This window comes from Danio aesculapii, chromosome 3 (assembly GCF_903798145.1).
Source record: "Danio aesculapii chromosome 3, fDanAes4.1, whole genome shotgun sequence".
Lineage (NCBI taxonomy): Eukaryota > Metazoa > Chordata > Actinopteri > Cypriniformes > Danionidae > Danio > Danio aesculapii.
The window spans coordinates 15,352,966-15,410,872 of NC_079437.1; the positions used below are offsets into that span (position 1 = coordinate 15,352,966).

The window sequence follows — 57,907 nt, forward strand, 5'->3', positions numbered from 1 at the left end:
AATTTTTTTTAGGTTGCTCAGGCTAATATGCATGTAAAGGGAACGCTTTTCTGGCACTCCAACCTCCTTCATGGCTGTTTCTCAAGATCAGACGTCATCCTGTCGATCAAATTATAACTATCATAAGAATCAATAGCTTGCATGTTACACAATGTCATCTTCTGAATAATGGCACATCCAATCACGCTGGTCTTCTGAAATAATTTCAAACTTATTCCAGACAGCAAATCTCCCCCTAAAATGACAGCAGCCTTTTTGTTTACACGTTTGTGGGCGTTCTGTTATGTGAATTGCATTTGAATCGCGGGAACTAATTTTTAATAGTTAGCGCATACGGGACTGATTTGACCTTTTGTTGTTTCATACAGATTATAAAACCAGAGAACATTTATTTCAAGTGTGGCTGGCTCATTTAAAAGTAGATATATTTCTCGTATCATAATAATGAAGCTGCAGAAACTGTCATAAAAACACACGCCTGGACCGAACTCCTCTCCCGAAGAACCATCAGTGTATAGCAATCAATGATTGGTTTTTTTCTTGAACGTGGGGCTTTCTTCCCTATAGAGCACCCCCCTCCCTTCAAAACTACACAAGTGACACGTCTTGTGTATTCAATAATGTTGCATATAGTGTTTTCAGTGGGCGCTATAGGATGTTGCAGTTGTGGTAAGTCTTATAAAGGACAGAGTAGATAAATATGATGATATGTGCTTGCATTAGCTGGGACTGAGATCAGAAATTGTCAGGCAACCAATAAAAACCCCATTCAAATCATCACCATGTTTTAATGCACTGTTTCAGATGTACTCAAGGAGAGGGGCTGGTCAGTGATAATGTTCTGTTAAGTTATTTATGATGTCTGTGAGATGACTTCCAGATTTACGGCTCTATTGTTTTACCTATTTCAACTGTTTCAGACATTTAATCCACGTGACTTAGAGACAGTTAAGTACAAGTGAGCTGGGACATATTGAAGGAAGAGTTTTCAAGCTACAGTCTGTCTGTCTTACTCTCTGTCTATCTATCTATCTATCTATCTATCTATCTATCTATCTATCTATCTATCTATCTATCTATCTATCTATCTATCTATCTATCTATCTATCTATCTATCTATCTATCTATCTATCTATCTATCTATCTATCTATCTATCTATCTATCTAACCATCGGTCCGTCTTTCTTTCTTTCTATTAATCCATCTGTATGTCTATCTGTTTGTCTTTTATCCATCTGTCTGTCTGTCCGTCCTTCCATCTGTCTGTCTGTCTGTCTGTCTGTCTGTCTGTCTGTCTGTCTGTCTGTCTGTCTGTCTGTCTGTCCGTCCATCCGTCCGTCTGTCTGTCTGTCTGTTTTCATTTATTCATCCGTTTGTCTGTCTATCAGTCTGTCTGTCTGTCTGTATGTCTGTCTGTCCGTCCGTCCTTCCGTCTATCTATCTTTCTGTCTATTTATCCATCGGTCTGTATATCTATCTTTCTGTCTATCTGGCTGTCTATCTATCTGTCTGTCTGTTGTCTATCTATCTTTCTGTCTGTTTATCTTTTTATCTTTTTGTCTGTCTGTCTGTCTGTCTGTCTGTTTACATTTATTTATCCGTCTGTCTATCTATCTTTTTGCTTGTCTTTCTATCTAAGCGTCTGTCTATCCGTATGTTTGTCTGTCTGTCCGTATATCTTTCTGTCCATCTTTCTTTCTATCCGTCTGTCTGTTTATCTATCTTTCTGACCGTCTTTCTGTATGTCTTTCTATCTCTCCATCTGTCTGTCGATCTGTCTGTACATCTTTCTATTTATCTGTCTGTCTGTCTGTCTGTCTGTCTGTCTGTCTTTCTGTCTGTCTGTCTGTCCGTTCATTAGTCCGTCTGTCCATCCATCCGTTTGTTCATTTGTTCGTTCGTCCGTCTGTCTGTCTTTCAGTCTGTCTGTCTTTCAGTCTGTCTGTCTGTCTGTCTGTCTGTCTGTCTGTCTGTCTATCCGTCAGTTCATCAACAGATAAAAATTAACACCTGAAATGCTCATCAAATAAACAACTAGAGAAATAACCCCCCACCACCCCACCCAAAGTATTCATTCTGTTTCCAAAAAAAGAATGAAAGAGCAACAAAGATCACCAAACAGGGAATGAATTAAGGGGGGAAATTATATCACTGGACATTTTTTTTTCTTCCCGAACGGATGTGCGTGTCTCATGAGCATCAGATCCCATATGTTCGTTGACAGCAGTTTATGGCATCTTTTTGCTGAAGCAGGACATGCTCTGTCTCATGGACCTCGGGCTCTGGACAAATTCCTGACTAAAGTGTTTAGAGGATATGACCTCTTGTCTGTCATTGACAATAATTGCATAATGACATCTGCTTTTCTCAGAGCATTGCTGTGTTGAGATGTGTTTCCAACAACAATGATAAAGATCAGACCGTCGCTTATGTAAGTCAGACGATGCACAGAATGTGGAACTGCCTTAACTGGGAATATCCCATTATTAAAAGCCCTTCCTAGCATGCCAGGCCCAAGGAAATGGCAACACCTTTGGGCTTCCTGAAGGTGGCATAGAACGTTTTGTCTCTAAAAGTTTCAGAATTGCTCTTATTATGAGTGAACTGTATTGCTGATGTCATGCTGCCTTTAAATGGGTGAATCATAGCTGTAAGCTTCTCTAGTAATTGTAAGATTAGAGCAAAGATTTTCACAGAAAAGGCAATGGCGTGAGCCCTAAAAACTACATTCAGAGATGATTGCTTGTGTGTTAGAAAGATACACCTGTCACGTGAGTTCTGCGCTTCAGACGAATTCCCCAAAAATAGCATCTGACCCAAAACGTCCCTGAACTGAATTCAGGCTGAATCGCTGACCTGAATTTGCAAAATTGAATGAGGCTCTATTGCTTTAAAAGCTAAACTCAGTGTGCTGACACTGAATTATATTATTAGTGCAGATGCATGTTTGTTTAGTGACTGCAGTTGTCTTGCCCCACATTTGCATGGTTTCTTTACTCTTTTAGGTTTTGTACTGCTGCTTAAAACAAAAATTGGCATCAATGGTTCAAAGATGAACCTAGGAAAAAGATTTTTAGACTATTCAAATGAGCATAAGATTCACATCACATTAATGTGTACACTGTAGAACCCTACAGTAAACTTTATCAAATGAAATGAGTGTACAGTAGTTAACTTAAAATTGGCTAAAAGTTAATTCTACTTATTTGAAAAGAGTTTTGAACGCAGTGTTGAAGGTAATGAGTTAATTAAATACCTCTTTACTTCAACTTAAATGGAATAAGTTCACAGTACTCGTAGATTAGTTTTGAACTCAAATGGTTTGTTGCAATCGGTTACCTCAAAAGGTTTGAGTTGTGTTTTACAGTACTCAGTTGGTTTGAGTTCTCTTCATTTATTGGGTTTTACTGTGCTCATACTGCTTCGTTTACTCAAATGTATTAAGTTCACAGTACTCATTAGGAATAGTTTTTGAACTTAAATGGTTTGTTGCAATCGGTTTCCTTAAATGGTTTGGGTTACCATAACTTTTTGGGTTTTACAGTGCAGTAGGGCTTGGAGAGTAATCAAACAAATTGTTATGTGCTTTTTGTCAGTACACTGTATAATGTAATAAGTTGACCTTAGAAAAATTGAGGAAACCGATTGCCTTAATTTCTAAGTAGTGTGTTAATTTTGCGTGAGCATAACTTAAAACAATTTGGATTTACAACATCTTAATAAAGTAAACTTCAGTCCCGTTGACTCAAAATAATTAGTTGTGTTAACTTCTTAATAGTGTTCACATTACTAGGAAAATGTTAGGAAACCGATTACCTTAAAATGTTCAAGCAAGCTGAACTAAAACATTTAAATAAAGACAAAAACCAATACCTTACTTACTCACTCCCAGGACCGTTTATATCGAAGTTGATATTTAATTAAAAAAATTATTATTATTAACACCTGAAAAGTTTAGATAACTCAAATCATTTAAGGAAATCGATCGCAACTAACCATTTAAGTTCAAAAACTAATGCTAATGAGTACTGTGAACTTAATTCATTTGAGTAAAGTAAACGAAGCAATTTGAGCACAGTAAAACCCAATAAATGAAGAGAACTCAAACTCAAGAGAAGTGAAGAGAAACTCAAGTTAAGTCAACTCAAACCGTTAGAAAAACCGATTGCAACAAACCATTTAAGTTAAAAACTAATCTATACAAGTACTGTGAACTTACTCAATTTAAGTTGAAGTAATGAGGCATTTAATTAACTTACTATCTTCAACACTGAGTTCAAAACTCTTTTCAAATGAGTAGAATAAACTTTCAGAAAAGTTTTAATTAACTACACTCATTTCATTTGATAAAGTGGACTGTTGAGTTTTACGGTGCACCTGTTTTCTCAGTTTCCCCATCATAATTCTCTATCATTAACATGCTTTTGACACATGACCACTCAAAAGTTGTAAATACAAATTATTGTAAGTCAAGATTACTTGAATCTATTTAGTTTTACAACTAAATGTGCTTAAAGTTGGGATTACTTGTTTAAATAATGTAGGGTGAACAAGCTTATTCATAATACGCTAACTGCACTTAATTTTGTTAGTGAGAACAGCTACAGTATTGATTTTTTCAGTGTAGAGCCGATAGTAACCTTTTAGTATGTGCATTCTGGTAAAGCAGGATTTAGTTCACTAACAAGCTAACAACCAAATTAAAATGAAATAAATTTGACTGAAATATAATTGTACTAAATACATAGAGGGGGCTATTGCAGAGGCTGGCACAATGTGGATAAAATAGTGTTTTGTTAAGCTTTTCGAGACTGATGCCTGTACAGTCAAAGAATCCTATTTTTGATCATCTATTTTAGAGACTCCAGTGATTTCTATAGCATAATAATATGTATGATTTTTGTATATTTTGGGTATGTAGAACAGTGATCTATATTTTGACTTATGTACTTGCATTATCCCAAATGTTTGAACATTGTTCAAGTTCAGAGAAATAATAACTATTGACATAGACCGTGTGCTGCGTGTTAATGCTAATGACGTTTAACTTTGACAGCTTTTAGCCTTACTCTGCTTCATTTTACTATCATATAATGTGTAAAATACTTGTAATGGAGGATGTAATGAAGACCACAGCTCCAATGATTCCACGCTCAGTCACACCATCATCAAACTACGCCTTTGTTTGTTGTGAATTTACACCCTCTAGTGGTGAAAATTTGTATTACTATAGTGTCTTCTGGTGGATTACTGTAGTAGTATATATGGCAACTACATGATCATACATCATACGTGTCCATATCAGTAGTGAGTTCACTTTAAAGTGCATTGTGATCTTCCCAGCTGTAAAAGTGTCACAGCATTGGTAAAAATGAGTTGCTAGCGTGACGTGGTGTCAGTGGTGTCGCATGTCTCTACACAGGATGACTGTCATGCAGCGAGACGCTTGCTGTCGTGTGGTTTTCCTGTTATGCAAATCATCTGGCCGTACAGAGTGACATCTGAGGACACAGATGATCTGACCGTTGAAGCAATACCAAATGAGCAAGACTGTGGTTGTGCTAAATATCATCACAGCTGACGCATGCAATTGTAAGTGTGTTGATTCTGAATAACATTATGTAAAAATTCCATATATACACATATTAATGCTCAAAATTATTCATACCCCCAGTACTTTATAGTTTTTTTTCTTTATGGGTATCGTTGCCTTCATATATTTAATATATGACAAACAACTAAAAAGTGAGAACATTTGATATTTGAAGATATGCATGAACATTAAAAAATCTCCAAGTCCATAAATATTCATACCTCTTGTATCATTAAGTCAAAATTCTCTTAAATAATCAATAGAGAAGCCATTGTTCTTTGATAGTCTCCACAAGATTTCTACAGGTCCGCATAGGGAAGTATTCCCATTTTTTTCCCCAAAAAACTCTATTTGTTAAAGATTAAAAGGCGTCCGATTCTAAAACGTTTTATCTTTAAACTCTGCTTATAAATTCTGAATCAGGTTCAGGTCAAGGTTCTAACTAGGCCACTTTAATACTTTACAGCAGTGGTCTCCGACTTTTTGTCACCGTGGACTAGTCAGCGCTTGACAAATTAGAAAGCACTGCAGTGTTTAGGTGTTCTGTGTTTGAGTGAGATAATAAGTCTACCGAAATGTGTATATTTCATACAAGCTAAAGCTGATTGGACAGTACTTGTCACGTGACTCGCGGTGGCGTGTCTGGAAGGCGCGAGCGCAAGCCGTGCACCTCGATTGGATGTAATGAACTTGCGCAAACTCTAGGAAAAATGCAATATGTGAACGGCCCCTAAAAGGCCGCCATCATTTGCGATCTCTAGCAGTTGATCTTCTTGCGCAGACATGCTGGATTCACTTATTTGATGACAAATGTGTTGTGAATCCATTCCTTGGCAGTCCGCGGGTCCTTCACTGGGCCTTTTTCCCTTAGCAAAGAAACTTTCCAAAGACATCTGTTTCTTACTCATTTTTGGGTTAAATGTTGGTGCTTAAGTGACCGAGATGCAAGCGGGAGAAGTCATTTTTCAAAATAAAAGATTTTTCAAAATCAAAGATCGTTCAGACTCCGATGATAAATAAAATGGAAAGAATTAATGATTTCTTGTGCGGCCCGGTACCAACTGATACATGGACCGGTGGTTGGGGACCACTGCTTTACAGGGTAGGTGTTGCCATTAAATATTCTTAGTCCTACATTGGTTATTAACAAAACTAGTAATTTAATGATCATTGGAGTGTGAAAACCATGTGCACTTCACTATAAGAAGATTTTTTTCTGCGATTGGGAATAGGGTGTGATTAATTTTGAACAGGCTCAAAATAGAAGTTTTATTTGATTGAAAAATACAGTAAAAACTCTTAAACTATGTAATACTATTACTATTTTAAATAACAGTTATTTGATTGAAAATGTAATTTATTTCTGTGATTCCATATATATGAGCAATATCACACGAGTAGCAGTGCGTATGGCTGTATATTGGCACTGGTGGGAGGTGTGCGTTGGCTCGAGGCTGCAAAACCGAGTGCCTTGGTTCGCCCAACCAGTGACGATATACAGCCAAATCGCAATGCTACGAGTGTGATATTGCGTTTATAAAACAGTTTGACGGCATAACCGTGTATATAAAACAGAAAATCAAACACGGAGAGTCTAGAAATTCTTTTGTATGAGGAACTACTTTCTTCCGCCATCTGTTCACATCTGCAGCTGATGTCAGAGCAGCAGAAACCATTGCTCATTCACCAACATCACTTTAACACTAGTATTTGAATGATTCTCCTGTGTAAAATGATGAAAAAACAGGTGATTTTGCTGACATTTTTAGATTATAAGGCTGAACAGCATGAAATGCCATCAGTCTACAGAGATTTCCCACTATTTTATGTTGCAATTGGGATATCACAATAATTAACCGTGAAAACGCCAAAGCAAAGCAAACACTACTAGATTACTTATAAAAAGAGAGAGACATATAAAAATAGAGAGATCGACTTAGAATGTCACTTACCTGTTTTATAATGATTTGATCAGCTGTAGTGTTGAAATTTATGCTGAGTTTTTCTCCCTTCATAATGCGGTGTTTGTTGCCATCTTATGGTGGAACGTCAACCGTCTTTGCTCTGCTCAGTATGACAGGCTGATAGCCGTGAACACGGTGAATCTCCAAAATTATTAATATTTAAAATAGGCATTATCCTTTTAAATAAGCTGCATAGTTGCAATATAAACAACTACTGTATATTCTCGCCTGTAAGTACATTATGTAATTATTTATTTAATATTTGTCAAACTGTAGTGAGTTTATTGATCTACTGTCACTCTATGTGGGTGGAGTAATAGGATAAAGAGGCTGTCCAAGTGCTGATATTAAGGGAATATTGCACACATACTATCAGCCAATCAGTTTTGAGATATAGACAGAACTGTTGTGTAGATGTGTGTATATATATATATATATATATATATATATATATATATATATATATATATATATATATATATATATATATATATATATATATATATATATATTGTTTTAAGTAAGAGCTGCTGAAGGGGATATTTGTGGCTCAGACTGTGAGAAAAAAACTACTTTTGAGAATATAGTCTTTAAAAATATGTATTGCAATTGAAATCTACAGACCCGGAATGATAAAGTGTGATAAAGGAAACTCTTAAAAGTTTATATTTGGGTTCTTTTTTCCCATAAAAAGACTTTAAAAACAGCTAAAATCCATATTCTTTCCTTTTTCTGTCTCATCTAACTCATTGATCTGTCTCATCTAAGGCATAAGCCAGTAGCTCTCTTTTTTTTAATAGTCATTCAGAGACAGGCAAGTATGAATGAGGCGTTCGTGTGGTTTATCAGTTAGCTCTCAGCAAAATTCGTATCTTGTTTTTTTTCCCCACCACACATGCACACTCACAAAAGTGCCAGAGCCACATTGCGAGAACAGCAGCACGAATAACTGGAAATCTTGAAACTGTCATCAGCTAATGACACCTACACACCAGTTTGAGATAAAAGAGCTATTGAAACACGAAGACAATAATTCACATTACTGAGGAGCATGTGGCTTTTAAGACACATAAGGATCTTTTTTTATTATTAAAGGGATAGTTTACCACAAAATGAATGCTTTTCTCTCTATAAACTCATGTGGTTTCAAATATTATTTCATTCATTCATTCATTTTCTTTTCTTGCTTAGTCCCTTTATTAATCTGGGGTCGCCACAGCGGGATGATCCGCCAACTTATCCAGAATATGTTACACGAAGTGGATGCCCTTCTAGCTGCAACCCATCACTGGGAAACATCCATACACACCCATTTACACACATACACTACAGACAATTTAGCTTACCCAATTCACCTATACCCAGTGTTTTTGGCCTTGTGGGGGAAACCGGAGAACCTAGAGGAAACCCACGCAAACACGGTGAGAACATGCAAACTCCACACAGAAATACCAACTGACCCGGTGAGGCGATTGTGCTACCCACTGCGAAACCATGCTGCCTTCAATTATTCTTTATTGAACACAAAAGAAGATATTTTGAATAATGTGGAGACCAGTAGCTGTTGATATCCTTAGATGGAAAGAGAATATAATGTAAGTCAATGGTTACAGGTCTTTAACATTTAAAAAATATCTTCTTTTTTGTTGACATGGACAGAACATTCATTTTCTGAATGAAATGAAATGCTGGGTTCTGCACAGTTCATTCATGTTGTCACAACACAAATCAATTAAGTTAACTTAACATATTTAAGTTAATTGAACATAGAAAAATTAAGCTGTCCCAAAAAATCTAAGGAATTGTGTTTTTTCAGCTCATTTTATTTAAATATTTTGAACATGCAGCAAAATCTTTTGTTTTTTTGAGTGTATATTGACAAATCTTTTGTTGTCAACATTAAAGACTCCCTAAAATGCTCAGTAATCTAGCATTTTATATCAAACAAATAAACAAAAACTGTTTAGAATATTTTCTGTTGTCAAATTAAAGACCAGGCTAAAATGCAAAATGAAATAATATAAATATTAAATAGGATTACAAAATGTTTGCAATATCTTCTTTTGTCGAAATTAAAAAGTACTTTAAAATGGAAATAATTTTGCATATTTTGTTGCATATAAATAATAAATCAATTACAATTAAATAAACGAATGATTAAGAGGGAGGGGGAATTGTTTGTCTGCAATATTTTCTATTGTCGAAATTTGAGACAAAAATACGTACCATAATTTTGTCTTGCATATATAAATTTAAAAATACAATAGGGTATATGCAGAAGGACTTTTAATTGTCAATAACCCAGTTAACGCTCTTCCGGTGAACTGTATGCTATTACTAAATCTCTGCGTTTAAGGTTTGTTTTCTTTAAAAATCATTGATCTTCACTGTCTGATTGATATCCGACATGAAGTGGGTCTTAGAATGTACAAGAAGCACTGCTTTAAAATTCCACTTATTCGCGCCATGTCTTTAAAATATGAACATTTATTTTACGCCAGTATTTTCAATGGAGTTTCTGTGCTCATTCTGATGGAGTGAGCTTGTAAACGGCTTTTCATGTCATTTTACACTTGAAAAATGAATTGAACGCTTAAGTCTATTTAATTGATTATATTTTAATTACATCGCAACATCGATGCTGTAAAAGGAACTGTGTAAAACTGAAAAAAGTCTCATTAACCGTCCACCGGAAGTTTATTGGTAGTGGAAGAAACACTAGCTGTGCATATACCCCGTTCATTTCAAACAAGAGTACAAATGTTTTGCAATGTTTTGCTGTGGACATTAAAGGTTTCATAAAATAATGTTTCATTTTGGCTTGTACTAAAAGAAAGGAAAATAGAATGAATGAATGAATGAATGAATGAATAAATGGGTGAATGAATGAATGGGTGAATGAATGGGTGAATGAATGGGTGAATGGGTGAATGAATGAATGAATGAATGAATGAATGAATGAATGAATGAATGAATGACATGTCAATACGTAATTGTAATGACATTTTAGTTGTTTTTAATCTAAGTATTTTTCTACTGTATTGATTCAGTAGTTTACATCCAACGTACCATTTTACATCTTGGCATGGAACCACACTGTAAAAAACTCTAGCTTTTGCAGTACTTTTTAGTTTATCGTCTCAATTTACATTAATCAAACTGACAAGAGATATTAAGTTAAACTTTGTATAACTAAAATAAAATCCGTTGAAACCTGATTAGCTAATTAAAATAAGTTCAAGTAGCATAAAAACATTTGTTGTCATGATTTTTGTCATATATTTCTTTACAGAACAGCCACCGCTTTAGAATCTCTTAATAGTGTGTTTGTGAGCATGAAAACTGCGGCAAAGTTGGAAAGAAATAAAAAAAGAGGGGAAAAAATATTATACAAGCTTTCTAAAAAGCCCAGATGTCGGCGGAGGCAGAAACACACACTCAAAGTCACATTCAGAATGTTTTACGACTCAATTTAAATACAGACGACTGTTATATTTCTGAAGCGTATTTCTCATTGGGGAAACCCCTGATGATTTTTTTCATATGTGGCCCAGTTTTTATGTGGAGCCGTTTACCTTTGAACCCCGCCGTCTGGTTGAATGCCTCTACAAATGAGGTTTTTAGCTGAAGGAACATTATACTTCAAGGTTTTCCCTCTTCTGGGCTTCAGACGGGACCCTGAGGAGCAGGAGTGGAGCATGAGGGCTCTGTTTAGCTCCCTGTTAGAGTCTGCACAGGAAATCTAGGAAATTCCTGACAGAGATGCGGAAATCCATCCGCTGTGCGGGGAGTTGTGTTATGCACACGGCACACACACACTTACACACACTCCAACACAAACACTTCTGTGTGCGGTGGGACATGGAGGTATTAGGGTATTTTGAAGAATTTTGCTATTGTGTGTGTGTGTGTGTGTTGAACAAAAAACAAGAGTAATAATAATGGGGTAAAATATTACTCCAGTAAAAATATTAGGTAGGTAACTTGTTTTTAATTTTACTTGAACACAAAAAATAGTTGCTTTTTAATTAGTCAAAAAGAGAAAGTCCTTGTGGAATCAAAATATACAATGTTTATTTTGCGAGCGCACATTGTTATTCTTGAGGTGAACAATTAATCCATTAATAGTAGGTAAACTTACAAAAGATAAGTTTGTTTTGGTAATTTTCAATCAAAGTCTGAGCAATTGCTTCCATGTTTGGAATGATGGTTCTTTTCTGATGATGTCAGTTTGATGGAATCAGCCACAATATTCTTAACCACGCCCCTCTTACCGATAGTTTGTCATGAGGGAATAAGAAAGCCTACTCAATATTTTGTTTAATTTGGAAATACAACATACATAAATCAGTGAGTTGTTCACTAGAGACTCAGTCTGAAATCAGCTGAATCAGTGAGTTGTTTACTAGAGACTCAGTCTGAAATCAGCTGAATCAGTGAGTTGTTCACTTGAGACTCAGTCTGAACAGATCAGCTGAATCAGTGAGTTGTTCACTAGAGACTCAGTCTGAAATCAGCTGAATAAGTGAGTTGTTAATTGGAGACTCACTGTAAATGGATTAGTTGAAACAGTGAGTTGTTCACTAGAGACTCAGTCTGAAATCAGCTGAATAAGTGAGTTGTTAATTGGAGACTCACTGTAAATGGATTAGTTGAATCAGTGAGTTGTTTACTAAAGACTTGCTCTAAACAGGTCATTTGACTCAGTGAGTTGTTAACTGGAGAATCAACATAAACAGATCCATTGAATCAATGAGTTGTTTACTGTAGAAAAAGATCCAAAGAAAATCGGCACACTGCCACTTTAGCTGTCAAAGTCTTTAATGTCACAACGTTTCGACCAACATGGTCTTCATCAGGTAAAGCATTACAAATGGAAGTACTCAAGAAATAGTGAAACAACTCTACACAGCACCTGCAGTCAATCATCACAATCAGCCAACAAGCCAACAAACAGGAGCATTTACATACAATAATATACATATGACAATTGGAGATGCATACATACTGTTACAAAAAAGATTTAAAATACAAATCCAAATTTTAACTTTTAACTTGCTCGGAGACAGAGTATTCAATATATAAATCTAGCGCATCACACCTGCACAAAAATCACACCAATCAACCACAAGGCCAGTATTTAGTATATAACAGTATAGAAAATAAATACACTTACAAAAAGGATTTTAAATCAAAATCCAAATTTAATCCTCTCGGGGATAAAGTATTTAGTGTGTAAATGTAAAACGCTTCCCTCTGTAATAAAAGTCTGTCAATGTCTCCACCCCTTCTCGGCACCTTCACTTGTTCAATGCCGATATATTGTAATGTCGCAAGGTTATGTTTCGATGCATTAAAATGAACAGAAACAGGATTTCGTTGATCGTTTAATCGTATATTACTTCTGTGTTCAGCAATTCTTGATTTTAAACACCGTCTTGTTTTACCGATGTAGGCTATACCACAAGGGCATTTAATCATATAGATCACATTTTTTGTGTTGCATGAAATCACACCTTTAATCTTTAATTGCTTACCTGAATGGGGATGACTAAAAAAACTGACATTTGGTTGTAAAATTACACTGTGCGCATTGAATCAGTGAGTTGTTAACTGGCTCAGTCTGAACAGATCGCTTAAGTCAGTGGCTAGATTGCTAGATTTATGAATTAAAAATTTATGGAGTAAAAAGCATAACATCTTCTTTTGGAATGTAGTAAAGTAAAAGTTTAAATAAGAAAGATTCTCTGTTTAAGTACAGATGCTTAAAAACTTACTTAAATGCCATAGAAATTGAAAGTACAGCTAAACTAATATGTTGAATGCCAATGACGACAGCTTATATTTCTACTTGTGATGTGAACAGTTATAATTATTATTTTTTTCAGATTTCCACGTGTTTTCATGCCTCGCAAAATTTGATCGTGCTGCATTTAATCACATTTTTTACAGCTTAAATAATTCAGAAATCTAAACTCCAAACGCTGAAAGTTCTCTTGGGTCTAAACCACAAACCCTGTCCGGAAAATCTGGAGTTCACTGGCAGCCTCTTTAACCTCAGCAATCTTGTGAGCCCTTTAAATTCTTTTTTAAATGAGGTTTGAATGGCTAACATCACTTCTGATATTGTGGGAACGACTTTCTTTTCTTTTCTTTTCTTTTCTTTTCTTTTCTTTTCTTTTCTTTTCTTTTCTTTTCTTTTCTTTTCTTTTCTTTTTAGTTTTAGTTAAACATGCTTTACTGAAAAGCTGCTGTTTAATAATTTGGGAGCCTGTAAAAAACATTATTATGATTTACAATGCCTTCTTTTTCAGTTATTCATTCATTTTCTTTTCGGCTTAGTTCCTTTATTAATCTGGGGTCACCACAGCACAATTAACCGCCTACCTTCTTTTTATTTTATTTTATATTATTTTAATGTGTACTGAAATATAATTTATTATTGCCATGACAATGCATAATTATTCCAGTCTTCGGTGTCATATAATGCTTCAGAAGTTATTATAGTATGCTGATTTGATGCTAAATTGAAATCATTTGCACAAGTCATTAATCTGAAGTTAATTTATTATTATTAATAATTATTAATAATAAAAATAATAATTATTATTATTATCATTATCTATGTAAAATAGAGTTGCTTAATATTTTTGTAAAAAACTGGGATTTTTTGGGCGATTAAAAAGAGTGTGTGTGTGTGTGTGTGTGTGTGTGTGTGTGTGTGTGTATGTACAGTTGAAATCAGAATTATTAGCCCCCCACCCTTTTTTTTTATATTTTCCAAATGATGTTTAACGGAGCAAGAAAATTTTCACAGTATGTCTGATAATATTTTTCTTCTGGGGAAAGTCTTATTTGTTTTATTTTGACTATTCGGCTAGATTAAAAGCAGTTTTTAATTTTCTAAACCCAATTTTAAAGTCAAAATTATTAGCCCCTTTAAGCTATATTTTTTTCGATAGTCTACAGAACAAACCATCATTATACAACAACTTGCCTAATTACCCTAACCTGCCTAGTTAACCTAATTAACCTAGTTAACCTTTAAATGTCACTTTAAGCTGTATAGAAGTGTCTTGAAAAATATCTAGTCAAATATTATTTACTGTCATCATGGCAAAGATAAAATAAATCAGTTATTAGAAATGAGTTATTAAACTATTATGCTTAGAAATGTGTGACTTCAACTGTGTATATATATATATATATATATATATATATATATATATATATATATATATATATATATATATATATATATATATATATATATAAATATTAGGGCTGCACATTGTACAGATAGATATCGATATCGCAATGTGCACATCCACAATAGTCACAACGTAAGATATGCAACGTTGAGTCTGAATTATTGTTGACCAAGAGCTACAGCGTATAATTTGTAGTCACTGCTAATTTTACCCATAATAAGTTACTGCTAAGTTAACCATAATAAAGTGAAAGTTTATCATTTGCCTGTTTTTAAGGCCTGTGCCTGAGCATTTCAAGCTCATTTAAAACATTTGTGCACAAACAAATGTGATGTTGGGAGGTGTAACAAACATGAATTGTATTAAATTATTTATACAGGAAAAAAATGTTTTCTTACTTCGAATTCTTGTTTCTTGTTACTAGTCCAAATATCTACCTTTCAAAGCAAAAACAAGATTATTTTACTTGCCCCATTGGCAGATAATTGTCCTTGTTTTAATGAAAAACCCCAAATTTTGACATTTCTTCAGACTTTTCCAATATTGTGCAGCCCTAATAAAGACATATATATATATATATATATATATATATATATATATATATATATATATATATATATATATATATATATATATATATATATATATATATATATATATATATATATATATAAATGACATAACACATACTTTTACATTGTTTTATTTTTAAAAAGTAACTAAGTAGCAAATTTAGTTTTATTTAAGATTGAAATATATTATTATATTTTAAAAATAAAATTACCCAAAACTAGGTTACAACAACCCAGCATTTTCTTACAGAAACAATATAAGCAATATACAAATTTCAAGTTGCAGTCATAAGAAATATCCACAAATCACAATAACCACACATAAGAATGTACTTATGATAAATATAGTCAAGATCATGAGATATAAAGGCACAATTACTGTAACATTCTTAGTTTGTGTGTGTGTGTGTGTGTGTGTGTGTGTGTGATATAGAAATAGATTTTCTCAAAAAAACTTCCGTATGAAGGCAATACCAATGATGATTACATCATTAATTGAATACCGCGCATATTTTGTCTTTATATGGATAAACTGTTGAATGACATACTTCGAAATCTTCATGCATGTGTGTTTCAAAACAGCTCTCCTCCTCTATTACGACTCTTTTGTGTCTGTTGCAACTGCATTCTTAACTAAGCCACAATACTGGACTGCGTGTGACAATGGCTGTTTGTGTGACCCGTTCTGAAATATTAACCTTCCGTGTTTCTGTTAGTGAATAAATATAGCTTGCAGTTGATCTGCCTGCATCATGTGCATGTGTTCAGCTCTGGAAATATATGCACACAGCAACAGGATGTGGACAAATCTGCCTCCTGCATCTACCTGTCAAAGCGCTTCATCTTTTTTCTCTATTTTTTCGTGTTACATGATGGCTGTGCTTTTTTCATGCTTCCTCCCACACAGTGGTGAGGTCTGGCTCATTGCTGCACTCACATGAACCTAAGAAGAAGGAAGTTGAGTGCTCGACTCTTATCGTTGCAAAAGATAACCAGGGTTTTATGATTTTGAACCATGATGTCATTAGCCTTACACCTCCTGACCTGAAAAACAAAAGCACCTTGTTGATTTATCATGCGCTGTAATGGGAATTTCTACATTTACTGTATATTAAAATAAAACAGCTGATTAGATATGATGTATGAGAGGCTTTTTTCTTTAGTTTTTTCCACTGTGCGCAACCACACACACACACACTTGTACATCTATCTTTATGGGGACTATCTATAGATGGAATGATTTTTACACTGTGAAAATGGTATATTTGATATTTTTGCGTATGCTATTACTCATAAAATCCTCCTTTCTGCTTTATTTGAGGCGACAATTGATCCCCACAATGTGACGAAAACAAGGTATGTGCAAAATAGCATTAATATGAATTATTGTCTGTCTTATACTGTCTTATAAATTAAAAAAAACATACTTCCAGTAAGGGCAATGCATGACAATAGTGAATCAATCAATCAATGCAATTTTAGCATGGAAAAATTAAAAGGAGAAAATGAAACCATGTAATGTAAACAGTGTAATGCAAAAATGTGTGAACCCCATACTGAATCGGTGAAAATGTATTTCATTTTGTACTTACATTTTGAGAAACTAAGAGAGATCATACAAAATGCACGTTGTTGTTTTTTTTATTTAGCACTGTCCCGAGTAAGATATTTTACATGATTACCTATAGTCCACAAGACTAGTTAAATTTAATAAACTAAACCCCTGCGTTGATTTTTAATGCTTTAATTTGGTTAATTGGATGATTTACCATTGTTTTTTGGCTTGCTTTTGCTTTGTGATAGTTTTATATATATATATATATATATATATATATATATATATATATATATATATATATATATATATATATATATATATATATATATATATATATATATATATATATATATATATATACCTCCTGAATTATTAGCCCCCCTGTTTGAAGCTTTTTCAACACATTTCTAAACATAATAGTTTTAATAACTCATTTCTAATAACTGATTTATTTTATCTTTGCCATGATGACAGTAAATAATATTTGACTAGATATTTTTCAAGACACTTCTATACAGCTTAAAGTGACATTTAAAGGCTTAACTAGGTTAATTAGGTTAACTAGGCAGGATAGGGTAATTAGGCAAGTATATATATATATATATATATATATATATATATATATATATATATATATATATATATATACACATATATATATATGTACGTATGTATGTATGTATGTATGTATGTATGTATATATGGAGCCCCATGTTTACCTCAGAAGAAAAATGTAAAACAAATTTTGCCTTAATTTTAAGTAATTTATTTGATCTTTATACTGTAATATTTATTATCAGTCAACTTAGTTTCACAGTTCACTTTTTCTTATTTTAATATGAAGCTTTTAGGTGATAATTTTTTTCTAACTGTAGTAAACAAATATATCAATAAGCTTGCGTTGTCGAATTAAAACAGGTCAGGCTTTTTGTCGATTTCAGAATATAGAGCGTTATATACAGTATGCTTGTTTTCCCAGAGCTATTTTTACTGCCCCCATCGCATTTTAGCAACTCGCATTGAAGTTGTGTGTGCACGTTAATAATAACTACATGAAATGGGTTAGTATCAGCCTTGTGCAACTTTTCTGGTTCAAGCTTGAGTGTGTGTATAGTGGGTTTAGGTTGACTTAAACAGAAGGCTTTTGTGATTTGGACACCGGACACTGCAACAGTACATGAATGTGTAGCAGCAGAAAATAAAATAACAATCAACAACAAAAAAAAATTCCTCACTAAGGAAACTGGACGAATTCTGACTGGCACCAATATGTATATGTATAAACAACAGAGTGTTAATTGCTTCAGTATGTGCACATGTGACCTGAGGTGATCTTTATGTTGCCTGTAGTATACCAGGGGCCAAATCTTTTTTTAACATTAGTCTGACAATGAAATTAACAATTTGTGAGTAAATATGTCTTGTTTTGGTCATAAAAAAGTAACATTATTAAAATACATCATGTTATAATTTCAGAGCATTCGTACAAGTCGGGATTCAAACATGGGCCATTCACAGCACAGTTCCTTTGTGCAAACACAGAGACCACTAGGCTACATGACATAGAGATTGTTTTCCAAGCCTGTCAATCAAACACAGATTCGCCAGGTCTCGAAACACTTCTGAAATGACCGATGCTTTGAATCGCTTTAGTCATGTGACCTGGTGTTTCGAAACACTTTAGTCACGTGACCTGATTGTTTCGAATCATGCTTCAGTGCAGTGTTACGAAACACGTGTGCTTTGGCATCTCGACACCGTGTCAAACGTCAGATTCACGTCAGCCATCCCTAGTTTTGGATTATCTGCATGCTTCTGACTGTCCCTGTTTTGACCATTGCCTGCCTGACATTTCTCCTAGTAAAATGCATTTGGGTCTGTAACCCTGTTGTACCCCATCTTATTACAATTGTAAAGTGTGACCGGTAAATTAATATATGTCGATATAAAATAATTCATTCATTTTCTGTTCGGCTTAGTCCCTTTTATTCACACAGCGGAATGAACCGCTAACTTATCCAGCATATGTTTTACACAACGGATGCCCTTCCAGCTGCAACCCATCACTGGGAATGATATAAAACAATATTAAATGTTAATAATGTTAAGGGTCAGAGTTCAGAGTAACGCGTTCCACTGTAACGCGTTACTGTATTCTAATAACATTTTTGGGGATCGCAGTAATGTAACGAATTACATTTTAAATTTGTGTAATTTGATAACAGTTACTAAAGTCAGAGTAATTGCTTTACTTACGTTACAAAGACCTAGACAAAAAAAATGCTTCTTTTAAGTCACGTTTTCCGCTGCACAGTCAGTTAATAAGCATGCGTCTTTAAATCGATGGAGAACGCAAGCTAAAATGGCTGCTGTCAAGAGCTGTTGCTTCTCCAAGTGGAAATACAGACATTACTTTGATTTCATTGAGCATGAAAAACAAAAATAAATGCTGGGAAATGCAGTCTAAAGAACTTTCCACTGCTTTTAACTCAACCAGCAACTTGTTCAGCACTAGAACAGAAAGCATTCTATGACAATACAAATACAAAGGAAGTTAGTCACCAAGGAGGACACCTGCTTCCTAAAACACGGCGGCCCTACTCAGCCTATACAAGCTAAATTGATTTTTTGTGCAGGATCGGGAGTGAAGGTATCTTCTAAATCAAGATAGATCAAGTCAAGAGAAGCGTAGCTGCTTATGGGGCCGTTCACATACCGCTGTACATTGCGCACGCATATATAGGGAGCGCATGTTAAGTGCGCTCGCATGTCCCAGGTGCACCCAGTTGAAAACCGTGAGTCACGTGACAAGCACTGACATCAGCTTCATACTTTGAAATATACTATACTCTTTTAGGTATACTCTAATTACCTCAGGCAAACACAGAACACCAAAACACTGCAGTGCTTTTGCATACTGTGGATGTCAAAATCCAGTATCCAGTTTTCTTCTAAATGTCTTCTTTTGTGTAGTGAATGATGAGAGAATTTTAAGTTTTGGGCGAACTGTTTAAGTATTTTGAATATGTCAGGCTGCTGTGGTCAACCCATTGTAATGTTTTTCAGTGAATATTAAATTACTAAAAGAGCTGCAGTTTATTTTGTATTTTTATAGGTATATTTTATGTTTTAAAAGTAACTTCAGAGTAAAGTAATCAGATTACTTTTTACATTAAGTAATTAGGAATGTAATCCGATTACAATTTTCCAGTAGTAATCAGTAATTTCTAATATATTACTTTTAAAAAGTAACTTTCCCAACATTGTTAAGGGTTATAATAATTAACTGATGTCATCATTTACACTAGTGTTTGTTAATATAATTAATATTGCTGTTAATAGTGATATTTTTGTTCAAATTCGTCACATATTTAAAACGCTCAGACTCATGCAAACTCTTTGTACAAATGATCATACGTTCATGTTTTTTAACTGAAGCACAAAATGGATCATTCTCAAATAAAAAGAAATATATTAGTCCTCAACAATCTCACATGCTTAATCTTATGACTGAGCCATGCTGCTTAAACCTCAGTTCTGTCCCTCTTTTGTTTTCATGTGTTCCCGCCAGTGGATTTATTGAAAAACGATAGGCCTGTTAGGAACGTCTAGCGCTAGTTACGTCATTTAGCAACACACAGTCTGGCATCCACACCAACAGACAAACACATGCACGACAAAAGCTGTTTGCTTTGCTCAGACGTCACAGTTTTGTGTCCCCCTGCGACCTTTCCAACTAATGTCCGCACACACACATGAATGGACAGCAGAACCAAAACTGCAGCCAGCAGCTCCCTGTTTTGCCAAAGCATTCGGGGAGAGAAAGAAAGCAAATGCTCAGTCAAGGTACATTGATTTTGTAGAGCAAAACAAAGAGATCCCATCAGATGTATGCCAGTAAACATTTCCTCAATTTAACTGTTTAAGTGGATAGTTCATCCTAAAATGAATATTTGCTGTCGGTTTATTCACAATCAGGGCATTTAGATGTTTTTCCTCCACCTATTGAACATTATAAAAGATTTTTAGCAAAACAAGTGCATCATTTTAGACATTTTTGTTTAAAATTGATATCTTTTTTATTTTATTTAGGCTGTGTTAGTGTAAAGAGCAAATAATTTGGGAAAATGTGTGTTTTTATTTACTTTAGATTTTCACCCATATTAAACATTGTTTCACTCAAGACCTACAGGGCTAAAATGACCCCATTGAAACCCATTAAAAGCCCATTATTTCATCCCAGAGCCATTTACGCAGAAAGTCACACATTCAATTGTTAGCTGGCTTCCATTATGTTTGTTACGTCATTTTGCCACCGTTTCATGTTTTGCCTGTAATGCTTAGCAAACAATTTATTTTAATAAACTTAAAATAAACTTTTTTTCTTCTTGTTTTCTGCTTTTGAGTTCTGAAGGCCAAATTAATTACAATTATGTAGGCTAATTATAAGTAGACTTTATACTGTATGTACAGTAGTATATATGTGTATATTTATACCTACAATTAAAGACAATAATAGTCTTCCTGTGACATTTGAATTCTTTTAGTTTAGTGAGAATGTTTAGATGATTGACTTGCCTAATCAAAAATAATAAATGAAAATTCATACATGCACAGCACCATTCACACTTACAAAATCCAATTTGTACATTTGCAAACACACAAGTAAACGTGAATTGTGTTTTGAATTTACGTATTGGATTTGCGTATTTTTGAATCGTGTTTTGAACTTATGAATTGGATTTGCGTATGTATGAATCATGTTTTAATTTACGAATTGGATTTGTGTATTTATGAATAGTGTTTTAATTTATGAATTGGATTTGTGTATTTATGAATAGTGTTTTAATTTATGAATTGGATTTGTTTATTTATGAATCATGTTTTAATTAATGAATTGGATTTGTTTATTTATGAATCATGTTTTTATTTATGAATTGGATTTGCGTATGTATGAATCATGTTTTAATTTACGAATTGGATTTGTGTATTTATGAATAGTGTTTTAATTTATGAATTGGATTTGTTTATTTATGAATCATGTTTTTATTTATGAATTGGATTTGTTTATTTATGAATCATGTTTTAATTAATGAATTGGATTTGTTTATTTATGAATCATGTTTTTATTTATGAATTGGATTTGCGTATGTATGAATCATGTTTTAATTTACGAATTGGATTTGTGTATTTATGAATAGTGTTTTAATTTATGAATTGGATTTGTTTATTTATGAATCATGTTTTTATTTATGAATTGGATTTGTTTATTTATGAATCATGTTTTTATTTATGAATTGGATTTGTGTATTTATGAATTGTGTTTTGAACTTAAAAATTGGATTTGTGTATTTTTGAGTCATGATTTGAATTTACAAATAGGATTTATGTATTTACGAATTGTGTTTTTAACTTATGAATTGGATTTGTGTATTGGATTTGTGTGTTTTGAGTCGTGTTTTGAATTTGCAAATTGGATTTGTGTATTTTTTAATCGTGTTTTAAATTTACGAATTGGATTTGTGTATTTTTGAATCACGATTTGAACTTATAGATTGGATTTGTGTATTTTTAAATCACATTTTGAATGTTAATTTGGATTTGTGTATTTTTTAGTTGTGATTTGAACTAACAAATTGGATTTGTGTATTTTCAAATGGTGTTTTGAATTTGCGAATTGGATTTGCGTATTTTTGAATCGTGTTTTAAACTTACAGATTGGATTTGTGTATTTATGAATCAAGTTTTGAATTTATGAATTGGATTTGTGTATTTTTGAGTCATGATTTGAATTCATGAGTAGGATTTATGAATTTACGAATCGTGTTTTGAACTTTTTTGAGACTGATCTGGCTCCATAGAATACTAGTATCGTGCAAAATAACTAGTAAAATATTAGATACTGTCATCATTGGGAAAAAAATCTCTCCATTCAAAAGTACTTGAGGACTCTTTGAAAAAGAATACAAATTTCACAGAAGCGCTAATAATTTAGTTTTCAAGTGTTGGTGTACGTTTTTGATAGGGCTAGGACTTCAGTGTGTTATTTTTACTTGTACATTTTTCAAAAAATAATCTTCATTCAGACACTGTTTCTACTGCCTTCTACATCGATTTCTGAATTGGGTAAGAAAAATAAACATACTGCAGTCTTTATACTCCCTGAAAAAAGATTTTATTATCTTACACAATTTTACTTTCCAAGTATGTTTATCTTGTGCTGAGGATGTTTATAGACATTTGAAGGAGCTCTAGGAGAGTTTGTCATTCCCCAAAACATTAGGTCAAGCAGAATGATCTTACATAAGCTTTTCCCAGACTCTCTCTCTCTCTCTCTCTCTCTCTCTCTCTCTCTCTCTCTCTCTCTCTCTCTCTCTGTCTCTCTTTCTCTATGTCTGTTTCTACTGTCACACATGTGTATAGTCCCTTGGCTCTTTGGTTTTAAACTGATCACACATTTCTGGTTTGAAGAAACACAATCAGGCCTGAATCACATGAACACACAAACACAGAAAGCAGAAATGAAAGAAATGTGTCATTTTCATCTATCTATCTATCTATCTATCTATCTATCTATCTATCTATCTATCTATCTATCTATCTATCTATCTATCTGTCTGTCTGTCTGTCTGTCTGTCTGTCTGTCTGTCTGTCTGTCTGTCTGTCTGTCTGTCTGTCTGTCTGTCTGTCTGTCTGTCTGTCTGTCTTTCTATCTATCTATCTATCTATCTATCTATCTATCTATCTATCTATCTATCTATCTATCTATCTATCTATCTATCTATCTATCTATCTATCTATCTATCTATCTATCTATCTATCTATCTATCTATCTATCTATCTATCTATCTATTTTACTATACATAAAATTCTATCTGTCCATCCATCCTTCTGGCCATCCATTTGTCCATCCGTCTGTCCGTCTGTCTGTCTGTCTGTCTACTTTTTAAAATGCTTATTAGGGATACTTGTTTTCATAACTGGATAATAAAATTAACAGAACACTAAAATCTTTATCTCCCTGCTGGCTCACGCAAATTTTTCATCAGAAATTAGCATTTTACAAGTTTACATCTTGAAAAGACAAATTTGTAAGATGTAAAGAAGATATATGAAGAATTTATTTCCCAAAATTCTCGCCATACTCGGTTTGCTATGTCGATTCCTGTTATTGTCACTGGGTACTGTGGAGGGGTCTTCTGATGTAAACTATGGCTAATTTTACATTTTATTTGGCTATTTGTACTGTAATTTGTTGCCAGATCGTGTCATTGTGATACAGAAAGGAAAAGACAGCACTGCAAAGCACAAAGAAAAAACTAAATAAAAGTATAAATGTGAACATAGGACAATCTGCTTTTAGATGCACCTTCATTAGAAAAAGTCAAGAATCGCCTGGGAGAAATGTACCAATTGTTTACTGATTTAGAAAAAAAGTCTAAAGGAAATTTATAGAAAAATGCATTATGACAAAATATTATGACAACTTGTTCAGCCATTTTGCATGTAAAGACTTAGATATGAAATGTTGTGGGGGTGAGACTAGTCAGCAGAAACCAAAATAATGCATTTTGATCTACATGACATAAGCAATTGATAATGTAGGAACAGCAGAGAATTGCACATAATCATTTGCATGGACGTACAAAAGCATTTGTAACTTGGTCAAAAGAATGAGAAACTGCTTTTCTGATGTGCACAAGTGATGTGAAGATTTGAGAAATGTACCAAAGTGACTGAGAAAAACTGTAACTTGCAATTTGCTGTTATGAATTTTTGTCAAATATGTTTTTACAGTGTAAATTGATATGAGCATTCAAAATATGTGTATAATCATATGTGCAAATTCAGATTCTAAATCTGAATGTGTAAAATGCGAACACATGATTGCAATAAAAATAATAATAACTGTAAAACAAAACCAGTCCACTTTTTATCATTCAGTGGTGCAAGCACACGTCCAGTTAGTCACCCTTTTATAAAGATATCATAGCCATATTCAGCTCTGTGTCACCTGGAGACCAAAAATTGTTTATGAAAGTTAGTTAGTCACTACACACACACACACGCACACACACACACGCACACACACAAAGCTTTGGTATCTACAAAAACCAATTACCTAATGAGTGCGAGGATTCCTGTCATACCAGCTGCCTTCAGTACACACCCTCCCTCTCTCTCTCTCTCTCTCTCTCTCTTTGTCTGACACTAATCTCTGTGTTTTTGGTTTCAGACTTTCTCCCCCTGTTTCTAGGTGTCTGACAGCCATGAGATTAAAGTGAGGTCTCTGCATTCACTCTGCTTCATAATAAAGTCAGTGTTTTCCCTCTGTGTGTGAGTGCTTGTGTATGTGTGTGTAATGTGATTTACAAAGTATGAGGCAAATCAAGGCAGGGCAATGTCTGTTTGGTTGCTGTGACGACAAGCTGATCAACACACTCGGAGATCAATGAGTAAAACTGAAAAGAGAAAGCGTTCCTAAGGTTTAAGAGACATTATGAGTGAAAGATGAGGGGTGTGAGAATAGATTCCACATGCATGTTATTGTATGTTTTAAGTGGTTTAATAATATATTATGATATAAATGAAGCAGCTTTTGTGATCGCTGAGATTAATTTAAATACAAATATTGTCACTTTCCCAGATATTTTAAAAATGTGTTGTTATTTGAAAATCAGGAGTTTTCCACCAGATTTTGATTTCATGATGTTTTTAAAACATTGGGCTCCATCATAAACCCAGCGCAATAAGGCGCAAGATGTGTTTGGTGCAATTTGTTGCTATTTTTATCCACGTTGTTTAAATAGCAATTCCATTTGCACTACTTTGTGGACTCATGGGCGTGCCGGTTTAGAAAGGAGGTGTGCTAAGGCGATTTTGTTGGTGTGATACTATTTTGAAGAACTAAAATAGAACGCACCATTGAGCAGTTGAAAGCAGGTCTAAAGTCCAGCGTAGAGCGCGTTAGTTATGCGCCTATGTGGGTTCAAACTCGTACACATTGCTATACACACAGCAATACACAAATATCTGTGTGTTATATCTGAAAAATGTTTTACAAAAATTATTAATTATTATAAATGTAAAAACCCCTGCCTCCATGCATTTTTTCAGTTTATTCATGACAATCTGCATTAGTATAATGTTATTATTATTGTTGGTATTATTTATTATATGCATATTTATATTTGTTTTAATTTAAAACAGGTTCAGATTTGCCCACCTGTCGGGTTTTGGAGATGTATGCATTACCATATGGGGCATAAGAATAGGACGTGTGTTTGGAAAGCACAATTTTTTGACCACACTTTGTTGTTATTGTTCATTTATTTGTTTGCTGGAAATTAGTTTTGGATCTTTGTGCTTAACAAACAAAATTAAATATGTAGGTTAATGGATGTCTTCAGTGGAGACATCGTTTCTTTATCCATGAAAGTAAAGGAGTAAAGTAAGGAATAAAAGTAAAGTAAAGAGAAAGTAAAAAGGAGGAGGCTCATACTTTATCCTCACGCTGCAGATGCTCTGTTTAACTGTGAAGCATTCAATTTTTCCACATTGCAGATGCTTCGATGTGACTATTGCGAATGCACACATTGCGGTATCTATGCTGAAACGATATTTTGTGCAGCCCTACTTATGAGTCATTTGAACTTGACTTAAACTTAAACTGACTTAAAACAGCTTGTGTGACTCATAAAAATAAGTTGTAACATGATTAACGTAGTTTACTAAGTTACAATTATCTAAAAACAAATATTGTCATGACTTATTGATCATATAATATTTTACAGTGTGTGAAACATTGGCTTGGGGTTGTCTAAAAATAAATGTAAACAATTTTGCTATTTTATGCAAAAAAAAATTAAATCTCCAACTTTTTTATTTAATTTATCTGTTACAGAACAAAACGACTGCATTTTACTTAAACATACAACTATACAGTGTAAATCCAGAGAATCTTAGAGCTGTCAATTGCTCTCCTAATACTTTTCCATAGCTGTATAAATACAAATATATATGTCAAATGTATTTTTATTATACATATGCTTTGCTACATACAAACCAGACAGAAACTAGAGCTTAACAGGATATTTTCACCCAAAAATTAAATCTCTGCCATCATTTACTCAGCCTTCACTTGTTCCAAACCTGTTTGAGTTTCTTCCTTCTGCTGAAAACAATTGAAGATAGCTGGAGGAATGCTGGAAAACCATTGACATGCATAGTACTTGTTTTTCTACTATGGATTTCAAAATATTGCCTCTTCTGCCATTTTTTAAGTTTAGAATCACTTGAGGGAGAGTAAACTATGAAAAAAATGTCATATTTGGGGTGAACTATCCATTTAAGTGTTTGTATGTTTCAGGTTTGTTTTTGTTCTGCAATTGTGGCTTTTTTAGGGAATTTCTAATCATTTCTTATCACTTGAAACCTGACGGATACTCAGACTTGTCTTGTCACTATACAAATTTGTCTGTGAATTCCCTCAGGTCATAACCCCGCCCCCTTTACAAATTATGCTCTCCCATTGGCCGCCTCCTCGAGGGGCGGGGTTTGTGATGAGCCTTGTGCTTGGGAATGTTTGTCCGCATTCTCAAACGGAGTTACAGCTGGCTGGACGTGCGCTCACCGCTCATCTGTCGCGGCTCTAATTGAGTTCTGTGAGTTTCTCGGTCACCGTAATATAGATTGTACAACATTTCCACCGCTGGGTTAAACTTGTGCTTGTGAAAAAAGGAATATGTTCTGCTTTTGAAGCTAATTTCTCTAAGCATCATCACTTTTTTTGCTCCCCAGCCGGTTTGAATAGCGGTCTATGATTGTGACCTGATGGACTAAACTCTTATATTTGTACCCAGTGCTCCGGTGAACGGCTGGCATCATCCCGCAGCAGGACTTTAACGGCAAAATGATGAACAGAAACGGAATGGTCACAAAAATCCGCACTCGGATAAGGAGCGATCCCTTCAAGAACAACTATGACCTGGTCGGCAGAGAGCTTGGCAGGTAAAAACACACACACTTTCGATTATTTGCTGTTTGGAGGAATTAGCGAGTTTAAAAGATTATCGTGTGTGCTAAGTGATGTAGTCATTTACCCGCGGGCAGTTTCACAAACTTGGGAACCGGTGTGGGAATTAATTGAGTAAGTGAATCACCGCCAGCTGGAAACCGAGAGAGATTTGTTTGGCTGCCGCACGTGTAATCTGAGGGTCAGCTGGATGGATTTTAGCACTTATTGTAGGTTGTCAATGTTGCACACTAGATGTGTGATTTTATAAAACAAACGTTAATCATACATTTGTACACCTTTGCATTTATTATAATGGTATTCCCTACGGTTTTTTGCAGTGAAGGGAATTAGCAAATTTGTTTGTGTATATTCTACAATTTGTTGTCTTTTATGTTTGTCCATTGAAGTTTTGTGAAGCGTTTAACTGCTTTGTTTTCTTATTCTTGACTGACAACTGAATGAACCAATAGAATTCGAGGACTGTCTGTGAGGAGCATTTAATTGGCTCGTTCTTCTTAACGAACACGCCTCTTCGCTAAAGCCAGTTTTTGTTTTAAAACGATTCAGATTTTTGACCGTTAAACTCACGTCAGTTTATCTGTTAATGTTTTACAGCTCAAACCTGTCACCTCACTGTATTGATTAGGAGATTTATTTTTATTTTTTTTTTGGGAGTTGCCATTTTTTTTTAATCGAATAAGAATGTTTTGAGTCGCCATCTACTGGTAATCCTAGAAGTGTAGATGCTTCTGCCATCTTGGAACAGTCAGTGCTTAGTCGATCACTCTCTCAAATCCTTTCTGAGATGCCACAAAATTGCACTGCCTTTATAACATTTTAATTTGCCAAAGAAATAGAAAGTTTACAGGTGATAATGTAACCTTAATATTTGTTTTAGTTGTGAACTAATCTTTTGGGTCGCCATCTACTGGTAATTCTAGACGTGTAGATGCTTCTGCCATCTTGGAACAGTCAATGCTTAGTCACTCATTTTAAAAAGAATTTCTGAGATGCCACAAAATTGCACTGCCTTGATTGTAACATTTTAATTTGCCAAAAAAATTCTAAGTTTTCAGGTGGTAATGTAACATTAGGACTTGTTTCAGTTGTGAACTAATCTTTTGGGTCGCCATCTACTGGTAATCTACTAGTGTGGATGCTTCTGCCATCTTGAAACGGTCAATGCTTAATCACTCACTCTCTCAAATCTATTCTGAGAGGCCACAAAATTGCACTGCCTTTATTATAACATTTTGATTTGCCAAAGAAGTAGAACATTGAGGTGGTGATAAACTTACAGTAAGACTTGTTTGTGAACTAATCTTTTTTTTTTGTCGCCATCTACTGGTAATCCACTAGTGTAGATGCTTCTGCCATCTTAGAACAGTCAATGCTTCGTCACTCACTTTAAAAATCTTTTGAGATGCCACAACATTGCACTGCCTTGGTTATAACATTTTAGTTTGCCAAAGAATTAGAAAGTGTGCAGATGATATTGAAACAAAGACTTGTTTTAGATGGGAACTAATCTTTTGGGTCGCCAATTACTGATAATCTACTAGTGTAGATGCTTCTGCCATCTTGAAACAGTCAATGCTTTGTCACTCATTTTAAAAATCTTTTGAGATGCCACAACAGTGCACTGCCTCATTTATAACCTTTTTAATATCTCTAAGAAATGTAAAGTTTACTGATGGGAATGTGTTTGTTTTCATATCAACTCACTATTACAGATATTAAATAAGCTTAATGTTTCCAAAAGGAAGGGTTTTGTGTTTGTCATCTTTTGTTGAGGTCTGATTTGCATATAGATATTAACGCATGCATGATGTAGCACAGTTTTTCCCAACCCTGTTCCTGGAGGCACACCAACATTGCATATTTTGTATGTCTCTCTTATCTGACCCATTGGTGTCAGGTTTTGGGGTCTTTTCTAATGTTCTGCTGAGTTGATTCAGGTGTGTATGATTAGGGAGAAGTTGAAAATGTGTGCTGTTGGTGTGCCTTCAGGAACAGGGTTGGGAAACACTGATGTAACAGATGTGCAGTCAGCCTTCTCTTGACTGTTCCTATACAAACTTTCACTGTTTAGAAACAGCCACTGAGGCATCTAATGTATATGTGACCATTGTCCACATAACCAGTCATAAGTGTCAACTTTTAAACAATTAAAATGCGTGAAAGCTGATTAATTAAACTTTCCATTGATGTATGGAAAAAAAAATCTAAATACTGAGAAAGTCATCTTTTAAAGTTGTCTAATATGAAGAGCTTAGCATTGCACATTACTAAACAAAAATTAAGTTTATGTATATTTACAGTAGATTATTCTAACCACCCATTTATTTTGGGTTTTGACAGGAATACCTGTGCAGAAAAGGTACATTGAGTTATAAATCACTTAAATGAATGCATGAATGCACCTAAAAGATTTTTTTGATTCACCAAGTTGAATCAGTCGAAAGTGAACACATAACCACTGTATACAGTCTCTAAACTTCCGTTTTGCATGGCCACATTGTGCCTGAAAAACAGACTTGAATCCTCTGTGTTTCTCTCAAGTAAGGAAAAAGAATTTAAACCATGTTAATTCAGAGCCGCACGAGGTCAATGCGTGATGAATATGCTGCCGCTTGGCGTGACATTGTTCTCTAAAGCTCCGCTGACTAATTATAGACAAGATGGTATCGCTTGACCACGCGTACTTGTTTTCTCTCAAACAGATATGTTCATTTAGCAATAGACACTCATTCTGATCTTGTTGACAACTGCACATATGGTCTGTTTCTGCTGCCTTTAGGTGAACTTTGCTTTTCAAGTTGCCAGATTTTAATTCACAATGCCGTTCCGACTCATTTAACCCAATTTGATGTGTAATTTGTTGATTGGGCTGTAAAATGTCTCATTTTGGGCCACTCGTGCCTTGAAATCCTCACATGTTTTGCCTTTAAAGGAATAGTTCACCCAAAAATGAGCATTCTCTTCATCGTTTACTCACCCAAGTGCATTTTTAAAAAGTTTTAAAGAGTTTCTTTCATCTGTTGAGGACAAAACAAGATGTTCTAAAGAAAAAAAGCAGACATCGACATCTATAATGAACGAAAAAAATACTATTGAAGTTAAGGTCTTTCTCTGTGTTGAACAGGAGAAAGAAACCCAAGCAGGTTTTAAATAAATGGAGGATGAGAAAATTTATGAATTTTTTTTTTTTCTTTTTTTTTTTTTTTTTTTTTTTTTTTTTTTTTTTTGGGGTGAACTTTCCCTTCAGTAAAGGTTACAAAGACAGGCTGTTGGATTTTTTTTTTAATGCAGCCTATCAGATTTGTTCCCCATAGTGGCGAATTGAACGAGGAATGAAGGAATGCAGATGTTGGTGGATTCTGATGTTGAGATTAGACAGGCAAAAAGAGACGGGCGCACCAATGTCTTGCATTCCTTCAGCAAAACCTAATCTGATTTCATCCATTTAGCCCATTTTCCCTTTATCATATAGCGACAGGCATCATTTTTCTTGTAAACAGATGAGCAGCAGAAACATTCATGGGTCAGCTAGACTTTTGGTTTGCTCTGACACCAACCAGAAAAATCATTCATTTATTTATTTAGTTAGATCTTATTTAGATTTATTAGTTAGAGGGATAGTTCACCAAAAAAAGCAAGATATAACAAAACAAAACAAGATATAATCAAGAATGTTGGGGAAAAAAAAGTCTATAATAGGAACAACAACTAAAAAACTCTACGGAAGTTTTCTTCTGTTTTTCCCCCAACATGCTTCAAAATTTTCATTTTTGGGTGAACTATCGCTTTAAATTTCTTAAGCTGTCTGTAACTTAGCCTGCCTGACTTGTTGGCCTAGATCTTCTTGTATGTATGAGCACTTGGAGTCAATGTTGTCCAGCATAAAATATACATTGTGTGTGTGTGTCTCTGTTTCTTTCTCTCGCGTTGAACGCACTCGTCTTACTGAATGGCCCAACCATCTGGCCCCGGTTGTCAGCACTCCATTCATTTGACACAAAGCTCTAGCAGCAGTTTCCGTATTATTCAGCAAGATCAAATCCAAAGTTTGTTCCCAGACATCTTGTTTGTTTATCCGTTCCAAGATCTGTTTGGTATTTAGCTCCGTTTCCATTTCCACTCATTTATTCTTTCGCATATTTTTTGAATTCCTCTGATTCATAACAAAGCAGCTTGAACCGAAAGTCCTCACTGGTGAAGAAAAGGACACTGTGTGATGAAGAAACTAAAAAACGTGTGGAAGGCTCATATTGACCACATAAAACTTGTGTGTGTTTTACTTGAATCTCTATGCAGTGTGTGTAGAGGACGTCCCAGTTTATGAAAGTTTTTACATGAGCTGCTGTGTCCCAGTTCTTTGAGATTAAAGATTATTTTTAAGCATATCATCATTGAAGCTCCTCTAGAGTATCCAGAAATGAGCTCCAACCTGCAAAATGTGCTGTCCTGACTTTTTTAGCAAACACAAACACATGCAGCATCACCAGTCCAACTTTTTCCAGAAGCTTTCCATCAAATTCATTCATGTTTTCAGCATTTTTTTCAACTTTTCCCCCCTCTTGAACTGCGCCTGTTTTGGTAATCTGCGTTTTTATCCCCAGGAAGCTAATAAAGTTCATGAGTTCAGCTGAGAATTGAGCGATTTCCCCGTTCGAGGTGGTCCGAGTGAGGAATTGTGGGATACCGACTGTATCCTCTGCCATACCAGTAGCAGACAGGCCAGATGTGCTTGTGATGGAGTCATTGGCTTAATAATGGGCTTGTGTGATTTCCCTTTAATAATGGATAGAGTTGGTTGTGTGTTCGTGCACACGTGCGTGCTTTTGCTCTTTAAATGTTTATTCATTCTTTGACTCATCAAAGAGTGAATAAAGGACATGTTTCTGCCATCTGGGCTTGAGAATGAAACTGAGAGATGGAGACGGATAGTCGGTGGAGGAGAAGACGGTGTGATTTTTACACAGGAAGTCTAACCGCATGGTATCTGGGTCATCTTCAATGATGAATGTACACATTTAAAGGAATAGTTCACCCAAAAAGAAGCATTTTCTTCGTTTACTCAGTCAATTGCAGTTTCTTAAAGATTTTTATTTATTTTTTTTAAAGGGTTTCTTTCATCTGTCAACAAGATGTTCTGAAGGATAAAAGCAGACATTGAGATCCATAAGGAACAAAATTATACGATTAAAGTCAAGGGCTGTTTTTTTTCTTTTATTTTTCTGGTTGTCTCCTTTGTGTTGAACAGGAGAAAGAAACTCAGACAGGTTTTGAACAAATGGAGGATGCGAATATGATGATTTTTGGGTGAACTTTCCTTTCAATCAAGGTTACAAAGACAGGCTGTTGTGTTTTTTTTTTTTTGCAGCCTATCTGATTTGTTCCCCATAGTGGCGAATTGAACGAGGAGTGAAAGAATGCAGATGTTGGTGGATTTTGATGGTGAAAGTATAACCGCATGGTATCTGGGTCATCTTCAGTGATGAATGTACATTTCCTGCCCTCTCTGTGCACAGTCATTGTTTTAGGTTGAGGCGAATTCTATTCATTGATCATTTTGATGCTTTGAAGTGTTTTCCTAATTTAGTTGGACTAAACTTATAATGGAGAAATATATTTACAACTGTAGCTAATTTGAATTTAGCTACACTCAAAATCATTTAGCTACCTGTTCAAACTACTTATTTACTATGAACAGAAACAACACAATTCTTAATGATTTTTTTTTAATGCTTAATCAGCTTACATTTTAAGTTAACTTAAGCGGTTTGTGTTGAGGCAACATGAGTGAATTGCATGTGAATTGTGCGTTTTTTACAGTGCAGTTGCCCAAAATATTTTTGTTTAGTTAGAAAATCTTATTTAAATTGTCGGTCTAATTGTAATTCTAATTGTAATGGTAACACCCAAAATAAAATGGGATAAAAAGGGTAAAGTTTTTGCTATAGTTGCCAAGGCAAAATTTCTTTTTTAAATTTAATTAAGAAAAATACTATAAAATGTAGTTTTTCAAAACTAAAATTGCAATAAAAATGGGGAAAACTCAGTTTAATAAAACAATAAAAATAGCAATAATATCTCGGTGATGCTCAAATAACATGCAAATGATTTTAATATTAATAATGGACATCAATATTTATTTATTTGACTAATAATAAATATATTGTCTAATCCTTAAAGTGGGTCAACCTGCACTCAATTTTATATATTATTTTTAAATGAGCTGAAACCACACAATTCTTTTTTTTTTTGTTTTTTTTTTAAATGGTAATACCCAAAATAAAATGAGAAATAAAAAGGATGAGGTTTTTGCTAGTTTTGTTTGAGTTTATATATAAAAAAGCCATTTGTAGCTTGGAACTGTTAAGTTAGCTTAACTTTAATTTGAAGAATTATTCGCATTGTTCATTTACTTAATAATAGTAAAGTCAACTAAACAGTAAAGTCAACTAATGGCTTTTGCAGCGTACTCTTACACACTATGAATAGCACAAGAGAAAAATGAGTGTGGCAGAAATATAATTATGCTCTGCTACTGCCCTTTGACCTCGTCTCCCCTCACTCCAACACTTTATTGTTGTTTTTGCGATTGGGAATAAGTGTAAGTGTAGCTTTTTAATGTCGACACCAGTCAAAGCATGCTTTTGGTTGGCCATAATTTCCTCACGTGTTGAACTGCTGAACAACAGTCTTGTTCTGAGTGTTGGCAGCAGCACACACAGTTCTTGTACTGGACGTGAACTCTATTTTCTGGATGTGTGCTCGCCTCACCTCGACCCTGCCAACCGCACTCACGTTCAGCAGGAAAACCACTCCAGCTCTGCCAGTGGAAGCACTTTGGCTTGTGCCCCTGGAAACTTTCGGGGGGACTTTTATAGTTTACAATCATGGGAATTGTTAACACCAAGAGCGAAATGAAGAAAGCTCCTTTAAAGACCCTGTCAAATTAAAACTGAGCTCATGTGGAAACATGACAGAGTTAGTAGGTGTTACAAGTTGTTTTATATTTTTATAGGAATGTTGCCAAAATATATCATCGAAATATATTCTGTACATACAATCCTTGAAAAGCCACTCTCATCTATTAGTACCGAAGTACCGATTCTGATGCTTCAAGGTTTATATAACTGTAACATTGCATAAAGCACGTTTTCCCTCTAAGTGTGATGCATAAGTGGAGCTTTCTCCTTTCCTAATAGAATAAATGAAGGATGTTGCATACGATCCCTTAAGCACATCTCTTAAGCACCATTTAGTGTGGACACGTCATGGTCAGAAGCAGATATACAGTGATTAATAGATTAAACGGATAAATTTAGTAAGGAAAATTACTAACAATGCAATTTGGAAACCTTGCAAATGATGAAAGAATAAATCATGCCTCAACGAAGAAAAGGTTTGGAGTGCATTTGAAGTTTGGAGAAGTTAAAATGCAACTTCCTGTGCTTGTAAACCTATAAACTAACACATTTTATATATTATTATATTTATTATATTTTATATAATCAAAAAAAAAATTTATATATAATTTTATATATATATATATATATTTTATATTTTTATTTATTTTTCATTTATTTATTTTTATTTTTTATTTATTTTATTTATTTATTTTTATTTATTTATTTATTTGTGTTTATTTTTTATTTATTTTATTTTTTATTTTTTTATTTTTTATTTATTTATTTATTATTTATTTATTTATTTATTATTTATTTTTATTTATTTATTTATTTTTATTTATTATTATTTTTTTATATATTAATTTTTTTTGTATTTATTATTTATTTTTTTATTATTATCAAAGTTATTTGTATTTTATATTTAGTTTAAATGTTTAAAAAATACATATTTTTTAAATTTTATAGTTTTTTTTTCTTTTTTTCCTTATTAGTTGATTTGTAATTTGATCAGTTTAGAAATGTTTATTTTTGTATGTGTTAATATGCATTTATTTTACTTTGATTTTTTAAAAAAAAATTTTTAGTCGAGTACATTTAGTTTAGTGATTTATCAAATTCATCCATAACACATGTCAGCACAGGAAGTAGCTTGTGGCATGGCTTGGCCTTTTTATCAGGTCTCTGGAAACGTCCGACTGGAAGCTCGCTCATCCGCAGTCTTTTATTGTCCACCTGTGTTTCTTGCGTGTTTGTGTCAAACCTGTGAGTAGGGCGTTAATGGAGACGCAGATTGGAGGAGACGCGCAGCGTTCAGAGCAGAGGTCACCGGGGGGCTGTATTTTGTTGTAAGTGTCATGTTTGGTCATTAGCAGAACGAGACGGACGCAGGACGGGACACCATTGAGTCTGAATGGAGGATGCTGGGCAAGTGGGTGGTCTGTGTGTTGGGCCTCTCTCACACACACACGCTCTGCTGTCTCTTTATGAGGAGGTGTGGTGAAGGGCCGTTTGTCCCTCTCGCTGTGGGACAGCAGAATGTTCACACTGACAGGCTGCTCTTTGTGTGTGTGCGGCGCAGTGTGTGTGTTTGACTGATCGATGAGGCGCTGAGAGGACAGATGAGGAGGAGGAGGAGGAGGAAGCAGGAAATCACGGAGTGTGTGATTTGAGTTTTGTGTGTATTGATTTTATGTGCTTGTGCATGTGTGTTTCTGTTGTTTGTGTGCATGGTGTATGTGAGCATCTGCTGTGTGATTTTGTGTGTGTGTGTGTGTGTGTGTGTGTGCCCATTGATTGTGTGTGTGTGAGAGATTGGGATTGTGTGTTAGATTGGATGCATGGGTGATGTTTGTAAGATTCAAATTGTCTGTGTGTGTGTGTGTGTGCGTGCGCATACGGTTGGGATTGTGTTCATTAATTTTATGTTTGTGTGTGTGCTTGTGTGTTTGTTTGTGCATGTGTGCACGGGCATGGGATTGTGTTTGTATGCATGGTTGGTGTTTGTAAAATTCAAATTGTGTGTCTGTGCGTGCTTGGGATTGTTCATTTTATGTGTGTGTGTTTGTTTGTGCATGCGTGTGCGTGCTTAGGGTTGTGTGCATTAATTATATGTTTGTGTGTGTGCACATGTGTTTGCACACTTGTGCGTGTGTGTTTGTTGTTTGTGCATGTGTTTGTAAACATGGTGTGTGTTTGTTTGTTTGTTTGTATGCATGCATGTTTGGTGTGTGAGATTGGATTGTGTGTAAGATTGGGATTGTGTGTTTGTATGTGCTTGGGATTGTGAGCATTAATTGTATGTTTGATTTTTGTGTGTGTGTTCGTGCATGCACGTGGTGTGTGTGCTTTGTATTGTGCATTAACTATATTTGTTATAATTATATTAAAGTATATTTACACAAGTTTAGTGTGTGTGCTTGTGTTGTTTGTGTGCATGCTTATGCGTGTGTTTTTATAAGTGTTGTGTGTGTGTGTGTGTAAGATTGGGATTGTGTGCAGCATTTGTGGGATTGTGAGCATTAATCATGTTTGTGTGTGTGAGTGAGCGTGAGCATGTGGTCTGTTTGTGCTTGTCCATATGCGTTTGTGGATGGTGTGTGTGCATGTTTTTGTGTGCATGGTGTGTGTGAGATTTGTGTACAATTGGAATTGTGTGGATTTTGTTGTGCGTGTTTGTATGTGTATTGCACTTGTGCATGTAGTGTTTTTGTGAAAACCCATGAGTGTGTGTGTGTGTGTGTGTGTGTGTGTGTGTGTGTGTGTGTGTGTGTCATTGTATGAGAGAGAGCCTCAAACGGTCTCTAACTGTCAGTCTTATCATATGAGTGTCAGACTCGCATTGAAAGTGAAAACGAGAGGGAGGGAAGATCAAGTGTGAAACTGACAGTTTAAGAAAGAAAGCAAGGATATTCTTCATCATCATCAGCCCTGTCTTCTTTGCATGAAGAAAACGATCATTGCAGTTCTTCATTCATTGTTTGTATATCACATGTCCTTCCAAACCCATACGTGTTTAAAGAATATTTTCCCCATTAAGGCAAATCATGAGGATAAAAGCTGTGCAGCTTCAAAGAGACAGAAAAATATGATAAAAGTCCCATAAAATGGCGATATAGTCTAATATAACCCCACACATGAATAAAAATAAAGGCAGGTTTTGTTTTTGGTCATCTACTTTTTTTTTTTTTTTTTTTTACAAGAAAGCGATCAACCTCATTCAGTGTATGTTTAAAGACAGAGCATTTTTAAAAATAGTAAGAAGCCAGTGTCTTGGTATTCTTGATAATTAATGAATGAAGTTCTTTCAAGCTAAAAATTTCCATCCCTCCATCCATCCATCTATCCATCCATCCGGTTACAATTATCATGCCATCGATTCGGTTCAATTCGATATCTCGATGCATCACAGTGCGTTGACGATGCTTTCCATACACTATTTTATATTTTTATTCACAGCACAAGAATTCTTGTATTGAAATGTATAATTTGTAAGTGTATTTATATATTATTTGTAATATCATACTCTAAGTGCTTATATTTAGAGTTTCTCGTTCCCCAAACATTTTTCAATCTGTTTGAGTCTCTCATGTGTGTGTATATTTGTGTGCACGCAGGGGCAAATTCGCAGTGGTGAAGAAGTGTGTGGAGAAAACTACCGGCAGGGAGCACGCAGCGAAGTTCCTGCGAAAAAGGAGGAAGGGTCAGGACTGCCGAGGTGACATCCTCAATGAAATCGCGGTTCTGGAGTCGGCAGAGGCTAATCCTTACGTGGTGGGACTACATGAGGTTTACGAGACCACCTCGGAGATCATCCTCGTCCTGGAGTGGTAAGATACACATTTGCTTTGTGTAGTGACCAGGGGCCTGATTTTTTTTTAAATTTGCGTTGAAAGCTTCCTAAGTGAATATTACATTGCATCTGAATGCCAACTAATTCTCATTAGATTATAACTAGACTTTTAGATTTGGGTTAGGGTTGGTGTAAGTGGACATGTACTTGCAAAGTTTCTTATAGTCAGTTAAATGTCTGTTGAAGGAGCAGTATCAACAGATATTAAGCAGACAGTCTACTCAAATGAGAAGTAATTGGCATGTTGTTGCAATGTAAATTTTAGTCAACAAAATGTGCAAAAGAGACCATCAAAATAAAGTCTGACCATTTATTTATTATTGATTATAGCTCTTATGTTCACTTAAAGTCAATATTTACTTACAGCAGTGTTCATTCTCCCATCAAGTTTGTCTTTTATTGATCACATTGATCTTATTGCTTTGGAAGTAGCGTAATCTCATTTCCACCCCTCTTTTGTGAGTATAAACGAGACCCCAGAGCTGGCTAGGTAACATGTAATCAGTTACTTTTATTCCAAAGTACAATTCATAACAAAAACTGTAGTCTGTAGCAAAATATCTTTTTAAGATTCCATGTTGATCAGACCCCCTAGTTTTCTGCGATTATGCTGAATCAAACACAAGTTCAACAAAGTCGCACATTTTTGCGACCACCCCCCCCCCCCCCGCAAAATAATCGCAAAAAACGTAAATAATCTCATGAAACATCCAATTCCTAACCATATGATCAATTTATATTTATTTCAGTTTGGTTTGCAATTAGTAGTTCTATATGACTTATAGACGTTGTATAAGCAGCGCACGTGATGTATTTGAGTGTCTCTCGAAAAATTACGTCTCACCTGTCCCTCACAATCCTACCTTTACATGAGAGTGGGGTAGAATGTTTTGCAGCCTGTGCAGTAAGCAGATCCAGATAAAGCGTGAGTGATTTACATGTGAAGTCAATGCAAAGATTAAATTAGACATCCTGTGGTGCGAATTGGCTGTTTTGATGTGCTTCAGACTACAAAAGAAAGTTGGAGCAAACATCTAACAAACGGAGCAGTGGAACAGACAGAAAAGCAAGCAGTTTACAATGATGGAGGTTGACTGCCGATATATACAATTGACATTTTTTTAAATCACAAAATTGTCAGCAAATTTCTGGGAATTACCACCTCAAAATCAATCATTTTTATCGCTAAAAATCATGAAAATCTAGGGGGTCTGGTTTATGGTAACGCATTGACTACTTTTGGGTTCTATTTAGATTACTTTTGGGACTAACCCTTGTTTGATGTCCTATTATGATGAAGTAGGTTAATCTTGTACTATTTTGACAGATACAAAAACGCACTATAATATAATATAATCATTTTCTTCCGGCTTTTATTCATCAGTCCTTCCAGCTGCAACTCAGTACTGGGAAACACCCATACACTCATATTCACACGCATACACTACGACCAATTTAGTTTATTCAGTTCACCTATAGCACATGTCTTTGGACTCTGGGGGAAACTAAAGCACCTGGAGGAAACCCATGTGAGCACGGGGAGAACATGCAAACTCCACACAGAAATGCCAACTGACCCAGCCAGGACTCGAACTAGCGATATTTTTGCTGTGAGGTGACAATACTAACCACTGAGCCACCGTGTCGCCTTTAATTTAATATATAATATAATTTATTTGTTTATCACCAAGAAGAGACTCCACTTTTTTAATTACATTGAATGGACAGTTTATACTTCAAAAAATGTACCACTAATATACCTTTGTCATTGTTTCCTAGTAGTAACACTGAATAAGTCACATCTCGCGATTTTAAAACATTAAATTAAAATTAAGTCAATTTAGAAAACATAAACTTTACATAATGAAACCCCAGATAATTTTACTAATGTTTTATCTAGTGCTTTACCTAAAAATAGCAAAGGTGCATATGATCGGATCAGTGAAAATCATCAAACATAAAGCAAAAGTTTATTATGGAGAAATACGAACAAAGTTAATTTTGTGTAACCATGTAATCTAAAAAGTAACTGTAGTCTGATAAAATATTTAAAATAGTAGATTACTTTAATTACAAGTACTTGACTATTGGAATCTGATTACATAATCCAGATTACATGCAACTCATTACTTCCTTGCCCTGCTCTGGTAGCAGCATGCCCTGACCCCGAAGTGTTTTATGATGACTTGGACGTTGCGCACTGTAATTTGGTTATTCAGTCCCCAGGGCTTTTGAAGATTAGAATTACAGGCCCAAAGAAATGGCACAGCGGGCAAATCAAAACAGAATTTTTTTTCATAACTCTTGCTTGTGTTTGCACTGCAGTTTGCATCTCTCTCAGTACCTTTTGGGACGCTTAACCACAGACCACAGTTTGAACTAGTTCTCGTTTAACCCAGTGTCTGAATGTTCCAATACAATATGCACACACACACACATGCACACAAAAAAAAATCCTAAGTAAGATATGCATAAAGTCCCGAATGAGAATGTGGTGTTCTAGAGTTTGCTCCTTGTGATAGGTCAAATGCGAACGCTTCTCAGAAAGGAGTGCAGCTTTTATTTTCTGACCACACAGCAGCTTTGCCAAAATCAAACTGTTTTTCATTTCCTTGTCATTTTCTGCTCAATTTCTTATAATTTGGAGAAAATGTTTAGTCAGACACCCAGACCTGACATTAGTGAAGCTTCACAGCTTTAGGTTTAATATTGAGGATCACTAACTTGGCTTATCAGTGCTTTTGTATTGATCTTATTTATCAAGTACGAGCAGGCGCAGCCATTTGAATCTTGGCTTGAGACTTCCAGTGTCGTTCATTTTTAGACGTTAAAAATGGCTTATGCTGCTTGATGCAAACTGTTTTCTGACTATATTTTACTTTGTCTGTATAGTCATGAACACATTTGTTTGTGGATCAATACATGGCAGAAAATTACTTGTTCTTAGTCATTTTTCCTATAGGCAACCAAATTGGAAGTTCTAAAACAATTGCCAAAACGAGCGCACTTTCGCATTGAAGAATAAGGTCAATAAATAATTTACTTTTTTATTTTTTGTTAACACATTCTACACAGTAAAAAGCACTATAGACATAGACATTAATTGATTTTTAAACCAAAGACTTAGTCCAAAAAAGCAAAACAGTTTGATTCTTTTGTCTCTTTTAAAGGGAAACGGCTCACCCAAAACTTTTGGTGAACACAAATGAAGATCTTTTGGAAAATGTTGAACACCATTGGCTTTCATTTGTATTCGTTTCCTATTATGGAAGTTAATTACAGGTTTTTAACATTCTTCAAAATATCATCTTTTGTATTCAACAGAATTAAGAAACCCATAAAGATTTGGAACCACTAAATACTGAGTACATTTTCAATTTTGGGTGAAATATCTCTTTAAATCTCCAATTTCTAATTGTGGAAAATAAAAACAGGAGTAAATGTTGTTTTTATTATTATTTATTTATTTATTTTTGAGAAAATGGCTTACTAGATATTGTCAGCAGAAGCTCAATCACACTATTTTTACTCTTCCAGTAACAAAGTAGCTGAAAAACGTCACTAATGAGGAGGAAATGGCAGGTCATTAAGTTTTAAATGCTTTTTGTAAGATCAGTGTATCTGTCATTCAAATCTCCCTGTTCCCCCCCTCCTCCTCCTTCATTTCTTAAATGCTTTTCATGTGTTTTCCCCCTGAAATCTGCTTCACATCAGCAACCTGTTATTGCATACTGTGTGTGTGGATCAGACAGGCAGGATGCTGTTGAGTTGAATGACGGAGGTTTTGAGAACAGGTTGATTGCATCTGTTTCTGTTTCTCAAAGGTAGCTAGCCACACAAAAAAGAAGCACTACACCAATGAACCACATCCTTTGAAAAGACAGCTGTGTGTCAGACTGTCAAAGCACGCACACTGGTATGTGTGCAAGCAACTGCTGTCAGTAGATTTACCTTATAAGGAAGCCAACGCTTGTTTTTCATCAGTCGTTGTGCAAGCTCAGTCCCATCAGTCAAGGTCTGGTTGATCTGTTTATGTGCATAAATATGTTTCTATTTAAATAAATGTATTGTTTTTATGTATACAAATCAATATTACATTTATATTCGAAATGCGTGTTTTAAAATGTAGGCGTTTCAGCTCTATTTTTCTCTCATTTAGCATGTTTACAGCTTCTGTGTCCTAAAAAATGTGTCTGGTTTGGTAGTGAACAATGCACTCACTTTTTACTCTGGTTTTCTGTTGTTAGTTAAATCCCTAAACTTGACATTGGCAGGTTTAGCAGTAAAACCAGTTTAAACCCCAGAGACACAGACAGAAAGAGACGCTTTAATTTCCATTTCCTGTGGCTTTTCTTCTAAAAGCAGAGCCGCGACACGCTTGCATGTGCAATGCACCACATCCTCTGTTGTCAGAAACAAACCCAATTCTCGCCATCTCTGCTGTCTTAAAGTTAAAACCCAAGCTATTGTAAGACTAAGAATAAGAAAGGTCATAATTACTTTTACCAAACATACACGGACACCCCACACAAATTTGCGGTGAAACGCCTGCACGGAGACTCTTACATAAACACACTAGCCGCTGCTTTTTCTAGGGACACACATCTATGTTTTTGGTGTAGAGTAAATTTATTTTAGGATGTTTTTTTTTTTGGCTGCATCTGCATGTGATATTAAATTGGGATAGATAAAGTAACAGATTGGGTTAAAGTGTTAGTTCACCCCCCAAAAGAGTTGAGATGTACAAAGTCCAGAAAGCAACCGAAAACATTGTCATAACAGTCCATGAGACTTCAGTAGTGCAACTGTAATCATACGAAGCTCCAAGAATGACTTTGTTCACCAGTGTTCGACGTCAGGCCTGTAGTAAATGCACACCCTGGTCTGACATGTAGGCAAATGGTAGTAAAAAAAAAAAATCTAATTATATACATTTTAAGTTGTTGCATTCATGGTCTTGGAGCTTTTTATACAATTTTATTTAAAAACTTTTGTCGCACAAGTGTTTTTGTAGCTTCGAATGATTACAGTTGAACACTGAAGTCACATGGAATATTTTGACAATAGTTTGAATATTTTCTGGACTGTGGATTGAGCGCTAGTAAAATAAACATCCCTTATTTAGACTATTTAATAGATTTTTAATATGTAAGAACTAATATGCCCAACTGGTACTCCAATTAGTCTAACTTAATTATATGGAAATGTTATGACCATTCTTAAAGGCATTAGTTGACTAACTTTTAACATTTGTCTAAGCTGTATCTGTATAAGCATTCAGCCACAGAGTTGAATGGGGACCAAAGGTAGTGGTGGTCTCTCTTGTTTGGATCCTGAAAAACCAGCAACCACCATGGCAGAGTTTATCTGATGCAGTCTTCCTCGGAAAATGTAAAACATTAGTCGAGTTACTGCGCTGATCTGTTTTTCATTCTTTAAATGAAATGAAATTAAATGGAGCCCTCCTTTTCTCAGAGTCTGACATTTATCTCTCTAGGAAAGCTCTTATGTAAGTCTGTCACAAGTCTTCGTCTTCATTATCTGCTTTGTTTTTCCTTGCCTGCATGATCAAAGTCTTTAAATTGGGCTGTTCAGTGGTGCTTTAAGTCCTTTTGACTGATGTAGATGTACACTGTCCAACTGCCTCTGGTTCAGCCCATCTAAATCCCCAAATAAACCCAGAAAAACAAGACTTCTGGCACATAGGGTCTTTGACAGCTCACTCTTATTAGAGACAGTTCAGTGTAACGCGCTTCATTTGTTTTTGGAAGATCAGACATGTTCCACTGCTTTTCTTTATAAGCACCATAAAGGATTTCAAACTTTAATTGTAAAAATGAAATCATTAGAGCATTCAGTGAAGATCTGTTTGGAGCACGCTGTCCGTTTGCTTGGTGTGAAAGCAGCTTTCCAAACTCTGCTGTAGTCCTTAGCAAATATGAATGCAGCCAACCTAAATCATGGACGTGAATTGCTGTTGCTTGATTCGAAGATAGATTGCTGTGGAAAGCATTTCCAAAGTCATTTTAAGTCCAACTACTACAGTACTTCTCATTTTGCTCTTGGTGGTCTCGGGTAGCGGATGAGCATGATTTTATGCCTGCTTTCTGTTCCAGAAACAAAGTTTATTTGAACAACAAATCTTTGTGTTCGCTCCACATTCTCAATGCTTCAGAACCAAAGCTTACCAGTCCCTGTCAAACATATTGGCATCCATCTCATTTACTAATTACCAGCGTTTGATTAGGTAATTAAAATAAATTAATGCGGGTTTTGTACAATTTAGGTTTACACTGATGTTTTAGTTTGAAAACACATAACTTTTGCTACGGTTTTCACATTACCCCGAAGTTTTCGAGCCCCGAAAATGATTCTGTTTGGGGCTTTTTCTCAATAATAAATACAAAGTTCAGTCTCATGCTTTCCTTGCAAGTTTATGTGGGAAAACAAACACCTTAGGACACGTCAGATAAATCTTCAAAGGCAACAGTGTACTTTATAACATCATTCACATCACCCTGGTTCTATTGTCTTAACAATAATATGAAAACCTGATACAAGGAACTGGCTATTTTCATTTTGATTTATTAACAATATAACAGACAACAGAAGTGTTGAGGCGTCGTATAGCTATGTATTTATATGACAGTCATCTTCACTGTATGCATATTTATAACAAAACAGAGCCTATAACATTACGGCCTCCTTTTTATTTTTATTGAAAAATATGAAATGTACCCTCTCTTTTGCTGAATATCAGTTTTAATAATCAATAATGGCAATCAATAATACAATAAGTTTATACAATATAGGAAATAAAGGCAAGCAATCAGTCAAATGTGCGGAATCGGTGTACGTGGTTGCATAAATTAATATATTAACTTATCTTTGCGCTCAGCCAAAACATGTCACCCGAGAGCAAAGGATGTATTAAAAAGACCAAAGAGTCATTAGATTGAGACGAGATGATTTAAATATCACGTTTAACAACTTTAGTGAGATGACATCCAGCGGTATATCTTTGAACTGTCCGACCTGTGCTGCTCTCATCTGGGTAGGTGTGCTCTCAGCAACCACTGACTGCCTGGAGCTCAGACGTGTGCATGCCAGAGTGTGTGCAGTCACGTGATGAGCATTTTCAGTGGTGCAGTGTGGACTGAGAGCTGTTCAGAAACGCTGTTTTAAAACTAAAACAAATTAGTGTAAACGGAGCCTTAGGCTACATCTAATTTGCATAGAATAGCTAGGTTTCCATCCTAACGTGAAGTGGATCTTTTCAAAGTGTGCAAAAATGAAACATTCTAATTCGGTGTGTATCGTTGTTAGAGTGGCTGGTGCTCGTATTGGTAACCTAGCAACCAACGCCAAACATAATGGAGTCACAGGAGTGTAATTTTCACTGTCAGAGTTTTATTTGCATTAACGCTTCACCGCAATTTTTGCATTAACACAAGTCCAAAACCGCCACAAGTGAGCATAACATTTTCACGCTTTTAAGGAGACTTTATTTGAAATTTGCCGTTTATATCCAATCGCGATTACTTCAAAATGCACAATAAAGCACAGATGATTTTGTTAGCTCGCATTGCTAGTTTTGTGATAAACAATCAATCTGTGCATGTCATTAAGAAAAAAAAAATTGCATGCCCTTGTAATCTTTAATTGAAATCTGAAAATGCACTTCAGCTAAATCATCCGATTATGTCTGTCTTAGGTGTTGGGCATGGCTAACATTTAACCACACCCCTCCAACGGTCGGTTCTGACAACAAACAGAAATGCTATTGAGGTGTCCGAGTTGTGATGACTCTTCTAAAACCCTTTCCCAATCTTTCTAAATGAAATGCCTACTTTACTATATCCAATCAGCTCGCAGTAGAACAAAACAAGCCACGCCCACTGTTTTATATTCCGTTTCTTGAGGAACTGCATTACAATATGGAAAATACGCAGCTTATATTTCAAGTTCATGTGGACTTTAACACTGATGGAAACCCAGCTAGTGGTTGTTTACATATTGCAGTATAGCTTTTGCGAAATGTTTCATTTAGGTACATCTTTAGGTCGCAATTTAAATTGGCACTTTTAAAAGGGAGAAGTAAATGCTGCTACTGTTTTCAAATTGCACCTAAAGATCTTTGTTTTGTGAACAATAGCTCATTTTAGTGTGAACATAAGGTCAAGGGAGAGAGGAAAATATGCATTTGCAAACAAAAAGCGTATTTGTGTGCACAAGGCCTTGGTTTACGCAATGGCTGCTGCTCTTGAGACCGTCATAAATCTGAGTCAGTCCATGGAACCACTTTATAGATGCTTCAAATTTTCACTCTCACACGCACAACCAAACCAAAACATGTTGTCCCGTACATGAAAGGCAGCAAGGACTTGACCCTGCGCATTAGCGGAGCTCTTCGGGGTTTGTTTTGCTGCTGTTACTTTGGGGGAATTTAGAGCGGAGGGTTCGTTCCATTAGGGTTGAGGGCGTGAGTTGTTGTGATGGGTTTGATTAAAGGGGGCCAAAAGGTTCCCAATATCCCAGTGTCCTTACTTTTATAAGCCTCGAGTGGATCATCTGATAAGAGATACCAAGAATTCCCTATTTATACAGCTGGCTTTAACTGTTATGTAACAGATACCGCACGCACAAATACATACAGGCTCTCTACTGTAGATAAAAAGCATGTACATGAGTGTTTGTGGGAGAGAGTGTGTGTGCGGCCTGAAATCCACTACACATGGCTCTGATTTTCCTGGTCTTTCATCGGGTAAAGGAGAATGCGTCTGCAAATCCTCATAGTCATGGTAACCCTTGCCACGGTTATGCAAGGGTGAAGATCCACCCCGTCTGCTGGTACCCAAAAGTCTTCTGTAATTTGAATAATTATCCAACTTTCTGGAGAAGCCCAATTATAATCTGTATTTATGAGCACAAACACCTGGCGTAGACTTCAAACATATCAAAGTGGGTGGTGTATGTGTGTGTACTGTTGATTTCTGGGTAATTGTTATGAGTTGTTGGAATTATTATTTTTAAGCTCATTTCATGATTGATACGGCAAATCCTGATGAGACTTTTCACACACCTTACCCTTGTGTCTGAGACTGATTCTCAGGTTGCGTCAGGGTGGGATTTTATGTCTCTAAATGTAGATTTATTTTTATAATTTTTTTTGGAACCATGAATTTGGTGATATATTTGAGAACTGCATTGTAATCCTCTCAATGTCTGTCTTTCTTTCTTTTTTCTTTTCTTTTTTTTTTTAGTGCTGCTGGAGGTGAAATTTTCAATCAGTGTGTTGCCGATAATGACGAGGCCTTCACAGAGAAAGACGTCATCCGATTGGCTAGGCAGATCCTGATGGGCGTGTCCTGCCTCCATCAAAACAACATAGTTCATTTAGACCTGAAGGTGAGTTTTAGGCCTTTTGTTCCTACACTCACCGGCCACTTTATTAGGTACACCTGTCCAACTGCTCATTATTGCAATTTTCTAATCAGCCAATCACATGTCAGAAACTCAATGCATTTAGGCATGTAGACGTGGCCTAGATGGTCTGCTGCAGTTCAAACAGAGCATCAAAATGGGGAAGGTGATTTAAGTGACTTTGAATGTGGCATGATGGTTGATGCCAGATGACCTGGTCTGAGTATTTCAGAAACTGCTGATCTCCTGGGATTTTCACTTCTGTCAGCTAAAAACTGAAAAACTGAGGCTACAATTCGCACTGGCTCACCAAAATTGGACCATAGAAGATTAGAAAAATGTTGCCTGGTCTAATGAGTCTCGATTTCACTCTTTTTACTCATCTTCTGATGGCTACTTCCAGCCAGATAAAGCACCATGTCCTAAAGCGTGATTCATCTCAGACTGGTTTCTTTAACATGACAATGAGTTCACTGTACTCAAATGGCCTCCACAGTCACTAGCACTCAATCCAATAGAGCACCTTTGGGATGTGGTGGAACGGGAGATTGGCATCATGCTGTAGATTTGTTGGCTGCACATGCAACTGCGAGATGCTATCATGTCAATATGGACCAAAGTCTCTCAGGAATATTTCCAGTACCTTGTTGAATCTATGCCACAAATGATTAAGGCAATTCTGAAAGGAGTCCAACCCGGTACTACTAAAGTGTACCTAATAAAGTGGCTGGTGAGTGTATGTATGCATTTAGTAGCCATGATGATGAAGCCACCCGAGGCCTGGAATGTTTTAAAACCTCATTTTGACAAACTTCGTTAATGTAAGATTGAATTAAGTCAGTTAAGTTAATGCATTCATATCTAAAATGTGAATACTGCACTTTTGTTCAAATATCCACACTCCATAATCGATTGATTTTTGTTTTATGTCAGCGTTTTTGGGCGTAACAAAGAATTGGGTCTACAAATAGCTTCCTTTCTTTTCTATTTGAGCTACAGTACAGTCTGGGTTGTTTTTTTTTTTTCCTTTTTATTTTTTTTGGTTTGATAATATCTATTATGTAACAGCATGAGGTGGAGGTCAGCAAAGACGTTAGATAACATGCAGGAATAATAATGGGACAGAATGACTTTTGATAGCGCTCTTAAAGATAATTAACCAGACATGTTTAAACGGACTCTGTTGTTATGATGGCGCCCAGAGGTTGGCACTAATTGTAATGTTTCTAATTTCATCAACTTTAGCCATTCAGGTGTGTAAAAAAGCTTTGAAAGGCTCTAATTTGGCATCTCACGCCTGATAGGTTTGTGCTGTTGGGTATTGTACTGAAGGAAAGTGCTCCTTTGAGCACGTTCAGCTGTGCACTTGAGGTTGAAACTCTTTGATTTACAGTAAACGTGGTGCTAAAAATGGGTACTTTTCATGTGCAACTATTAGCTTTAGTTAAACTAATTAAATGAGTAATTTTAACATTTAAAAATACCACTTTGAGGAGTGTTGTTTTTTTTGGGTAACTAATTCACTTGCTGTGTCCCAATTCTCATACTTGTTCTCATGCATCCTAAAAGTATGCACTCTTATTGCGAAGAGAGAAAAAGAATGTATGCAAAGCTTTGGGAAAAACTATTTGGTCATTAACTGACCAACATATTCTGCTGTATTGGAGATCCATCGGCACACTAATCTACCATTAGCTAGTCCCAAATAAATATCTTCAGGTGTTTGCATCTACTTGTTGCATTCAGCAATTATTGACTAAATGTGTTTTTATAACATTCATGATGACGTTGCAGATGAATTCACCAGTGTTAACATTCTAACATCAGGTTAGATATTAAAAAAATATGACATTGCGACAGACGATTAGAATATTTGAAGAGATTTTATTCATTTAGATTGACTGGTCAAGCCTTTTTCTATGCAGTGGATCTGCATAAACTATAATAAATTACAAGCAACAGTAAGTAAATAAACAGCTTTATGGTAATCTGGGGAGTCTAACAGTATTCAAGTACAGAAATTGAACAAATCAAATGTACAATAACATGGTCATCTGTGTATAAATAATAATAAATAATCTTTTAATGTCTAATTACTAATATAATCATGCAATGTGACTATTGCATGCACACACATTGCGATATCGATGCTCAAACGATATATTGTTCAGCCCTATTTGAAATTAATCAATCGTTTAAACCAGGGGTGCCCAAATTTTGTCTCATGAAGGATCAAAAACCAATCTTGATTGAGGGTGGTGGGCCGAAGTTAAATAAACCAAACTGTTATGTTAAGGCTGCCATGGTAAGGCCCTAATTTATTAATATTTTTAAAATAAATTTACTTTAAAAAAATACCATTTTATAATGCCAAATGCATTGAATACACTTAATTTGCTCATCGAGGATCCTTACAGTTTTTAAAATTCGATTCATACACAACATTTAATTGGAAAGTTTAATCATATTTTATTTCGTATTTCAACAATTACACAAACAAACAAAAGGGTGCATTAAAATTAGAAATGACAAGTTCTGTTGAAGACATTGGCCCTAACTGTACCATCATTCTTCCTCTCTTCTCAAATGGGATGGGTTTGTCCTGTGGGCCCTAGTTTGGTTCTCTCTCTTATCTCTGGTTTAAACCCTTAACCTAGGCTCTCCACCTTAACCATCAATCTCACACACCCACCATGTTTGTAGTTTTAAAGTTATATGCTCATGTTTGTAACTCTATTCGCCTCTGACTCGCAATTTATATTAGCCATTAGATTCTGCACTTTCAATTTGTACTCCTAGATCCTACACGCGACTCATTCAAATACTATTATACGATTTTTGACACAGCTACCGTCTTGGTTCAAAAGGAAGGGGAAAAAATGCATTAATGAATACCAACAACAGTGTATTAGTGTAGACAAGGCTTTGAAGTGCATGTTGTTTTTGTAAGGGAAGCTGTAATTCACACAGTTTCTTTTCTCTCACACTCGTAATGTCTTCTCCAGCCTCAGAACATCCTGTTGACAAGTGCTCAGCCGCTGGGTGACATCCGTATCGTGGATTTCGGCTTATCTCGGCGGGTGGACAGCGTGTCAGAGGTTCGGGAGATCCTGGGCACTCCTGAATATGTGGGTGAGTTGAATGGCCTTCATTTGCAAACCCTCAAACCTCCTGCACTTACAGAATACGGAGTAAAGGTGAACACTTGTCATCTTAGTAAGAGGAAGGGTGAAACGAAAGCATGTGTAGGACTAGTGAAACTTCACACGAGTGTTGACTTAGTCGTGACTCCCTTCAGTTGTAGTAAAGATCTAACAGGAAATGTTTGCTTGCCATATCTATGCTATATATGTGTTGACAGGATGTTTTTAACTGGTTTCAAACCTTTGAGTTTTTCAATTCTGTTGAACAACAATGAAGACATTTTGAAAAATGTTGGAAACCTGTTACTTCCAAATACTATGGAAAAAATACTAAGGCTTCAAAATATCTACTTTGTGTTCAACAGAAGAAAGACACTCATAAAGGTTTATAACCACTTGAGAGTGAGTAAATTTGAGTGAACTATCCCTATAATATCCCCCAACATTTTTATATATATATATATATATATATATATATATATATATATATATATATATATATATATATATATATATATATATATATATATATATATATATATATATATATATATATATATATATATATATATATATATATATATATATATAATAAATAAATAAATATATAATAAATAAATATGTTGTGAAGCATCATAAGACTTTTCGTTTCTTTCTCTCTCCTTCAGCTCCTGAGATCCTGGACTATGAGCCCATCAGCACAGCTACTGACATGTGGTAAGTTGACCTCTTTGAGTGGCCAGAGTCCATCAGTTTGACACACATATTAAAGTGTTATGTAAAGTCAATTAACACTGTGACGCTAAATGGGCCTATAAAAGCAGATATGAGTTGCATGAAGCATTTGTGTAATCTCTTTGTATAATAAATCTGTCAGTATGATCGGTTTATTAGCTTCTGATAGCAGTTCTTGGAATGTTCTCATGCAAAATGTGCTCATCACATGCATTGTTCCCCTTTTCATAGCTTTCATTAATTTGGTTTAATGGCATATTCACTGAATTATGAAAATTCTGTCATGATTTAATCACTCTTGACTGTTGTACACAAGAAGATATTTTGAAGAATGTTGAAAACCGGTTATCGTTGATCTCCATAATAGGGAAAACAATGGTTACCGATTTCTAACATACTGACAGTCACTACTCATTTAGATCATTCTTAAATCTGCAGTATGTAACCTGAGTTTGAATGTAGAATCAAAGTTTTTAGTATTATTGCCTTTACTTAAACAACTGTGGCAAGCTGATGATGGTTAATAATATTTTTTAAAAATTAAGCTAATATTTAAAATAATATGCAAGGATTTATAAAAAGCAGAGGAATTAAATGCTGGTTTATAATGCTCTATCTCTGCCGGTGTACATTTCCCATTCTGAGTGAAATTGTATATTGCAATATAGACCTTACGCTGGTGTGACATCGTTTTTTTTTTGTTTTTTTTTATGTTTATTTTTATTTTTTATTTTTTTTAAATAGTTAAAGTCTCATTTAAACTTTTTATTTATTTATGTGTTTATTGCTGTACTGATCCATGTCTCCTCTCGATTTCCCCTACAGGAGTATTGGGGTACTGACTTACGTGATGCTGACAGGCGAATCTCCTTTTCTGGGAGAAGAAAAGCAGGAGACCTTCCTGAACATCTCGCAGGTGAACGTGGACTATTCACAGGATGTCTTCCAGGGCGTCTCTGACCTCGCAGTGAACTTCATCCAGTCCCTACTCATCAAAAACCCCAGGTAAAAGACGCTCGAGGATGTTTTGTTACATAACCTGACTGACGTGTAATCTCACTCCTAAATCTCTCATTAAATGGTAATGAGCTCGGTTTAGAATGCACAGCCAAATTATCCCTGCAGTCTTACTGGTTTCCCACATCTCTGGGTTCTTTTGCTGCGACTGATGAACGGTGAAAGCGTTCTTAATTCTTTGGGTCTGTAACTAATGGCAATCCTGACAGGAACCGATAGTAGCACAGATTCTGATCCAGGACTGTAATCTGCACCTCATAAAACTTAATGCGTGTAGATCATCGGCACTGAGAAAGCAGGAGAGGAAAAATGAGAGCTTGAAGCTATGTGGAAAAAATTCCTCAGAGTGAGAGTAATTGGAGAAGGAAATAAAACTTGGGAACTTCAGCGCGAGCGAGGACTGATGGAGAAAGCAAAGGCTCCTGAGCACTTAGAGTGGTTGCAGTTTTTGCTTATCTAACAAAATAACTTATGGTAACGGTCCAAAGACTAGTACACCCAAATTTATGTTATAGAAAAATATTAAAGATACATTTAAAAATAAAGAAAAATCAAGAGAAGCAAAAAAAAAATTGAGAACTTTAGTTGAAATTTTGTAGGTTGCAATTTTGCAATATTTAGCTTGAATTTAATTGTATTATCTTTCAGTTTCTAATCATGTTTGGTGACTAAAATATTATTATTTTAATAAATATATATGTTTAATAAATCTGTTTTGTTTAAATGCACCAAAGTACATTGCCTATATTCACTGTGAAACAGATACACATTCATTTTTCAAAATGGGGTGTACTCAATTATGCTGAGCACGGTGTTAATTAATTTGTAGGTCTATTTAATTAGTTTTCAGAAAAACTAAATATAAATCTTTCCTTTTTGTGCATTTTTATTAGAGTTTTATAACTTATTTATTCATTTCAGGATCCTTAAATGTAATAAAACTATTTTTTTTTTACTTGTAATAAAAATACTTACCAAAAATCTTTTTATTAATAATAATTGATTCAATCTATTAACAGAAATTGTCAATGCTAGCATAACGTTTTTAAATTGTTTTATTGTTATTCTATTTATAATTAGACCTCTTTATGTATGTTTTTATTATGATTGATAATTTTTCCATTTACTAGTTATTTAAAACATTCAATTATTAGTTATTTAAATATTAAACAATGAGTATTATTTAATAATACTAATAACTTAATATTAATAGTTAATTATTTAGCACTTAGTAATTATTATTATTATTATTATTAATAGAAATCGTGATGATTATGATGATAAAAATTATGAATAATAATAATAATATATGATTATTATTATTATTAGTAGTAGTAGTTGTAGTATTATTATTATTATTAGTATTATTAGTATTTTTTATTTAGCATGTATTTGTTTATAATTGCATTTTATTTGTTTTTTTTATTTAAACATTTTCAATTTTATGTAACTGTGTGGATGTGTCTGTGTGAAATGAATAATGAAAATACTATAATAATAATAATAATAATAATAATAATAATAATAATAATAAATGTTGTTGTTGTTGTTGTTATATATAATAATTGATTCAATCTATTAACAGAAATCATCAATACTAGCATAACATTTTCTTATGTGTTCTCATACAATTAATACTTGGGTTTAATCGATCGTTTTTTAAAAACGGTTTATTATTATTTTATAATTGGACCTCTCATTTAAAACATAAAATTATTAATTATTTAATTAATATATAATAATAATATTTAATAATACTAATAACTTAAAATAACTTAATATTAGTTGTTAATTGTTGTTGTTGTTGTTGTTGTTGTTGTTGTTTATTATTATTAGTATTATTATTATTATTGATAATAATAGTGATGATGATGATGATGATGATAATAATTAATAATAATTCATAACTGTCAACAATTTACTATAATATTCATTATTTAGTCGTTGTTTATTTATAATAATAATAATAATAATAATAATAATAATAATAATAAAAAGAACAGTAATAATAAAAATAACAATTAACTATTAATATTAATTAAGCATTTATTTATTTATAATTATAACCACATTTATTCAAACTTTTTTAATTTTATTTAACTTTGTGTGGATGTGTCTGTGTGAAATGAATTATGTATATAATAAAATTGAAAAAGTATTATGAGTTGTATACTATATATATTTACTATAATATATCTATTTTGACCAGTCCAGGTTTATCTGTGATATATGGTACAATCTGAATAAACGCAGGTCTTATGTTGCACATCTAAAAATCAATCAGAGTGTTTTAACAGTTGTGTTTTCTTTCTCTCCATCTCTCCAGAAAGCGCTCAACAGTGGAGCAGTGTTTAAATCACTCCTGGTTAAGACTGGACTCTCTCCACCACACAGTAGACGCTCGTCTCGAAGAGCAGGAAGCCAGTCAGTCCGAATCAGAGCCCGAAAGCCCCGTCCCGTCCCCAGAACTGCTCATCCTGCCTTCATATCCAACCTTCCCCGGTCAGGGGGAGTTAAAAACAGGCCGGGACACTTTCAGCTTCACAGAACCCTTCTCGCCTCATCCCGAAATACAACAAGAGCTCATCTATTAATCACAGAATCTGAGGAACAGAAAATAAACTCAAATGGTCTAGTTTAAACTGGACATCATCATCAGATTGTGTGGGGTGTGTAGCCGTCCAGATTTATGAATGTGATGACCACAGAAAGTGTGCGTGTCTAAAACAGACCTAAGATTTCATCTCTTAAAGGGACGGTTCACCCAAAAATGAATTATTTATGATTTCCTCTCCCTCAAGTGATTTATGAAGTGATTTCTCCTGTTGAACACAAAAGAAGATATTTTGAAAAATGATAACCCTGTAACCATTGACCTACATAGTGGGAAAAACTAATTTTATAAAAGTCAGTTTGAAAAATGATAAAGATCTGTAACTTCCATAGTAGGAAAAACAAATTCTATGGAAGTCAATGGTTGCAGATTTGTAGCATTTTTCAAACTATCTTGTTTTGTGTTCAACTGAAGATAAGTGACGGATGAGTTTAAGAAGTGCCATTTTGGGTGAACTGTCCCTTTAAATAAAGCTCTTGTTCGAGGTTGCCAACTCTTTGGATCGCAGTAATGTACTGTTTCTGGTTTTAAAGTGGATCACACCTTCTCTGCTGTCTGAACACGCTCCAAAAATCAAGTCGGAGTCTCCTCTGGAAGTGCCTGCTGCATCCGAGGAAGGAAACCAACGCTCTGTTTTATTTCTCCTCATCGCTCTTCGTTTGAACTGTCGTGCTATGATATGCAATGAAGAATCGATGCTGCTTCCTTCCTCTGGACTGTAGATTGGACATCTTCATTCTGATTCTTTTCAAACAGATTCACAGACTACTTTCGTTCTAGCACTTTTGGTGGGGAAAAATTATATTAAAATCTCCCAACAAGCACAGGTTAATTCGTACAGCCATTGTGTGTTTGGTTTCTCACACCACTTGTTGTATTCATTCTGGTTCTTATTCATAATGAGTTTGCTATAATTGCACAAATGTCCCGTGTTTTTGTGTTTTGGTAGGGCATTGTTTGTTTTTGCCTTTATTTGTTTTAATATCTTCGGTGTATTATTTTTTTATGTCTGGAAGGGCATCGAGGAGGGAAATTTTCTAAGTTGTCAGTAATATTTTGGGTTTTCACCTGAGGGCTGACCAGGAGAGTTTCGGACTGTTGTGGGAGAGATGTGTTTGCTTTTTCAGAAGAACAGAGCATATAAAAAAATAAGAAAAGGCTTTGATTTATTGTATAGTTTTTATTTTAAAGAAAGGAATGTAAAAAAAAAAAGGTATTTTTCTACTGTTGTGCTATTTTATGATTATTATGAGAAAATAAATTGTAATATTAATTTAGATCTTTGTTTTCTTTTTTGTTTTTTAACCAGCTGTGCTTATAAAAAGTTTGCACTTGTGTCCAGTCGGACTACTTATATGTATTATTATTGGCATGCCTGGCAAGATACTGAAGAAAATAAATGATCATTTTTGTATTAAACTTATGAAGTGTCTTGTTTCTAAGTGGTACATAAATGGTGACAGATCAACTTGTTAATTTTTTTCTATCAATTATAAATTATAATGCTATACATCTATTTATATCAATGCTATACATACTTACACACACACACACACACACACACACTTTATTAGGTACACCTGTCCAATTGCTCGTTAACGCAAATTTCGAATCCGCCAATCACATGGCAGAAACTCGATGCATTTAGGCATGTAGACATAGTCAAGACGATCTGCTGTGGTTCAAACCGAGCATCAGAATGGGGAAGAAACGTGATTTAAGTGACTTTGAACGGGGTAGGGTCAAAATTTGGTGTCAACACCATGAAAGCATGGGTCCATCTTGCCTTGTATCAATAGTTCAGGCTTGTGGTGGTGTAATGGTGTGGGGGGTACTTTCTTGACATCACACAAAATTGAGTATCGTGTCAATTCCACAGCCTACCGGAGTATTGTTGCTGACCATGTCCATCCCTTTATGACCACAGTCCACAGGATAACGCGCCATGTCATAAAGCGCAAATCATCTCAGACTGGTTTCTTGAACATGACGAGTTCACTGTACTCAAATGGCTTTCACAGTCACCAGCACTCAATCCAATAGAGCACCTTTGAGATGTGGTGGAACAGGAGATTCACATCATGGATGTGCAGCTGACAAATCTGCTATCATGTCAATATAGACCAAAACCTCTGAGGAATAGTTCCAGTACCTTGTTCAATCTATGCCACAAAGGATTAAGGCAGTTCTGAAGGCAAAAAGGGGGTCCAACCTGGTACTAGTAAGGTGTACCTAATAAAGTGGCCGGTGAGTATATCTATCTATCTATCTATCTATCTGTAAACCAGTT

At 34.9% G+C, this 57,907-nt stretch overlaps 1 protein-coding gene across 2 annotated transcripts; it reads left to right on the forward strand.

Annotated features, from left to right (window-relative positions):
- The first annotated feature begins 27,495 nt into the window (after positions 1–27,495).
- On the forward strand, positions 27,496–57,036 carry stk17al (serine/threonine kinase 17a like). Of its 2 annotated transcripts, XM_056453242.1 has the most exons (8): positions 27,496–27,562; positions 27,761–27,908; positions 38,450–38,662; positions 47,949–48,093; positions 51,114–51,240; positions 51,920–51,968; positions 52,812–52,991; positions 55,330–57,036. In XM_056453242.1, the coding sequence occupies exons 2-8, from the start codon at positions 27,811–27,813 to the stop codon at positions 55,595–55,597; spliced, it is 1,080 nt and encodes a 359-aa protein (XP_056309217.1). In that variant the 5' UTR covers positions 27,496–27,562; positions 27,761–27,810; the 3' UTR covers positions 55,598–57,036. The 2 variants fall into 2 exon arrangements, with proteins under 2 accessions (XP_056309217.1, XP_056309216.1); XM_056453241.1 differs by having other exon boundaries at positions 27,505–27,908.
- The last annotated feature ends 871 nt before the right edge of the window (positions 57,037–57,907 follow it).

Excerpts from the sequence above, each read along its gene's own strand:
- stk17al (XM_056453242.1), top strand. The coding sequence starts at position 27,811 with ATGATGAACAGAAACGGAATGGTCACAAAAATCCGCACTCGGATAAGG. Across the intron at positions 27,909-38,449 it reads GTCGGCAGAGAGCTTGGCAG|GGGCAAATTCGCAGTGGTGA; the intron begins GTAAAAACACAC and ends GTGTGCACGCAG. Across the intron at positions 48,094-51,113 it reads TAGTTCATTTAGACCTGAAG|CCTCAGAACATCCTGTTGAC; the intron begins GTGAGTTTTAGG and ends TGTCTTCTCCAG.